At 36.2% G+C, this 72,089-nt stretch overlaps 1 protein-coding gene across 1 annotated transcript; it reads right to left on the reverse strand.

Annotated features, from left to right (window-relative positions):
• Window positions 1–11,692: 11,692 nt before the first annotated feature.
• Window positions 11,693–48,979, reverse strand: LOC138695784 (PHAF1 protein CG7083). The gene is made up of 11 exons (XM_069819979.1): window positions 48,704–48,979; window positions 48,332–48,414; window positions 48,023–48,106; window positions 47,883–47,926; window positions 47,627–47,786; window positions 35,525–35,741; window positions 28,229–28,440; window positions 21,023–21,105; window positions 18,704–18,785; window positions 16,481–16,627; window positions 11,693–13,803 (listed from the first exon to the last, which is right to left on the reverse strand). The coding sequence occupies exons 1-11, from the start codon at window positions 48,765–48,767 to the stop codon at window positions 13,735–13,737; spliced, it is 1,245 nt and encodes a 414-aa protein (XP_069676080.1). The 5' UTR covers window positions 48,768–48,979; the 3' UTR covers window positions 11,693–13,734.
• Window positions 48,980–72,089: the final 23,110 nt, after the last annotated feature.

Genomic DNA, 72,089 nt, shown 5'->3' on the forward strand with positions numbered 1-72,089 from the left:
GCTAACTTTCTTCTTCTTCTTCTTCTTCTTCTTCTTCTTCTTCTTCCTCTTCTTCCTCTTCTTCTTCTTCTTCTTCTTCTTCTTCTTCTTCTATGTTTTTTGTAATTATGTTTTGTCTTACGTATTATGTTGTCTATTATGTTGGGGTTGTATCCGTTTTCTTGTGCTATGTATTTGATTGTGTTTAGCTCTTCTTTGTAGTCATGTTGGTTCATTGGTATGTTGAGTAGTCTGTGTACCATTGTTCGGAATGCAGCTTGTTTGTGTTGTGTGGGGTGGTTGGATGTGTTGTGTATGTGTGTTGTTGTTGTTGTTGTTTTTCTGTATACTTTGAATGTGTGTTCGTTGTCTACTTTTGTTATTGTGATGTCTAGAAAATTTATGGATTTGTTGTTTTCAGTTTCTAATGTGTAGTGTAGCTTTTGGTGTATTTTGTTTATGTGTTCACAGGAAACAGAACAAGTGCCGCCAAGATCAACAATGACCAGTTCTGAAGATGACCCATAAATAGGTCGAAACATGTAAACGAGGTACGTTGAAATTTAACACAGGAAAGTCTTACCATACACATTCCGAAACGATACAATACTTTGTCTCTATACTTTTGTGCGAGATAGTGCGTATTTGCTTGGTTTCCGCACAAAACCAATCTGCGGAAAGTCTAAAATTCCACATTCAGTATTCCCAACCTAACACACATAACAATTTCCCTCTTCTTACCGCTTAAGTGACATATTGATTTTACTGCTTTAGGCTTTTAACATATTATTTTTAGAGACGTTCAATATAGTAATAATTATAAATTGGAAACTTACCACTGCAATTTCACCTAAATTGCACTGTTAATTATTATTTTTAAATATTTGCAAAAATTAAGTAAACTCTACAACTCCACTAAAGTTACTGCATTCGTGATGCAAGTAACATTAAGGAAGCCGTGAAAAAATCAACAAGATTCCAGACTCATCATAGACTGGGGGGAAAAAAAAGACAGACGTATATCACGGCCTGCTGGAGTATAGTAAACACAGAAAACATTTTAAAGCAACAATGTTGAAGATAGATATTTTTGTTTTGCAAATTTGCCGTCATTGAACAGAAACCAAGATGGAGATTTCATTGCAACTAATTAGAAATTCCTCTTTCAGGTATGTAATAAACGATCTTGGCACAAAATAATGTACGATACACGAGTGGTATGTTTTCTTTCAATTCTCGGAAATTAAAAAAGCTCAACTACGTTTCGCTTTTTCAAACTTTTCCTCGAACATGAAAACTTCAACATACCGCTCTTGTAACGCATATTACTATTATATAATAAGAAAGTAAAGAAAAAGAAAATGGAGTGCTTTATTTTACTCTCTCGATTCTGAGATTAAATAACTAGGAAACTGCAGTGTCATCTTCGTTTCCATGGTAACCCACCATCACTTTCATCAAACTCTTGTCTTTCTCTCCAACTGATCTTATTCATATAACATTACAAAGAATACAGAACACATGTGGGACAAAGGGAATATTTAATTCACAATAACAGTCATTCGTACAAAATTTGACACGAGCCAAAACTCATCTTTTCATCTGCTGAAACATACACTTTGCACACAACACGTCCATATTGCAAAGGCCCGGACAGTTCATTTGAAATATACATACTAAAGATATCCTGACTTGTTCCACTTTCTGAACGACACCGAGCCATTGCAACATGAACAGCTTCCACTGATGACATCAGTTCTGTAATACACATTTAACAATACCTAATACAAGTGCCAATATATAATCATGGCCTCAGAGACAGTCTATAGACACTCTTTATCAGGTTAACTCTAGTTGAAGGACATGCTCCACTGATAACAAATGCCAAGAAATGTGGCGTTATAATAAAGTCAACCTGAAAGACAGTATAAAATTAATAGTGTTCAAAGCAAAGTAACGTGGGCTTCAAAACGAAGTCCACTGATCACATTTTTTTTCCTACTGCCAAGGTTACTGTCAACTATAGCACAGTATACACTTCTACTGCTTAAATGAACACACAAAGAATCACGGCAATGCTTCATCAAACGTATATACACATCATCATTTTAGAATAGTCACATGCTTATTCTCTAGCCTAGTTATTAAAAACGTAGTCTATCTTTTGTTCTGTTTTGGTTTTTTATATCATGAGGGAGGGAAAAAAAAATTCCCCACCACATTCTTTCTGTTTGGTTAGTTTAGTTTCAAAAGCATTCAATCTTCTTTCTGCTAACTTAAAACATGGCAGGTGTTCGCAATAGGGATATCTTATGCGAAGTTTTACCGTCAGATGGCAGGAGCGTTCCATGCGGCGCAACATGTTGTAGGGCTATGTTTTGTCATATGTTACAGTTGATTATGTTTTCCTGCTTGTTGGTTTTCTGTGCGGTCAAAATTATATTTACAATTATTTTGTATAACCTAGTATAATTTAATATAATTCAATATTTCCTTACCTCATAATTTAATTTACAATAAATAATAACGTAAACCTGTATAATATTGAGCGATTCCACGAGATGAGTGGGGAAGTCTGCAGTATGTAGAATATAGATACGAGTAAATTGAATGTTCATGAAGCTAAACGAGAACTTTGAGAACAATATGCACGAATAAAAAAATAGGAAATATGTCGAAAGTGAATATTGCCCTCTTTAATAATTAGTATTTAAGATCCGTACACTAAAAGCAGGATAGGCAGCAACCAATGTGTTATTTTTTATAGGGATGAGACTATCGAGATTGAATTCCTTGTATTTTTTCTGTAGTTGCAGAAAGATCAAATGCAATTTTTAATGGGATGATATATGATATAGTGTATTAATATATTAAATACTCTTAAAAACAACTAAAAATGGCAAATTTTTGTTATGTTTCTATATGTAAAAACCAGGGAAAGCTTTTTGTCTTCAATCAGGTCCCGAAATATTCTGAATATATGCTTTAAACCTTAAAAAATATAAGTAATTAAATTGCGCCTCGAAAGTGCTAGCTATTAAATAAAAGTAACTACTTCAAGTAGGTAAGGAATTGTTGATTACAGTTTCATTTTGGAAGAGGAAAAAGAAAAATTAATAAAGACATATGCAACCTCGACAGCGAGCTATGTTAGCTTAGATTATATGTAGTAGTTGTAGGAGTTTATGCCTGCAGTAAACTCTCGATAAATTGGGATGTTTATTATCCAGGACGATCCGTAGTGAAATTTGGTGAAATCAATTTCGTGAATATTGTTTTTAATGTACTGTAACCCTAATTATTAAAACCATGTTTTAACTTCAAATTTTCAAAATCATCCTATATAGTATTCAAAACTGCATGTCCTTAACCTACAAAACGCACGACTAATCGTGATACTACTGCGATCATATTATATCATCCTATTCAAAATTGCATTTGATCTTTCTGCAACTACAGAAAAAAAATACAAGGAATTCAATCTCGATAGTCCCTTCCCTATAAAAAAAAACCATATTGGTGGCTCCATATCCTGTTTTTAGCGTACGGTTCTTAAATACTAATGATTAAACAAGGCAATATTCACCTTCGACATAGTTCCAATTTTTTTATTCGTACACCTCGTTCTCAAAGTTCTCGTTTAGGTTCATGAACATTCAATTTACTCGTATCTATATTCTGCATACTGCAGATTTCCCCATCCATCTCGGGGAATCACTCAATATTATACAGGTTTACGTTATTATTTACTAGCCGTACCCATGCGCTCCGCTGCACCCGTTAAAAATAAATATAAAGTAACTACATAATTAAAATAGGACATTTGATCCCGGGAACATTCGTGTTTGATAGAAGGATAAATCGTTTAATATGTTACTTAATTTAAATTGCATCCAAATAATTAAAATGTGATTATTTTGGTCCAGAGACACACTGGTGCAATGACAATTCCTTTAACATGTTTCTTAATTTTTATTACATGCAACCATAGTTTAATGATTATTGACATCATTTAGATTTAATGTGTACATTTTATTTTACTTGTTATAGGTTTCCATTGAATTATGGTAATAACTTAATTTTAACCCTTGTTTTCTACGTATTCAGTAAATGGCGCTTGGCCCACTACGATTCTGAACCCTTCAAATAACTTAAATTATATTATATTATATTATATTATATTATATTATATTATATTATATTATATTATATTATATTATATTATATTATATTATATTATATTATATTATATTATATCAGAAGTTACTGTAATAACAGTATAGCATTATGTCCATCTAGAGAAACTACACTTTCCAATTGTGAAATAATAATTAATTATACAAATCGGTTAATTTAGCTTCCGATATTATTTCATACAAACACAGAAACATTCTCTGTAGGCTATCTTTCATAGCTTTCGATTGTTGCTGTCCAAGGCCCCTTATAGACGAAGTCATTTGTTTTAATTCATTACACGGCCTTAGATGGCAGTTATTTTAATTTTAAAACTCATTTATCTCATGAAATATCAGTCCTATCAAAATTTTTCAAGGAATAAAACTTATCGCAAATTATTTTTAAAGAAACTTTTGTTATGTAACATTTTTCACAAAAATCAATAATAAGCGAGATATTTCGATTTATTTAATACAGACCCCCTTATAACCCTTCTTTTAAATAATGTATTTTGAATGCCATATAGCCTAAAATCTAAGTTACAACGAACTTAATTTATATTCCAATTTTCATCGAAATCCGTTCAGCCATTATCGCGTGAAAAGGTAACAAACATACAGACAGACATACAAACAAAAATTTCAAAAAAGCGATTTTCGGTTTCAGGGTGGTTAATTATATATGTTAGGACCAATTATTTTTGGAAAATCGAAAATTACCAGAAAAATTTCGGCTACAGATTTATTATTAGTATAGATTGTAAATTAAATTAAATTATGAGGTAAGAAAATATTGAATTATATTAAATTATACTAGGTTATACAAAATAATTGTAAATATAATTTTGACACACACAGAAAACCAACAAGCGGGAAAACGTAATCAACTGTAGCATATGACATAACATAGCCCTACAACATGTTGCACCGCATGGAACGCTCCTGCCATCTAGCGGTAAAACTTCGCATAAGATATCCCTATTACGTACAACCACCCCCCCCCTCCCCTCTCAAAACTGTGACGATTTTAAAAATGAATAATAATAAGTTCTATTTACAGTATATTTAAACTAACTATTGAGATCCACACATTAAAGTCTGAGAAATTCTCATATGCATAGAAACAGTAGACTCCAAATTATCCTAGGAGTAATTTAACCTACTGACAAATCTAGCTGGACAGTCTTTTGTCCCAGACACTAAAGGCAACCTTTCGTAGCATGCAGCAAACTTGAGGTACTGAAAAGACACACTGAAATAATCTGTCCTGTCATTCGAGTTTCTTATTGGTACATGCTACTCTACTGCAAGATACCAGCATGTGACGTCATTTCAGTACAGTAATCTGGAGTCTAAACCCTGATTCCACACAGAGCAGATGAATATTACAGCCTATGTGTTTCTTCAAACAAATATGGCATAAAGAATGATAGTTGGAGCTTTGCATTAAATTGTTGCCTGTTTCACTTAAAACCCTTCCCACCAACGTTATTGTTGATTATTAGCAAAATGGTCCCTTTAACACAAAAGTATATGTATATATATGTTTTCTTATTTCTGTGCGGGTTTCCATTCTCTGTGTTTCCAGGGGACAAAGGAAATCATAATTAAGCCACTTCAATGTCAGCACTGCAATCATGGAATCATTTTACTAACCTATTTTCAAATATTTATAACACAGATTTCTCATGATGTAACTGGCTGGCACTTTTTATATATATGTACACGTCTTAAAAAGTTTTAATGAATCTAAAAGCTTCCCATATTGCACAAATATGTACCACCAATTGAAACATTGAAAAATGGAAACCCCAAGAATTTATCGAAACTGATCATTGTGATTAGAGATGGTTAGCAAAGCAAAAATTATTCAGTGAGTTGACTCAGATAACGAAAGCGGTGATTTCAACTTCCATGACTATATCGACTTGTGATTCAATCGTTACTGTGCTTTTCATTCGCGGATTCAAACATAGCCAAGGGAACAGTGAAATTTTCAAGGGCCATAAAAATCCTTAGTATGACTTTCTTTGGATGTAATGTAAAATTGGTAGGACACGTACTAGATTCACAGCTTATAAAAGAAACTGTATCTCAATGAGATGCTCTAGGCAAGATTTAGCTGCTATTTCGTATTGACTTCAATATCCAACTTTTCCTATTACTGAGTCATCATCTAGTCACGTGATTCAGCAATTTGTAACAATTCCAAAGAGTACGATACCTTTTGACGTGAATACTTCTATTAGTTCTGTCCAGTACTATAGTCGCAACGCTGTTACTCCCGGCGTGACTCCTCCTCTTTGCTTACGTCTTAGAAGTGAAGACTCTATAAAGTCTAAGTAGGTAGCATCGTTCGCCATTTTTGTTCTTTCGTTGCCGAGCTACAATACGAGGAATCTATTTGCCACACCGTTAAAACATTATAATGTCGTAGCTCCTATGATAATAAATCAAACGCATTGTAATTCAGCAAATAATTGTGCGGAAAATAACGTCTTCGTGTGCTTTCTGCGAACGCCAACGAAAGAGCGAAAATGGCGGGCAATTATATTAAGTATTTATCGAGCCTTAACAAAGGAATAACGTCTTCATAAGCGAATCACAAGAAGCACACATTTAAATGTAGCCGACCTGCAACGCGATTGGCTGCCGGAAATTAGAGTGATGGGACTATAGGTGTGCCATTCCAGAAAGTCGATCAACACGTTTTCAGGCCAGTTTTGTTGCTACTATAATTTCTAAACTACACGACATATTCCAATTAATAATTAAACAAAACTATGCTCGAAGATATTCTGCACAGTGCAATTCACAAAGCCAGTGGCGTATGCAGAATTTTGTCCGGGAGGGGGGGGGGGCATTATTAAAATTATTTACAATATTTACATTATCGGTATTTTAAATATTGTATGTTGTAATTATTATTAAAAATATGAATAAGTTAGTCAAATGCACAAAACATTAAACGAACATTTCACAATAAAGCTGGAACTCAAAGTAACGAACGGGTGAATACCGCTCTTAAAATGAGTTTAAAATCGACAATGCACAATATTTAACAATTTAAATGTGTTTCACAACAAGTTAAATTTCATATTATGTCAGCTTCATTTTATTACAAGGTCGATACTAGGCGGTAGGTCTCTCTATAATAAAGATAGCATTGTTATAATTCGAACGTGCTACAGCACCAAGTATAGGCATTATATTGTAGGAGAGATAGGAACACTATGCCTTATGTCGATGTAGATTTTGTTACTCTGATAGTGAAAAATTAGGGAAGGGAAAACGATTATGGATAAAAAAAATATTCAAATCTAAATATATATGGTTCAAGGAGGGTTCAAACCCGGTAACCCCACCCCCTTGCATATGCCTCTGGACAAAGCAATAGCATGTAATAACATTTCTTTACGTACAGTATTTCGACAATGTGCTCCACTTGAAAGACAGACACTAACCACGATAACTCTGTAATGGGTGACTGTTAAGTAGGATTCCTATACTTACTTACTGGCTTTTAAGGAACCCGCAGGTTCATGCCGCCCTCACATAAGCCCGCCATTGGTCTCTATCCTGAGCAAAATTAATCCAGTCTCTATCATCATATCCCACCTCCCTCAAATCCATTTTAATATTATCCTCCCATCTACGTCTCGGTCTCCCTAAAGGTCTTTTTCCCTCCGGCCTCCCAACTAACACTCTATTTATGCATTTCTGGATTCGCCCATACGTGCTACATGCCCTGCCCATCTCAAACGTCTGGATTTAGTGTTCCTAATTATGTCAGGTGAAGAATACAATGCGTGCAGTTCTGTGTTGTGTAACTTTCTCCATTCTCCTGTAACTTCATCCCTCTTAGCCCCAAATATTTTCCTAATATTTAAATTAATCGGTATTGTATTCCCTATCCTACAGTGCTACTCTTGGACAGATTTTCCGAACACACTGTGCTGTGTGTGTGTGTTTGTTTTTTAATTCCTGTAAATTTATCTTTTACCAGACACTGAAATCACTCTGATCTGTCCTGAATTTAAGTCCTTGCAGGCCAGGCGAGAAAAAACGAATTTTGCGAAACATAGAATAACTCTTCTCGGGTTCTCAGCTAGGTGAGTTGGAGATTTGCTTCCAAGCTTTCGACAGCTAGCTCTGCCATCTTCTTCAGGGAATGAACTTCAACTCACCTGGCTGAGAACCCGAGAAGAGTTATTCTACATCAAACACCGGGAAGGCCCCAAGTCATACTTTGCGAAACATGTTTGAAGAAAGATACAGTTCCTGATAATTCCGATTAATCAACATACATAACTATGGTTTCCATATAGTCCAAGTGGTATTATATCTGGCTACAGATCGAAAGGACCTGTCTTCGAGTTCTGGCAGAGAAGAGATGCTACGTACGTCTCTTTTTGTTTTATGTTTGTCCTGTGCAGTGCTTTTTTCTGGCGGAATGGCGTGCAGACACCTTTCTGTTGCATTTTTAATCATGCAACCGAGAAATGTGGTAATAATTATGTTTTTAACATAATTTTTCTTTGAATTTCGCTTAGGTCTAGAAAGTTTTCATGTTGGACGAAAAGGAGGTTAAAAATGACAAAATTCTGTGTGCTGGACAGTATAGTGTCATTTCAATAGCTCAGGCGCTAAGACTTCTGCATGTTGTGTAGAAGAAAGCGAGTTCGATTCTTAGTCTATATCAACGATTTTCATATTAAAGAAATTACCCCCAAATTAAATTCAGCTTGTTTTGCTATTAGAGCTATGCAAAAGATAGTAAATATCAATACCTTAAAAACAATATACTTTGCATACTTCCACTCGGTAATGAGTTTTGGAATAATATTCTGGGGAAATTCCACAGATAGTAACAATATATTTCTATTACAAAAAAGAGTAATTAGAATAATAGTAGGTGCCAAATCTAGGGAATCGTGTAGGACTATTTTAAAAAAACTACAAATAATGCCCATGGCTTGTCAGTATATCTTTTCATTAATAATCTTCCTCGTATGTAATCGTGAAAACTTTGTAACTAATTCAACAGTTCACAGCATAAATACACGTCAAAAATGACTTTCATACTCCATCGGCAAGTCTATCGTGCTATCAAAAAGGAGTGCATTATATGGCAGTAAAAATTTTTAATAGCCTCCCTATCGATATAAAAAATGAAACTCAAAACATAAAATTATTTAGGGCCAAATTAAAGAAGTAACTAATCTCTCACGCCTTCTATCCTGTAGGAGAATTCATGATATTCAATAACACTTCATGAAATTAATACTAAAACTTTGTGTTGTACTAGTAGACTATATTGTAAATCTCATCTGTATATATTATTTTGATCTAGACTGTGACTATAAATTAAGATTTTATAATAGTATTAAGTTTTTTGACTTGTTCCATATTTTAGCTGTAGGCATGTATGAATACCATGGAATGTTAATAAATACAATACAATACAAGTATCTTCTCCCCATCTGCTATATACAGGATTGAAGTGAAATAACCCTGCAGACTGAAAGAGACGATAGGGTACACTGAAATGAATAGAAAACCTATATTACATTTTGTGATTAAATGCATGATTAATTAGAAAATTAAGTTGGAAGTTTCAGCAGTCCGACAACACCGCTAACACACTGGTCTTTCGTCTCGTAAGACGTCAACGAACTAAGATCTGTCTCCCTAGGTAAGGCATGTCAAAGTAAACCCTAGATGGCATTTGTCATAGCCGTGTTTCGACTTTTCTACAGTGGCCAGATGATTGACAGCTCAGCTGAGAGTTCGATTGTTCAAAAGTTAGTTGCTAGTCTCTTGTCATAGTAAACATACTAAAAGCATTGCCTGTAGTCTCTTTCACAAGATATAAAGTTTTTTTTTTTTTGTTTTTCTTTCACTGTTGAATGAGTTTACTTTTTTTTAAAGTGTATCATTATTGCAGTATTATAACATAGTTTTCTAGTGGATCCGAGAAATAAAATTTGTAAATATCGAAAGTTTATTTTTTCAAGTACAATAATTACGTGCTGTATGACCAGAGACTGGAAGTTTAGGCATTATGAATCATTAAAAAAGGCAGGCAAAAAGGCATCATAAATAGCTAAAATACGCAATAAAAAGCAATTACAAAAACCTTGCACTAGACCCACAACCTTGCACTTTCCACAAAGGGATTTCGGCAGCATGAAAAGCTTTACATAAGTCGAATGCAAATTGAGATTTTCGACTCGATGTTGCAATTACTTTTGGAAGCAAAGAAATCTTCTTCCCAGTAGCCTTGGAAAGTGCATTTTTGTGTTTGGTTGTACTGATATGTTGCGATATGAAATATTCAGCTAGCTACAATGTCGCAATGAAAACTGAAAGAAAAATAACCGTTAAAAATAACGTTAGACCCACACTCGTTGTTGCCTTGTCAAATAAACACAAGCCAAAATTAACACGGTTACTGTTATACATTTTTGCACGGCAGCACTCACTGTTGCAAAGAGAATATGAATATTTGCTGACGATATAATTCACTTTTTTAATTTTGCGTAGTTTCAAACAGGAGGATTGCCAACATTGATTATGTGAATATGCTGTTGGTTATCATTTAAGTATGTAGGCGTTTTCAAAAGCTTTATAGTAAAAATAATGCCAATTTCTGAATACTAGTTAGGACAGAAAAGCAAATAATAGATAAGTAAGCTTTCGCATGAGTTTCATAATAATGCGAACATAACCACAAAATGTATATTGAGAAGTCAACACGGAGATGGGAACCTGCAGCATGACTGCGGCTGCAAAAGTAGCGCCTTGTGTGTGAACAGACTCGCAACCTCCAGTTGCAACTTTTGCAGCACTCGGGTTGCGCAGCACGAAAAGTAGCGTGCAGCGCGCTACTTTTGGCTTACGTGTGAACACGACACGCAACTTTTGCAGCTGCAGTACAAAAGTTCCGCAGCAAAAGTAGCGACGTGTGACCGTACCTTTGGTAGGTTTTAAATTAAATTTACACGAAAACCGTCTATGCTATGGAAATACGCCAGAGGAATAAATTATTCTTCATTAGATTTTCTATCGATATGGACAAAAATCACGATCCTATTCGCAATAGTTACCAAATAAGAGTATGCTAAATATTTGGAAGGAAACATTTTTTTCTGAGAAAACTATTAACTTTCCATCTATATGGTAACACACTTTTATTTCATACAACATGAGCTATTCACTTTGAAAATCTGTAAGGTTACTTCACGTCCACGCTGTATATTCTACATAAAGTTTCACCTTTTCCTCCAGAAGAAAAGCACTGGTCCTGTGTTGTTTTCGACAGGGGACTAACATAATGCTGGTACATCTCCAATGATCTAACTATATTTTGTTGATGTGTAGTGTTGGCTATGAAATTCTCATGAAAGTGAGGGCAGAATGAACCAAAGGATTCAACCCTTAAAGTTCACACCTGTGGAGTAACGGTCAGCGCGTCTGGCGCGAAACCAGGTGGCCCAGGTTCGAATCCCGGTCGGGGCAAGTTATCTGGTTGAGGTTTTTTTCCAGATTTTCCCTCAACCCAATACGAGCAAATGCTGGGTAACTTTCGGTGCTGGACCCCAGACTCATTTCACCGCCATTATCACCTTCATATCATTCAGACGCTAAATAACCTAGATGTTGATACAGCGTCATAAAATAACCCAATAAAATAAAAAATTAATTCAACCCTTAAACTAGATTATGATCAACAACATCATCACTATCAACAACACTTAAGTAAAATCAATGCTGAATTGTAACATCCTTTATAATGAATTAAAATGATTCAACTCACTGAATTAATTTCTTTCTCGGTATCGACTTGCATTATTAAAACAATTAAATTTCTTCCATCTCTAATAGTGACATAACGTGAAATAAAATTAATACTTCAATAACTGGCAGTTCTGAATGTAACTCCATTAAAATGATAGCTTCAAAAGTCTAAATAGACACAATATAATAAGCCTCCAGGCAAATATGCTCCAAAGGGGTCAAACCACAGCAAACATTTGTTACATTAATATTAAGTAAAATTAGATCAGATATTTATTTCCAAAATCAAATGATCTTCAAATGTGAAAGAAGATTCCAACAACAATGATCACCAGCTTGCATTGCAAACAAAGCACTGATTTAAATGCCATTTTCACACAACTGCAGAAAATTCAAGGTGCTTTGTTTTAATTCATTCACTATTATAATGTGTAAAATGCATTTTGGAAACAAATATCTTGCACATATTAAAAGTTTCACACTTTATGACAGGAAAGAAGTAAGTCCCTGATATTATTATTTTTCTCAGCTACTTTACAACCACATACGTACATTGTAAGGCGTAATATATTTAGTGATGATGATTAATAATTAATACGATTGTTATTAAGACTTGATCATTATTAAATAAAAGGGACATCGTACAAATAAAGAATATTAACATCTTTTAAATTTTGTAACTTCACGCAATCGCCTACACGTTACAATCTTCATTACTGTTCAAATTTACAGTAACGCTCACTGTTTTTTTTTTAAATCATAAAACTGTTTGTGTTTCAAACAGGACACTATATAATATTAATATTATTATAATAATTATAGCAATAAATAATAACTCTACTACTGCTTACTGTATTTCATTCACTTTTGTAATCTGCAAACCAGTCTTACGAGTTTCATTTGCTACTTCTTGTAGTAGAAGCCCTTGCAACAGCAGCGATATCCAACAATCCCTAATAAAATGACTTCCTGCACTTCATGGGAAAGATGTGTGATCTGGTGGAACCCATACTGTACAAGGGCCACGTTTCTATAGGATCAACATGCAAGGTAGTGGATATGCGGCCAGCACAGGAAATGCATATGTTCGCCGTGTACTATAGTTTTCTGTTTATATATGCAAGCCAATATTGTACTGCTCTTTTAAAATTCCCTTTCAGAGGAAAACAAATCTTTTTCAGAGCTCTTCTCGTATATAAAGTTACACGTAAACCCATCTTACATGTTCCCAATGCTTCTAGCAAGCATAACTGCTTCAGTCTTTTTTTTAGGGATTTTTATTTCTTTAACTTTTTTTTTCGTACTTTCATTTTTTGTAGGAAAATTCCAACAACTTTCTCTGCTGCACTTGCAGTACAGGAGTGCGGTAAATATGAAAGCCTTGAATTATTCCAGATGAGACAGCTCTTTCATCTTCAAGAGGTTGTCTATAAAAGATGCCACCCGAGCGGTGTGCCATTGCTAACCATCACAGAAACAGAAATATTCCGATACAAAATTCTAGCAGTCCTTCGTATGGATTTGAGGGTCACGTTCGTGCCAAGAAGTGCCCGAATTTATCAACTTAAACTAGTCCTTCGATGTCTTACTAACAGATGTAGAGAACTAATACGCAGCACAATTTACAGACAACCTTACTGTAGACTGTAATCATGACATTAGCGTGGTTCACTGCAGGCTTTGTTTGTTGAGGAGATGTTCATTTTTCTATTGGTTTGTTAAGTCGTCAGAATTGCCAGTACCTTCCTTGCAGCACGAGGTAGGTGGCAGAAAGCCATCGTCATACATCTGGACTGGAACGTTCGCCAGCGTACAATGTCACAGATGCTATGTAGTTATTGGGCATTACCTGAGAACAGACACAACAAAATTACACAAGCTCTTTGCTAAAGTCGCTGTCTTGTAACTATGGTTGGAAGTTTGGTTCAAAGCCTAAATTATTTCTAATCATACTCAGTTTTGAGCTCTTTTGAAAGACGCTGTCTTTTGAAACTACAGTAGAGCCCTGTTTATCCATCACCCTATTAACCGATCTGCGGATTATCCAACTGCTTTTCTTTTGGTCTTCCTTTTTTGCTGGAGAACGAAGAACAATACATCCACTGTCTCTTCTGTTTAGAATCATGCATACTTCTACTCCGAATTATCTGTTATGGCGCTTTCAATTTCTTGCAACTCTTCGAAACCGACATCAAGCACTTCTTTCTATCCCTCATCATAGAACGTCTTTACACTCATCTTCCTATACTGTAGAAATACCTCGCCTCTGGAATTCGTTACCTAATTACGTCAGGGACTGCCGGACTTTATCACAATTCAAAATTAAATTGGAAAATTTTGTCTTAGTTAATGTTTTTAGGTATTGCTAGAAGTATTGATTTGTGTTTTTTTTTCTTTTTCTTTTTTTTTAATCTATATTAAAATTGCAAGTTTCTTGTTTATGTTAGTTAATTAGTTAGGATACAATTAATTATGATACTTAATCACTCATTTAAAGTTTGTGTGACTGCAACCTGTGTATATTTTTGTGTGGCTTTACTTTGTTTATAGTGCTTTTTCTCTCTCTCTTTATTTTTTGTGTAGCTTTATTTTGTATATAGTGTATTTTTTTCTGTTTATTTCTATTATTGTATTTGTATTTCTGGTGTTGTGGAAGAGAAGGCCTGATGGCCTTAACTACACCAGAATAAATAAATAAATAATTGATAATTTTTGCTCAAATAATGTATTTGCAATACCACCACAGTATTTGATCTGTCATTTGACAATTTCCCGTGGTTATGTTCATGACGCGTTATAAAGTGTTTAGTCTTCGCTCTTCGGTGCCTCAAGGGGTTCGTTGTGCTACTCAAAACTCTACATGAGAATGTAGACAATTAATACGCATGTGCGAAGCTGAAATCACTGCTCTGATTGGCTGTTTTTATGCGGGAAAGTGCTGTAGTCAGCTTCAGCACAACACAGCTTGGAGATTGCATAACTAAAGCGTAACGAAAGAATGCTTGTTTGTGGAGGAACTCGGAACTATGTACAATGTATTTAGTACTTCAAGTGTCTGACTGCTGCTGCCATCTACCTGTTTTTTGAGGTTCCTCCTGAATCAGTCAGCAAGCGACGGAGAATGGAATCCCAGAAAATTGAAGCCAAGGAAGTATGTGACGGTATAATTCAGGAAGTTACTCATTGTTTCCAGTCTTTAAGCTACCTAGACGCAACAAAATTGTTAAACAGCAAATTTTTTGGCAATTTTTCGCATAATTTTCCTGAACGCGAACTTGAAGTTGCTGTCAACAGCTATACTGTACTGAACAAAAGAGTGTTAAAGACACAACTTGGGGTTCTATATGGAAGACCAGACTTCCGAAATATAGATGGCTGTTCAATTGTTACAATACATAACATAGCCTCCAACAATTCACAGGATCCATTCTGTGAAGTAGCGAAGTTGTTAAATATTTTTGTTACAACACCAATGACCACTGCTGAGCCAGAAAGAAGTTTTTCTTGCTTAAAACACATAAAAACGTTTTTAAGGAACATTATGTCTCAGGATCGCCTCACTGCTCTTGCAATACTGTCAATAGAAAATAGTATGATGTCCAAGATGGAGGGGTTTAACACCAGGGTAACTGACAAGTTCTGCAGTAGGAAGGAACGTCGTATGGATTTCATATTTCGTCACTAGGCGAGCCTCAAATTAAGATAAATACATATAAGTTTATACAATAGGCCGATATAGAGATTGTAGCACACTCATTATTTTGACCACCAGCCGCTCGCTACTGGAAGAATCCCAACCAGATTTTGCTGCTGGAAGTGACTTGCCGTCATTCTAGCTAGTGAGAGAATAAGTCAGCGTGCGTTTGGAGAAAGTTAACTGTTTTCTTAAAATATTTCAAGGTAAGAGAAACATATGTACAACATACAATACTGCAGAAACTCTATGTTATGTGATAGTAATATATAGGCGATACGATTACTTCTAAAGTGCCGTATTTACGAAGAAGATTATGACGTTTATGTTTGTATAATGTTAAATGAAGAGCGAAATGGTGTTTGCGGGCAAAGTGGATAACTTATCCGCTTTGCCCTGCCACCTTTATTTGACTATATAAGTGTCAGCTGTATTTTTGTATGTATTTGTCTATTGCAATAAAGCATGTTAGATCATTTTAAATAATGGGGGCATTAAGTCACACTAATTAAATTAGAAATCAGCAACAGTGATCTTAATTTTTACTTAAAAAGGTCGTAATGTGTTTTCAGATCGTTTAATTTTTCAAGAGGAAGACGGAGCAAGCCAAATGGTCTGAAGAAGCCATCAAGAAAGCACTTGAAGAAATAAAATCAGTGGTTCTGCTATCTGGCCATACAACCATAATATGTTTGTTGAAGAAGATTTTCATCCAGACCATTTTTTACGACAAAGGATACAAATTAGAGCATAAAACATCGCCACCTAGATATCAGTTACTAATTTCACTGCTCACTTAGTCATCATCATAAATGTGTATCAGCATACTCACCTCAAATATTATATCCTGGTAGCCATAGCAGAAAGTTGAACCGAAGGGATTTGTGGTGTTGGTTGAACTAGCTCGGTTCAGCACTACTGGTCTTTCACTTGGTTTCAATTGTTCCGAAATGGCGTCCCATTTGGTGTACGCTGAGATCTGATTCAAGACAAGACACTTATTTGAATAACAAACTTTGGTAAAGCAGTAAATTTTCAGGTTAGTTGTAAGAGATAAATAGAAAGCTTGAGAAATATGAGTTTACTTAAAAACCAAGTTAAATTCACATTCTTAGAGAGCTGAAAATTATATTTAAGACTCTAATGCATATTCTTGTCAACATTTTAAAGGAGTCTCTGAAAATTCTGCATCATCATCTGTATTTCAATTAATTATATAGTTATTAATCTACTTCACAACCAAGTCAATTGTTGTTATATTTCAATTAAATTGTTGTTATCACTTCATTACATTTATATTATACCTAAAACCCCTTATCACATATGTAACAAATTGGCCATCCACATGTTAATAGTGGTAACATGTAGAAGAGAACAACCACCAGGATTGCCACTGTCCATTGGGAATGACCGCTAGATAGAAGTACAGTTGCTCCATGCAGTTCAAGTAAGAGTTATAACGTGATTTCTTCTGCAATCACTAGATGGCAGCATAGTGGAATTGATAAAAGTTGTTGCCTTCAAAGCCTATAAGGTTTATTAATCTATTAATATGTGATCTGGGCTATAATTAAACTTCTCTGGAATGCTCTGCCTCGACATATTCATGTATTTTAATTTCAGGGCCTTTGTGGTTATTTCTGTAAACAGATGTCTTTGTGAGATTATTGGGGATCATCAGTGTGATTTTAGGCATGATAGGTCGACTATTGGTAAGATTTTTTGTATTCGACAGATACTGGAGAAAAATTGGGAGTATAAGGGTACAGTACATCAGTTATTCATAGATTTCAAAAAGGCATATAACTCGGTTAAGAGAGAAGTTTTATATGATATTCTTATTGAATTTGGTATTCTCAAGAAACTAGTTCGATTAATTATTAAAATGTGTCTCAGTGCAACTTACAGTAGAGTCTGTATAGCCCAGTTTCTATCTGATGCTTTTCCAATTCACTGCGGGCTAAAGCAAGGAGACGCACTATCATCTTTACCTTTTAACTTTGCTCTAGAATATGCCATTGGAAAAGTCCAGCGTAACAGACAGGGTTTAGAATTGAATGGGTTACATCAGCTTCTTGTCTATGTGGATGATGTGAATATGTTAGGAGAAAATCCACAAATGATTAGGAAAACACGGGAATTTTACTTGAAGTAAATCTCGAAAACACAAAGTATATGATTATGTCTCGTGACCAGAGCATAGTACGAAATTGAAATATAAAAATTGGAAATTCATCCTTTCAAAAGGTGAAAAAAGTTCAAATATCTTGGAGCAACAGTAACAAATAAATAGTCCACTGCAAGAATGATGGATGTCATTTGGAATACATTTTGCAGAAGAAGCAATTGAAAGTTTGAAATGCTTAGCACTCAAAGCTTAACTGTGATTTTCCAATCATTACTGGACAAGGACTATCAGTGTTAATGCCATATAACTCTGTATGTACATTCTATATGTCTTAAGCTATGCTATGTTCATTTTTGACAAGAAAGTGACATCCATCATTCTTGCAGTGGACTCTTCAAATACAGATGACACTTGGGAGGAAATTCAAAGCAGAATATGGGAAATGCCTGTTATTATTCGGTTGAGAAGCTTTTGTCATCCAGTCTGCTCTCAAAAAATCTGAAAGTTAGAATTTATAAAACAATTATATTACCGGTTGTTCTGTATGGTTGTGAAACTTGGACTCTCACTTTGAGAGAGGAACAGAGCTTAAGGATATTCGAGAATAAGGTGCTTAGAAAAATATTTGGGGCTAAGAGGGATGAAGTTACAGGAGAATGGAGAAAGTTACATAGAACTGCACGCACATGGGCAAATCTAGAAATTCATATAGAGTGTTAGTTTGAAGGCTGGAGGAAAAAGGACCTTTGGGGAAGCCAAGACGTAGATGGGAGGATAATATAAAAATGGATTTTTAGGGAGATGGGATATGATGGTAGAGACTGGATTAATCTTGTTCGGGATAGGGACAGAGGCGGCTTATATGAGGGCGGCAATGAACCTCCGGGTTCCTTAAAGCAATTTGTAAGTAAGTAACAAGAATCTCACCACAATAGGTCCAGGAGGAGTGACATCAATGAGCTGTCCAGCATCTGGAGGAACTGCCAAGTGGAATTCACAACGATGGTACCTACACAAAAAATTAGTTTGATACTATTTAACCTTCACTGGCCAGAAAGTATAATAAAACTGTACAATTTATAAACTATGTTTTCTGTAACGAAGTTGTAAGAAACTTCATGCACAGAATGAACCATAAATCAGTTGACAAAATACATAATTATTGTAAACAGGTTTCATTTGCAAACATGACATCATACAGATAACAATTATTACAAATAGACTGTAATAACATGTTACTTACTAACCTACATTAGGTATTAGTGACAATCAAAATTTATTTCATGTGCCATCTATGCTTATCCTTATTTAACAACTATATTGGTTTTACAATATTTTGTTACATAATATATCAATTGAACGTTTTCGGCTCAATAGAGCCATCATCAGGAACATGTATGCCCATATGTATGATATAAGTACACAGTATATTGCCATACAAGTGAACTCAATTAAAATTAAATAACATGCTTCTGTATGAAATCGATGATTATATGGCAATAATTACATTATAAATACAGAACGGCTAAATAGGCCGTATTCGAATGTTAAAATTGATAATGTTAAAATACATAAAATGCTTTAAAATTATTATAATCGGAGGTAATAGTTGTCCAATTAGATGTCTATGTAGATCTCCATAATTTGGTGGTAGCTGGATGCGACAACTGTGGATGAAAAAAGTATCAGAATTAGAATGATGTACATTACCAGAACAAAGTGTACATACTACATCTCACAATGCTATTATTGCCATGATCTTAATAAATCACATGAATCTATTACAGAACATCTCGTGTAGAGATTATATATGTACGTAAGCGCACGGAACAGTTGTCTATTAATTAGCAGTTTGATTTTTTTTTTTTGGTACACATATCACTGCGGCAGAAGATTTTCATATAGCCCGGGCATTAAAATTAGGTATTCCTCTTCTAAATGAGCATATTCCAAATTTATATAATCCGTTATTTAATCTGAATGCACACAATACACGTCATGGCTTTTCAACCTACCACTATTCTCACCCCCTTCCACCATCAGCTGTGACATAGTTTACGTAATTCCTGTACACTAGCGCACCAAACAGTCACCTTCTGTCCTCAGTGTCTACAAGAACACATCCGCTACACTCATCATAGTAGGTTAAATTCATACAGTTTCAACCCAAGACATAGTCAATTACATTTTTCTCTTATTTTAAAATCCGGTCTTATAAAAAAAAAATTTCAAACTTCTAATTAATAGACAACTGTTCCGTGCGCTTATGTACATATATAATCTCTACACGAGATGTTCTGTAATAGATTTATGTGATTTATTAAGATCATGGCAATAATAGCATTGTGAGATGTATGTACACTTTGTTCTGGTAATGTACATCATTCTAATTCTGATACTTTTTTCATCCACAGTTGTCGCATCCAGCTACCACCAAATTATGGAGATCTACATAGACATCTAATTGGACAACTATTACCTCCAATTATAATAATTTTAAAGCATTTTATGTATTTTAACATTATCAATTTTAACATTTGAATATGGCCTATTTAGCCGTTTTGTATTCGTAATGTAATTATTGCCATATAATCATCGATTTCATACAGAAGCATGTTATTTAATATTAATTGAGTTCACTTGTACGGCAATATACTGTCTACCTATATCATACATATGGGCATACATGTTCCTGATGATGGCTCTATTGAGCCGAAAACGTTCAATTAATATATTATGTAACAAAATATTGTAAAACCAATATAGTTGTTAAATAAGGATAAGCATAGATGGCACATGAAATAAATTTTGATTGTCACTAATAACAAATTAGCTTATCGGTCCCATCATGCCTTTTAAATTTCTACATTAGGTACTCAAAGTGTCCTCTTTTTTTAATGCAAAGATATTGTAATTGTAATATTGTAAAATGGTGACTTGTTTCACATCTTAATGCTTCATTGCTCATGTAAGATCTATGGAATATAATAAATGAATGAATATCAGTGAAAAATCGTTGTGAAAATCCATTATAATTTGGTGAGCCTTCCTTGCCAGATATCCTTTCGATCTCTAATCAAAAAACGACTGTCTAAAATATAGTAATAGTAATCAAGAAAAAGGAAAGGAAAGAGAGGAGAGGAAGTGGAGGAGCAAAAGAAGAAATGGCGATGATAAATTACGATTGTTCTTTCACAAGAGCTCTGTTTAATTCCAAGTCACAATAACTATCATTAATTCACTTACATGTTAAAATTGTAATGTCCAGGATAGTTTGTGTGTAGAACAAACTTCTTCACTTTCTGTGTTTTAGCATCAAATAGAATATCCTGTAAAAGAATGGAAATATTACAACATTAAGAAATTCACATGAAGCAAAGCATAAGAACTGAAAAGCATGTGTTACAAAAACATAAAGCTGTAACTACCATAAAAGGTTTTCAGGTTCCCAAACAACAAGAATAATGGACTACACAACCAGAGATATGAAATTAATGGGGATAGAGTAAAGAGTAAGAAATTATTACATCTCACTCTCTTTATCTTCTTTTCTTTTTTGTTGTAGTCCATGTGGTCCTATGTTCTCAAAAGTTTTCTCAGCAGTCTTTTACGTCGTCAAGATAGTTTGGATTCTACTGAAAATCATTGTCCCCAAGTATTTTCAGTCTTTTTTGGTACTGGTGGATAAATTTCAGGCCTGATCTGATTTAAATTATAAAATATCTTGATCATACATCATGATTACACACTTTTAACATTTTGTTACAATAACAACTTTCAGGTGTTAAAATGACTGAAAGTTGTTATAACAAAATTCTTAAGGGGAGAGGATGGTATTTTTTTTAACTTTTTTCCTATTTGGTTTAAAATATTATTTTTTTGTATGTAGAGAGCTCATAGCTGTAGCAACTCAACCAACTATAAATATTTTGAAAAAAATTATTTGGGGGTCCAGATTTGAAAAAAGTATACCCAATGCAGGATTGTACTAAAACCGATATATCTAAACCGTTTTTAAAGATAGATTCAAACAATTTTTTGCAATGTACTTGCAAAAGCATGCTCTACAATCTGTCTGTAACAGAATTTTAATATTAGTCCCTACGTTTGTAAAACAAGCAATTAAAATTTTATAACACTTCTTTTTATTTATTTATTTTTTTTTTTGCAAACAAACGGACGTATTTTTAAAATGAAATCAAGTAACAAAATTCTGTTAGAGAAAAGTTTCCTAATAGTCTAAAGAATGTGTGTTCTAAATTTCATGCATGTATCTTTAATAGTTCCGAAATTATATCCATTTTTGTCTGGCAATGTAGCAAAAAAATGAAGTTACCGAAAACCGATCAAAGGTGGTGTGTGATTTAAAAATCCATAGCGCAGGAAGTTTAAAAATGCCGTCTCAACATCTGGTAGGGGCACAAATACCCACAAAATGTTATGCAATGCATTCCACACATATCAAAGAGTATTTTAAAGAAAAAAAATTGTTTTTGAAAATTTAATTTACCGGAAACAACAATAAAAGGGGGCGAGTGATTTAAAAATCCATAACGCAGGAAGTCTAAAAATGGTGTCTCAACACCCGACAAGTGCACAAATACCCACAAAATGCTATGCTATGTATTCCACACATATCACAAAGTATTTTAAGGATTTTTTTTTTGAAAATTTACTCATTTTTCACCAAAAAATACCTTTCTCTCCCCTTAAGGTATAAAATATCATTTCCATTCATCAGAAATCGCACTCCAGTACTTACTGATCCCAAGCCATAGCTCACTATTATGCTACACTGCTACTACACTTTGCTAATCTATCATTTTTATTGGCACAAAAGACTATTCTGTAGTATATTTATTTATTTGAAAGTATGCAGGCATTACTGCCCATAAAAGCACTTTCTTAACATTTTTATTGTACCAGAAAAAAGAAGAGAATAGTTAACAATGTAAAACAAATTTATATTTTCAGCAGAGTATTATAACATATACAATGAGTAAACTGAATAATCTGAATATAATGAGAGAGACAGAGAAGCAGCTTCTTAATTAACGAAATTTGCATAAATGTGTTTCTTAAATATATCATCTGTTCCCGAAAATAAATCAATATCATTCTGATTATTTAACTTATTATAAAGGTTATTTTATTGTACCGAAGTACATATGATATTTCCATGCAGATATTCTGCGTTATCATACGATGAAAGAGTAATGGAACGGAGAAAAATTCTCTCCGGCGCCGGGATTTGAACCCGGGTTTTCAGAGGGAACCCAAGGGTTGGAGCTTAATCTGAGACGATTCTAACCGGCATCGGGGTTGTATCTGGTGTGGCTTAGTGGATAAAGCATCAGCACGTAGAGCTGAAAACCCGGGTTCAAATCCTGGCGCCGGAGAGAATTTTTCTCCATTCCATTACATTATTATAAAGGGACAACATTCTGATTAGGAGTGAATTTTTATGACTGACTGTCTTTGATCTAGGAATATGGAAAAGTACTTTTTACTTCACTTGAAGAATGGGGAATAAAAGGGAATTAATTTCAATATATCTGAAGAATCGATTTTGTTTGTGAGTATTCTCCTGAGAAATAAAATTGTGCATACTGATATCCTATGTTGGGGGAGTTTCATATTAAACACTGATATTAGCTGCAGTGTTGATGTCCGAATACAGCAAGAATTTTTATATGATTTAAAATACATAATAATGTCTTACAAATGTATTCTGAATAATTTCAATTACATGTTGTTGATCTTTATGCATTGGTCCATATCGTCGCCTGAATGCAAGAACTAGGTAACTTGATTTTTCATATTTTGTGACATTGCCTATTTACTTATTTATTGCACTAAGGAATATGTCTCGTTTTCTTTTACCTATTTGTTATATTGGAAAATAGATGTCGCTGGTATCGTTCGATCATTTACCTAGATCCTGATTACATTTTGTGCGATTTTTGCTATGCTATAAAAGAGGTAACTAAAAAACGCAAATTTCGAGTTACCTAGTTCTTGCATTAAGGCGACGATATGATTGAGGCATATTCTAATTAACTTCTAACTAAATTGTTGTATAGTAGAGTCAGGATTATTAAACAGTTTTGAACTTCTTATAATAAATCCAAGCAGAATTAACAATTGATGTAATATATGAATTCAAAGTGAAACTATGTTTATGGATGAATAAAGATATTACAACAAAGTAAAGTGGAAATGTTCATTTTGTACTTGTGTTTACATTTGTTTTAATGTTCCATCTTTTCCATATATATCTTCAGTTTCATTTTAATTTATAATTCCTCCCTCATACAATATAACTTCTCCCTTGGAATTCTCATACGGTTCCAGTTCATTTCCTGACTTCTGCTCCCAGTCAATAGTCACACAGATTTGGCCTTTCAATGAATACGATACCTTTTTTATTTATTTATTTAACTATTTATGTCCATAAGAGGGCAAAGCCCCAATTATAATAGACAGTACAGATAAAAAAAACATAGAATTGCATACAACACGAAAAAAGAGGTAAAACAGATACAAGTGTAAACAAATTAAAAATGGAAAAGAGAAGAAAAAAAAACAAATACATACCACCCAAATAAAAAAAGACAGATGCAGATATAAATGAAAAAATACCAAATAAAAACAAATCAAAAAGAGCCAAGTACAGACATCACAGCCAAAAATGCAAAATGTAGGCATAGCTATAATTGGCAAATTGCAGGGCAAACACAACACCATGTTAATAAATTCAATATACAGCACTACACAGCAGGCCCAATAGGCTCAATTCATTTATTAAAAAAACTCACCAACACAGAACATGTGTTTCAAGTAATGCTTTAGATAACTTTTTCTTGTACATATTGTACGATAACGAAAAATCTAAATCCTGTTTATTTGATAGATGATTGTAAGTCCGAAGCATTAATAAAAGTGGAGACATTTTATGAGATAGTGTTTTTGTTGTCTGTAAATAAAAGAGAGATCGCTTTCTCAAATTTAATTTACCAATATTGAAACTAATTAGCTGTAGAAGATCAGGGTTGTCTATTAAGCCATTTATGGTTTCGAACAAATACATTTGTTGTGCTCTTATCCTGCGACTACTGAGAGATGGTACATTAAATTCAACCAGCATGCATTCATAAGATTGGAATATGTTGTAACATGAATGTTTTTTCATATATAGCAGTTTTAGGATTTTATTCTGTACTCTCTCTAGAATGACCGAGTGCGAGTGAGGGTTCCAAACTATAGATGCGTACTCTAATTTACTTCGTATTAAACTATTATATAGGCTATTTTTAAGACAGTTTCAACATTCCTGAAATCTTTTGAGTTCCTGTAGATGAAACCTGCCAGTTTGAAGACTCTATTCGCAATTGCTTTTATATGTGTTAAAAAGGATAGGTCATGACAGATTACCACTCCTAAATCATTTACTGAAGTGACCCTTTCTAATTTTGTGTTATTTATGCTATACATGTAATCCAGAGAGTTAGTATTACGAGTGAAGGTAATGTGTGAGCATTTTTTAATATTAATTATCTTACCCTATGTTTCACTTTAAGGCAAAGGCAGATCCAACCCTCGAAACTGTATGTGTATGCTTCACCCTCCATCTCCACCAGCAATGGAAAAAGGACAATCAGTTGCAAATATTGTTACATTGTATTACTGTTCCTCTTCAAGCAGTAGCGGACGGTGGGTTTGAAAGTTGAGGAGGCCAAGACGTGACTGATGAGAATATAAAAATGTAAGGCCTGTGACGTACCTCATTACCAAGCACAGAATTTATAGGTTTTAAGAAACTAAAATTAGGTTTTCCAGTTTATGTTTTAGGATTTTAAATCTTATGTTTAGGAATGTATATGATTTTACGGGAAAAAAATAAAAATAAACAACATACTATTAATATATTACAACGGCTTGGTAAAGATTGCCTCTCTATAGGACACTTTAAGTCCTAACCTACAAATTAGGTCTTTTTAGGTCATATTGGATTTAAGAATGTTACGCTTTGTTACATAAAACGAACAAGAAAAGCAATATTTCGAGACTAACGAGATAGAAACAAAATTGATTCGAACATAAGAATCTGGGGCTTGCTCATTACTATTACATAGCCTAATTTTACATCAAATTAACTCGACGTTCTTCTTTCTTTGCAAACCGATCAAATAGGTCACAACATACTGAATAACTGCTACTAGAAGAAGCTAGAGACAAATCTGCATTTGTTTCTAAACTCTCGATATATTTAAAATACTGTATAAATAAATATATCTCATAACACAAAAGAATAAAATAACAGGAACACCCGCAAACAAGAGAAAAATCTAACAACATAAAAGAAAACTTTTACTCAGGGAGAGAAAACTAACAACACGTGACTCAGTTTTCTAAAACCAAGAAGAGAGAAAGAGAGAGAGCTTCCCAATACAGCCGAAACCAGCCGTGACTATGCAGTACAGTTGTCAGCAGTGGGTAGGACGTCTCCAAATTCGGCTCCCATCGCACGTTCTAGTCAAGTTTAAACACTCTTCTAACCAGCTATCTTATTGGTTGAACTGCTGGATACCGGGGAGCAGAATGACGTAGCGGACTCCTCTCTCCCGCTCTCGCATAGACATTGCAGGCTGCTAGATGTCGACTATACAGGTTACAGCGCTATCTATTGTTTTTCAGTACGAAGTATTTGTACTATCTACAGTATATCGAGCGAGCATCACTAACTGAATATGGTCGACTTTACGTAACTTACATCTTAATCGTAGTGAATAGTAAAATTAATATACAAGGGGGATCCAGGAAATAACGACCGTTCGCGCATACCAGCCGCGCAGCTGACTCCCCTTCCTTGTTTGAAGGTCAACTGGCTTCCTTAACATGTGTTCTCATAATGTTGTGAGTACTGGTTGCAACAAGTCGCCATTGTGCATTTTGTGTTACTTCAAAATGAACGACGTGATTGATAATCCCGCCGACTGTGAGGTGAGGAGTGTGATTCGATTTTTGAATGCCCGACATTTGAAACCTGCAGAAATTTACCGGCAATTGAAAGAAGTGTATGGTGATACTGTAATGAATGAAAGAAATGTGAGAAAATGGTGCGAAATGTTCAACAATGGGCGAACAAATGTCCACGATGAAACTCGAACCGGACGCCCATCACTCATCACAGAAGACTAAAGTAAACGACAGAATCTTGCAAGACAGGCGCACATCACTCGACGAATTGCATATTGCCTTTCCTGACATTTCTCGTTCTTTGCTTGGTGAAATTGTGTCGCAACATCTTGGCTACCACAAAATCTGTGCACGATGGGTTCCACAGCAACTGAGTGACCAACACAAAATTCAGAGAATGGCCTCAGCATTGACATTCTTGATGCGATATCACACAGATGGAGACGCCTTTCTTGATCAAATTGTGACTGGTGATGAGACCTGGGTGTCTCACAACAAGCGCCAATCACGTCAGTGGCATCATCCCTCATCACCCAAGAAACCGAGAAAATTCAAACAGACTCTCTCAACACAAAAAGTCATGGCTACTGTCTTATGGGATCGCAAAGGTGTTCTTTTGCTGGATTTCATGCCAAAAGGCACTACGATCAATACAAATCATTATTGTGAGACTTTACGAAAACTACGGCGAGCCATCCAAAACAAGAGGCGAAGAATGCTTTCGAGAGGAGTTGTGCTTCTTCACGACAACACCCGCCCGCACACTGCTGCTTCAACTCGAGAATTGCTGGATCAATTCGGTTGGGAAATCTTTGATCATCCGCCCTATAGTCCAGACCTTGCTCCTAGCGATTTTCACTTTTTCACTAAGCTGAAACACTTTCTGGGTGGTACGCGTTTTGGAAGTGATGAAGAGTTGAAGAGGACAGTGAACACCTGGCTTAATGAACTGGCAGCAGAGGAGTATAACACGGGAATTCTAAAGCTAGTGAACAGATACGACAAATGTTTAAATGTAGGTGGTGATTATGTAGAGAAGTAAAGGAAGCTTCAGTTATGTAACAGACTTTGTTTTTTCAAATAAATATTTTTTTTTTTTTATTATTACAACAAAACGGTCGTTATTTCCTGGATCCCCCTCGTAAAAGGAAAAATGTTTGTTATTTGTTGTAACTTATCTGAAATCTTAATTCAGGTGGAATTATTACTGCCATATTGTGTTCTGGTAAAATATTAGGGGAGGCATGGCCTCCCTTGCCTCCCCTGAAAATCCGCCGCTGACTTCAAGTGTCATAAGATAAAGAGAACTAGACTGTGTATGAAGTTTTGTGTTGAGAATGAATTTCTCCTATGCTGAAGGTTTAATCCTCAAAGTTGTATTGCCCAAGACCCCATTCTTCTGTTGAGTCCATTATGCTTGGCTAGTTAAAACAATTAGAGAAAAGAAACTTAAAATGTGGCACATGTACTCACCATGCCAAGGGTGAAGTAGTTATAGAAGAAATCAGATCTCCGTGCTGCAACACGGCGATGGGCGTTGGGACTGTGTATCTTCATCTTATCCTCCGACTTGTAGAACACGCGTGATGGCGCTCCAAGTGCTGTAGCCACATCCTGACAAGTGTCCCCAAACAGAACCTCACGGCTAAGACTCTGCTTGCGAGGCTCGTGCAGACGAGGTGAACCTGTGTCACAACCCACAACTTAAAATGCACAATATTAATAATGAAATTGTAATGCAATACGAACAAGTTATAACAAAATTTACTGTCACATGTACTGAGGCCCTTCACATTATTTTAGTCTGACCTAAGGTGTAGAGTAGAATCACAGTCTACTATATACAGTCACGAAGCCTGGGATGATTTTTTGCCAACGAGTTGCATTTCTCGCGATAGTTGCTAGCCGCTTGGGGCGCTGTGAGTACTAGGAACAATAGACTGTGTCACTGCCATCATGATCTAATACAGGCCATAAGGCAGACCATGTGACTCGCTTAACCCAATCACGAAGGGCGGTGTTTCAACCATATAAATTAATTGGAATGCATAAAGAGTAACATATTCCTCTAAAATGTAGTGTAATTGCATTAATAAAATTTAAAACAATGATTATGAGACACTTCAGACATAATTCCTTGCGAGTTAAGGTGTAATATTATTTTTGGTGTTCGTATGTGTAATACCTCCCTTTATTTCGATTGAATATTGCGAAATTCTTGTACATTCATTCATGCATGATTCAATAATTTTCAGTTGCACCGCACGAATATTTAGACATGTTGAAATTATAGGTTATGTTTACTGTACCAGTTGCCCCTTTGTCTAATTTTAGTGGTCTCCAATGCCCTGCTCCTACATATGAATGTTATGTCATATGGAAATTATAGGTTATGTTTACTATATTTAACTTATATTCCTATATTCGCAATTATACATTATAATTAAAAATAATGTCATGTATGACACCCATCACATTCTATTTGACTGTATTTTAATACTACAATTGAGTACTGAATTATTGTATTTATCTACTACCTAAGAGCAAAGTAACACAATCTTACGTACACTAATTTGATATGAGTGGTATGGTAAATTTTCTGTCTACAATTAAGGAAGATAGATGTGCTAAATTAAAATCACAATATAAATTCGTTTTTATTGAATCTCAAAATAGCTTCCATTCTAAACTTAAAATGTTGATGCAAACAGATTATGTTAACATGTAAATTTCTCTTCACATTAAAATAACAGTTTTGTAATTATTTCTGCAACATATTATGCAACAAGAAGTAAACGGAACTTATGGACACATTACACTAAATAAAACTTAGCAATGATACGTAATAAAGTTATAATATAATATTTCACTGAGCTCCATACACTGAAATAGAAAACCCGAACATACATTACGGCCTGGTCTAGATCAAATAGGCATTCACTGTGCCATATTTCGCTTTGTTGTGAAAAGTTGTGTAAACTGTGAATGTTCGTTATCAGTTGTAATAACTGTAAATGGCTAAATTCAATAATTTGAATAATAATATGGGACAAGGAGACGTTTGTGGTACTATAAATATTGTAAGAAAAAGAGGTCAGAGTTATCCTTCTTCCGAAAGATCCAGGATGGTGAGTTTATAAAATATAATACCGGTACTTTATAAAAATAATATTTAAACCTTATGTATTTCACATTTCAATAGTGGAAGGAAGGTGTTAATTTTTTCAAAAGAATACGATATCAAAAGTACAATACATTTTATCGTTTGCTGGGGAAAGGGTCTGTGATGAGGCGATAGTAGCGATCCTGATGGTGAGCAACTATCTATGTTTGCATATTTAGTAAGTACTGAGCTTCGTGACTGTATATATTAGACTGTGGTAGAATGTAGAACTTCTATATATAATTTGAACTGATAAAAGTAAGGCCGTGTCTCAAAGCTATATTTTCAGCTCAAGTGAACTAGATTGTTGGACTAAATAGCCGGATGTGACGTCAGAAGTTATGAACCAAACCTACTTAGTCCATAGCAATCAAGTCCGTAGTAGCTAGTAAACGAAAATGCTTGTTTGATTGCTGACTTGTTCACTAAACAAACATGGATATCTCATCAGCAATTGGGGTTATGAAATCTAAAAATGCTTTGGAAGTGAAATAATGTAAATATAATGTAGAATAACACGTTAACTTTGAACACTGACATTGTTAGTGTCTTCTGTATAATGTTTTAAACATTATTGTAATATATTAAGCCCTTATCTTTTCCACATAACTCGTAATGAAATTGCATTAGAACTCTGCCTTCTTAATTCAGTTCTGTACTGTGATGTCATGGTTTTTAGAAAAATAGTCTATGAAGAAGGCCATGTTTCAAGCATACATTTCCAAAGCTCCCTAGTGTTTAATATGGACTTGAGCTTTGAGGCACAGCATAATTATGGGAAAATGGCTGAACGGATTTTAACGAATAACCTCTCATTTTAAAGTTTAGCATCCAAGGTTAGGAAAAAATAGTACTTTTCAGTGAAACATCAATTTTCATATTTTCTAAAAACTATCTATCACTAGTTTTAAGAACTAATGGATTTTCAGAAGATAAAACGCACTCTAAACTAAACATTATAATGAAGGCCATGACCTGCAGGATTGCCAACATATTTACAGCTCAGATTCTATGACACCATATTGCCAATAAGTCGATCTTCATTTGTGTAATTTTCTGAGAATGTCTCTATATTGGATATTAAAAACTTAAAAACTCATGAAGGTTATAGTCATGAATGATTCACTGCTCTGTAATTTTCTGATTACAGCTATGTATTAGTTATTAAAAACTATAAAACTTAAGAAAGTTTGATGACACTGTTACCATTAAAAATGCAATATTAAAGTTAATGCCATGGTGTATTTGTCTCGAACGATATTATATTAATGCTGTTACTGATGATATGAAAGTGATCCTTTTGGAGTTATATAAGTAGACACAAGAGAGTATCTTAATCATTTTTTAAATCTCCCTTATTTTCTTTTGTTTAAAAACCTGGCAATTCTGACTTGAGTAATACACTGTATGAGTTATAATTAGGGTTGTCAGGTCTCCTGTATTTTACCCACATTTCGCAAGTCTCGCGTATTTAACAATATTTTCTACCGTAATTTATTTATTTAAATAGTAAATATGAATAGTGCTATGATGCTATGAAAGTTATTCTAATTACATATTTTTAAGTGTAATCTACAGTGACAAATTCTCAACCTGTTTTATTAAGGGAAATTTCAATTGTTTCTGAATGAATACAAAGTAAATGATAAGTATTAATAGTGCAATGAGATTAATTTTAAATGACTTTTGCGTACAGTTATACTCGGTGTTTTTCTTCTGGAGAAAAAGGTGGTGGAACTCTGTGTAGAATATAAAGCGGACAGAGAGATGATCACTGTCCAGTGCACAAGAATTTTGTCGTTTTAACCTCCTTTTCATCAAACTTTAAGAGTTTCATGACTTAGGCGGAGTCAAAGAAAAATTAAGTTAAAAACATAATAATTTCTGACATATTTTTCGGTTCCATTATGAAAAATACAACAAAAAGGTGCTGGAATGCCATTCTGGCGCATTTCGACAGAAAGAAAGCACTGATTATACCATACTAGCGGCTTGTGCAGCAAATGCTGCAAACTAAATTAATTAAAAGTTAAAATAAAATTTTTTCAGATTTATTTTCAATGAAGAATAGGCCTACCAGTCATTTGAAAAGTTATTTGCTTCCATAATAATGAAACATATTCTCTGAATGGTTTTTTAATGCCAAATACTTTTTCTTGAATCTATCCATCTTCAGTTTTTGAGTTTGAAAGCGAAAACGCAAATAACAATGTCAGGATGATCAGTGGATTTTTCATGTGGGAGTAAAGCAGTAGTAGCTATTTCAGGTCATTGTCGATTGTAGGTGAGAGTTAAGAAAATGTCAGATTTGCCATGCTTTCGAACAATAGACATAGATATTCTCTACGTCTATTTATATAACCCCAAAAGATTTGAGTTTCATATCATCAATAGGCTATATCATTAACATGTATATTAGTGACTTGTTTTTAAAGTCTTAAAAGTTTTAACCAATTATAGAGACGTTAAAAAAATTACACAAATGAAGATAGACATATTGTTGTCATTATGATGTCACAGAATTCGCTCTGATTTGCTCTAAATAGCCTATGTCAGCAATCCTGTAGGCCATGCATGGCCTTCGTGTAATACTGCTGTTGTAGTGTGTGTGTTTTGTTTTATTCTGAAATGTACTTAATTAGTTCTCAAAACTGACGAAAGATAGATTTTGGAAGATAGGAAAATGATCTAGGAAAATTGACATTTCACTGAAAACGACTATTTTTCTGAAAAACTTTGAGTTCCAAGCTTCAAAATGAGGGGTCATTTATTAAAATCCGTTCAGCCGTTTTCCCGTAATTTCCATTACCAGTTCAAATTATATATATATATATATATATATATATATATATATATATAGATATGACATCCTGCTAAAAGTAAAACATGTCGATAACGTCTTTATGGAACGATTTTGGCAATTATTTCCAAAATCTCCCTATTTTCAATTTGAAAATCTGGCAAACCAGTTATACTGTAACTTAGTTTATCATTTGATCATTATTCATCATTATGAAAAAGTGACTTGACAAGATAAATAGAACTACATTAAAAAAACAATCTCTTAAATATTTTTCGTTCTTCCCAGATACTATTATCTGTGCATTTCAAACTGGTGGATCAAGGTCACATACAAACGTACAAAAGTATAAACCACGCACGAGTCACTGAACTGAAAACTGTGAACTGAAACACTGATAAATTCCAGCTGACTTTAGTTGAGGAGAATGGTCCAGGAATGGGGTAAACACACGTGACAAATGCAGTCCATTGCTTGACCTTGAGCTGCCAGTTCGAAAGCACAGATAATAGTGTAAATCTGAGAGGTACTAACAGCTTAGTTAATAGTGCATACTCTTGATGATTATCTAACAACAAAACTGCATGTGTAATTAAGTTTTTCCTATTGTAATAATATTGTTTGACTGTCAATGCAGACACAGATTTTGGATGAACAAATATAAACATATTGAATCTTTCGTACATTACTTTTAACACTTGAATATAAATAATTGATTAAATGGCGATCTTACTCGTGTTAATTATGTAAGCATGTGTGGCTTACAGCTGTTTCAGTGTTACTTGACACCATCCTCAGAGCCTACTAGATCTCGGCGCCATTTCAACTTCGCTGCCTGTTGTGTGGGTGCGTTCGTGTGATGAAGAGTTGTGTCAAATAGTGTGTGTGTTCTGAAATTGATCTGTGTGTTGAGAATTTGATTAGGGTGTGTTTTAGTGTGTCTGTATATTTCATATTGTTCTAGTGTGTTGAGTTTTTGGTTTTTGGGTTGTATGTGTAGGATTTCCACTTCTGTATTTATGTTATTGTATGTGTGGTTAGCATTAGTTATGTGTTCGGCATATGTAGATGTATTGTGTCCTCTGGTTATTGCTTTAATGTGTTCTTTGTATCGAGTTTGGAATGATCTGCTTGTCTGTCCAATGTAGAAACTGTCGCAACTATTGCATGTGAGTTTGTATACGCCTGTGTGGTTGTATTTATTTGTTTGTGTTGTTTGTGTGTTGAGATGTCTTTGTAGTGTGTTTTCTGTTCTGTATGCTATGTTGTATTTCTGTTTTCTGAATGAGGATGCGATCTTGTGTGTGTTTTTGTTTTCGTATGTTAGTGTGATGTATTTCTTGTGTTTGTGTTGTGTTTTTGTGTTTTTGTTTTGTCTTCCTTATGATGTTGTCTATTATGTTTGGGTTGTAACCATTTTCTTGTGCTATGTATTTGATTGTGTTCACTTCTTCATTGTAGTGTTGTTGGCTCATGAGTATGTTGAGTAATCTGTGTACCATTGTCCTGAATGCAGCATGTTTTTTGTTGTGTGGGGTGATTAGATAGCGCCGAGATCTAATAGGCTCTGAGGATGGTGTCAAGTAACACCGAAACAGCTGTAAACCACACATGCTTACATAATTAACACAAGTAAGATCGCCATTTAATCAATTATCTATATATATAATTTGAACTGGTAATGGAAATTGCGGGAAAACGGCTGGACGGATTTTAATAAATGACCCCTCATTTTGAAGCTTGGAACTCAAAGTTTTTCGGAAAAATAGTAGTTTTCAGTGAAATGTCAATTTTTAAACATAATTTTCCTATTTCCCAAAATCCATCTGTCGTCAGTTTTGAGAACTAGCTAATAGCATTCACGGCCGACTTGATATTTCTTCGCTGTTTTGTAAAGGAGAAGCGAAACGAGCATCAAGTTGGCCGTGTTGCATTTCAGAATAAAACAAAACACATACTACAGTAAACAATATTACGCGAAGGCCATGATCTGCAAGAATGCTGACATATTTAGAGCTCAAATTAAGTTGGTTATCAAAAACTTAATTTACTAAAAACACGGTAATTTACAGGTTCGATTCTGTGGTGTGTAATTTTCTGGGTACAGCTGTGCATTGGATATTAAAAACTACAAAACTTGAGGTTGTTTGATGACATTATTACCATTAGAAATGAAATATTATTGTAGTTAATGCCATGATGTGACTATATTTCATTAATTATACATATTAATGCTATATTGATGATATGGAAGTGAAACGTTTTGGGGTTATATAAGTAGATGTAGAGAATATCTTAAATTAGATTTTGATTTCTATATTTTACTGAGTGGCGGCTATATAGTATATATAGTATATGTTACTGAAAGCTATAAAACTTACGTAAGATAATAATATTATTAAAAATCAAATATTTTTATAGTTATTAATCAAGTGGGGTTGGGTCTTTTTCATATATTTAATGGCGGTGTGGTGTAGATATTTATATGCGTGGTTCTCTTCAGTATTGGCTCGAGAGAGAGTATCTTTCATTGTTATGGAAGCAAATAACTTTCAGAATGTCTGGTATTCTTCAATGAAAATAAATCTGAAAAATGTTTATTTGAACGTCTAATGAACTTAGTTTGCAGCATTTGCTGCACAAGCCACTAGTTTAAATATAAACAGGATTAACTTTCACAAGTTCTTATATCAGACTGCTGAAATATTGTGCTTATCTAGTTTCAAATGAGCCACAATGCAATTCTAAATGCCTAATAAAGAGTAATTTTCCAACTTGAATGAAATGTGTAGGATGTACAACATACCCTCTGTAAACAAATGCAGGCGTATTCCTGTAGTATGAAGACGTTCCCTTAGTACCTCTGCTCGTTCCATGTATAGATGGTTGTGATAACAACACAATGGCAGTGCTGGCGAGCGACTTTCTGCAAGATTGTTGCCGGTATAGACACAGGTGCGTGACACCACGGGTGATGAACCATTTGGGAAATGAAGAGAGCCTAAACCATGGGCATAGCCAGGCTGAAAAGAAATATCATTCAACTTATTTGTAGCTATATGTGCAACGAATTTCATTAACAACAATCTAGCCATTCAAAAATTTACAACGAGAAAAAAATCGAAGTGTGTATGATGTAATTCAGTGATAAGTGAATAGAGAAAAAAAGAATGAAAGGGGGAAATAAAATTGAGATTGTTACACACTTTTACAAAATAATTAGGTAAACCATTTTACTACATACAAGGGGGATCCAGGAAATAACGACCGTTTTGTTGTAATAATTAAAAAAAAAGTATATTTATTTGAAAAAACAAAGTCTGTTACATAACTGAAGCTTCCTTTACTTCTCTACATAATCACCACCTACATTTAAACATTTGTCGTATCTGTTCACTAGCTTTAGAATTCCCGTGTTATACTCCTCTGCCGCCAGTTCATTAAGCCAGGTGTTCACTGTCTTCTTCAACTCTTCATCACTTCCAAAACGCGTACCACCCAGAAAGTCTTTCAGCTTAGTGAAAAGGTGAAAATCGCTAGGAGCAAGGCCTGGACTATAGGGCGGATGATCAAAGATTTCCCAACCGAATTGATCCAGCAATTCTCGAGTTGAAGCAGCAGTGTGCGGGCGGGCGTTGTCGTGAAGAAGCACAACTCCTCTCGAAAGCATTCCTCGCCTCTTATTTTGGATGGCTCGCCGTAGTTTTCGTAAAGTCTCACAATAACGATTTGCATTGATCGTAGTGCCTTTTGGCATGAAATCCAGCAAAAGAACACCTTTGCGATCCCAAAAGACAGTAGCCATGACTTTTTGTGTTGAGAGAATCTCTTTGAATTTTCTCGGTTTCTTGGGTGATGAGGGATGATGCCACTGACGTGATTGGCGCTTGTTGTGAGACACCCAGGTCTCATCACCAGTCACAATTTGATCAAGAAAGGCGTCTCCATCTGTGTGATATCGCATCAAGAATGTCAATGCTGAGGGCATTCTCTGAGTTTTGTGTTGGTCACTCAGTTGCCGTGGAACCCATCGTGCACAGATTTTATGGTAGCCAAGATGTTGCGACACAGTTTCACGAAGCAAAGAACGAGAAATGTCAGGAAAGACAATATGCAATTCGTCGAGTGCTGTGCGCCTGTCTTGCAAGATTCTGTCGTTCACTTTAGTCTTCATGTCTTCTGTGATGAGTGATGGGCGTCCGGGTCGAGTTTCATCGTGGACATTTGTTCGCCCATTGTTGAACATTTCGCACCATTTTCTCACATTTCTTTCATTCATTACAGTATCACCATAAACTTCTTTCAATTTCCGGTAAATTTCTGCGGGTTTCAAATGTCGGGCATTCAAAAATCGAATCACACTCCTCACCTCACAGTCGGCGGGATTATCAATCACGTCGTTCATTTTGAAGTAACACAAAATGCACAATGGCGACTTGTTGCAACCAGTACTCACAACATTATGAGGACACATGTTAAGGAAGCCTGTTGACCTTCAAATAAGGAAGGGGAGTCAGCTGCACGGCGAGTATGCGCGAACGGTCGTTATTTCCTGGATCCCCCTCGTAAAAGTACTACAGAAAGAAATTAAACAAACAGTTTTATTATATTTTATGCTAGACCATGCCGAAATGTAGTAATTATACACCTGGTAGCAGTCCTTTAATGCATGTCATTAAAGTACACCTATTCATTAAAGTTCAGGTTTTCGATTATTCTCGGATATGCAATCAAAAGACAACTATCGAAAGGTCACGGAGGCTGGAAATCCAATACTGTCGCAGAAGGTTATGTTCTGTTACTATAATAATTAGCGTTAATTGTAAATAATATTCAAATAAATTCAATTTGTCATCTCGTTTTTCAATGTCGAATTCAATTTCAAGGTTATATCAAGGCTAATGTTTACCTTACTATTATCAAGGTCGTCGATATTCGTTTCCCGGAAAAAATCAATACTTTCGCGTCTGCGCACTTCTTACAATTCATGAGGTAGGCTATTGCACTCACTCACATAACAATAACAAGAATACTTACGAATAATTTCAAGTTAGAAATATGGTCGAGCATAAGAAGTCGTATGAAACTTGCCTATAATGGTAATTAAGACGCTCGTATGAAAATTATGAAACTCGCTTGCGCTCGTTTCATAAACATCCTTGCGTCTTAATTACTATCATTATAGGCTCGTTGCATAATGTACTATTATCATATGCATGACCAGTCAACCAGTCAAAACAAGTAAAAACTACAATAACCTACAATAACTTAAGTTAATCTTACACTTTGGTGCAAATGGTTTTGCAAATTATTTCTTAGTCAATATTATTTATTGCCTTTCATTATTAAACCATGGACCATGACCTGGAAATGTACAAAAACTTGCCCAGACATGTTCAAACATTTTTAACAAGAGCCAGAACAGGTCACATCGTCACTCAATTGTACCTACACCGATTTCACATTTCTGATAATCCTACTTGTCTGTGGTGTAATAATCATGAAATGTTAAATTATTCCGGGAAAAAAAAATCGTATTAGTTTTAATCAACTATAATGAAACTGTAAGTCTTCAATTTCACATATTATAATATTGTACTATTGGTTTTAATTTTTATTTTAATTATGCATTTGATTTCTAATTTTGAGCCATTTCTTGTAATACCTGATTATTGCCAATTGTTGTTACTAAATAATGTATTTAATTCTTAAATTTTAAGCCATCTCTTAGTATAGCTATTTATTGCTTCTAAAATAACATGTTCAATAGCTATTTTATATATATGTACATAAAAATATTTCTTCCTATAACCATTACATATAAATATAGAGACATGCCTTGAGGCTTTATGAAATGATCCATTCTTTCATTAAGGTGCATTCTTGTACAAAATTCATGTGAATTGTAACCTTGACCACAATTTTGTATTATAATTTTATTATTGTTTGTTACTTATAAAATATATTTTGATGCCAACTACAACCCTAATATACCTCAGGGTGAAATAGGGTTTATTAAATTGGATAAAAAAAAAATAATAATAATAATCATGAAGAAGATCCGGAACACATTCTTCTATACTGTCCATCCATAAACCACAAAAGAAGTAAATTAAAATCATCAGTACCAGTTGCAGAAGACACAGCCCTGCAGTATACATTGACTACACCCCACCTATGGCTACTAGCAACAGGCATCTATAATGAACACCAATCAAAATACCCCTCATTTCTCGTGAAAAACAACAACTGAAAAGACTAAAGTGGACTATAGTGGACTTTATGTTGTCAGCAAACAGCTGGATACATTAAGGAGATTGATTTGATTATTAAACCAAACTATTTTTGGTAGGTATTTAAAACAGTTAAAATTGAATATTATTAGTATCTCTTTCTCTTCGAAATCTATGAAAATAGATACTAACACATTATCTCCAAAATCTGTGCTTCAGTGGCTGGTCATGATAATATCTTTGAAAAATACTGGAGTGCAAGAGGTCAAATGACTTTATTGTCAAATGCCTGGCATTAGAAAACAACAACAACATTATCTCCAACCATGTACCTAACCTCATCCTTCAGTTATCTTAGGTACAGTAAAACCGTAAATAGGGACGAATTTTTAGTATTTTTTATTTCTGTCTGTCAAAGGGTAAATATAATAAATAGTGCTTATTTGTTCACTCGTTTTGAAGAGCACAAACAATCTTATTATTTACTCTTTGTCACAAAGAAATAAGAAATAGTAAAAATTCGCCCTTATTCACCCTATTTTACAGTATTATGATTTGAATAATTTCGAGGGAAAAATTGTTCCGGAGCCGGGTATCGAACCCGGGACCTTTGGTTTAACGTACCAACGCTCTACCACTGAGCTACTCGGGAACTCTAACCGACACCGATCCAATTTTTCCCTCTATATCCACAGACCTCAAAGTGGGCTGACAACCATCAAGCAACCAACTTCGAGTGCACCTCAGTGGTAGAGCGTTGGTACATTAAACCAAAGGTCCCGGGTTCGATACCCGGCTCCGGAACAATTTTTCCCTCGAAATTATTCAAATCAACTTTACAGGGAGTTATACCTGAAAATCTTGATTTGCATAATACACGTCACTGTTCGTTAACAGAAAACCACAATTTAAGTCACACGGAGTTAGTGTGCACTCGAAGTTGGTTGCTTGACGGTTGTCAGCCCACTTTGAGGTCTGTGGATATAGAGGGAAAAATTGGATCGGTGTCGGTTAGAGTTCCCGAGTAGCTCAGTGGTAGAGCGTTGGTACGTTAAACCAAAGGTCCCGGGTTCGATACCCGGCTCCGGAACAATTTTTCCCTCGAAATTATTCAAATCAACTTTACAGGGAGTTATACCTGAAAATCTTGATTTGCATAGTATTATGATTAGTCAGAATTCAAGTCTCTCCTAATTGATTTATTTCATCCAATACTTAATGTTCATTTACAAACGCGCTCTTATCTACTGTCAGAACAAAAATTCGAACATTAACATAGGTGTGATTTGTAGGGCAGATGAGGGGTAATTTCGCTCCACTGCAAAGAAAGCACCCCCTCTCACTACTCATATACTTTTTACCCCAGTCAGGAACAATTCTCGTTTCGCCTAATGCATTTCCTTAGAACAAATTTGCAAATATGCAGTTTTTGAAACATACTGTAATAATATTATTATAACATCAAATTGAGAGTTTACTTTTAGTAAGGCTATTACAGTTTTTCAACTTTTGTGTACCATGGAATTCCTCAAGGATCAATATTAGGTCCCCTACTTTTTCTAGTGTTTATAAATGATCTTGCCCCCCTAATAAAAGATGTAGGTCATCCCACATTATTTGCAAATGACACAAGTATAGTAATTACAGCCAATAACTCCAACACATTGCAATCTTCAACAGAGGAAATTCTCTTCAAAATATGTGGCTGGTTCTCAGTCAATAAATTAGTAACAAAACTAACATAATTCAATTTAAATCCTGTCCAAATTCAACATCGCAAATTTCTAGCGCAATAATTCATAATAGATCCCTATTAGAAAGAACAACCAAATTTCTTGGCTTAAAAATCGATAATGTGTTAAATTGGAAAAATCATATTAAAGAAATTACCCCCAAACTAAATTCAGCTTGTTTTGCTATTAGATCTATGCAAAAGATAGTAAATATCAATACCTTAAAAACAATATACTTTGCATACTTCTACTCGGTAATGAGTTTTGGAATAATATTCTGGGGAAATTCCACAGATAGTAACAGTATATTTCTATTATAAAAAAGAGTAATTAGAATAATAGTAGGTGCCAAATCTAGGGAATCGTGTAGAGCTATTTTAAAAAAACTACAAATAATGCCCATGGCTTGTCAGTATATCTTTTCATTAATAATCTTCCTCGTATGTAATCGTGAAAACTTTGTAACTAATTCAACAGTTCATAGCATAAATACACGTCAAAAAAATTACTTTCATACTCCATCGGCAAGTCTATCGTGCTATCAAAAAGGAGTGTGTTATATGGCAGTAAAAATTTTTAATAGCCTCCCTATCGATATAAAAAATGAAACTCAAAACATAAAATTATTTAGGGCCAAATTAAAGAAGTATCTAATTTCTCACGCCTTCTATTCTGTAGGTGAATTCATGACATTCAATAACACTTCATGAAATTGATACTAAAACTTTGTGTTGTACTAGTAGACTATATTGTAAATCTCGTCTGTATATATTTCATCTAGACTGTGACTATAAATTAAGATTTTATAATAGAATTAAGTTTTTTGACTTGTTCCATATTCTAGCTGTAAGCATGTATGAATACCATGGAATGTTAATAAATACAATACAATACAATACAACACAATACAATACAATACAATACAATACCTGTCACACATTTCTGCAGTATAGAAATGTCAGTATTATATATTCATAAAAGGTTTACATTTTAAGCGTAATTGTAATTAAAATCAGTGGCGAAGCTAAGGTGCAAGTATTAGGGAGGAAGAAAAAATCTGCTTACCTTATATCTTTTTATACAGCAGATGTTTCTCGACTTTTCTATCAACATTTTTTGTGACACAGACCCAACAACATGATGATCACTCACTTTCACCCCCAAACAGAATACATGTCTAACAATACAATTTATTTCTCTCAAAGCACCCTGTTAGCCAAAGATATTTCTTATAACATGAAAATTTCTATTTTGTCTTCCTCCATCAGCTATTTTAATATGTAAATGTGGTGTTGATCTCCTATCTTTGTAAGCACATTTTGTTTCATATATCCAACTACAACAGTTTCTTTTTTAATTCTACAAATAATGACTTCAATGTTCTCTCAGTATCAGCCATTTTATACAAAATTAATATGTAAAAAACACACACACACACACATGCACTTTTGATTGAACTAACACTAAAAAATGCAGTGCATTTACAGAACACCAACATAGCGCAACATATTATTTTTAGGCTAGCCGCATTTTGTAAGGAGATGTCGCGAATCGATACTCCCTTCCCGGTCCCCCCCTCAAGTTTGCAAGTCAAGATCGTAGCCATGCCTTTTAGAGGCTTCTGCCACAAGCCTCTCGCACTGAATTTTCCATTCTACAATGACTGCCGACAGTATATGTAAGGATCAGAGAGAAATCAAGTGTTAAGCTGAATCATTATTACGAACTTATAGGCCTGTTGTTACTCAGTATAATTTTTTTGGGTAGGATAAGCCTCAAAAGCCTCTTAAGAGCTTCGCCACTGATTAAAATGCAAAAATGCATATAAGAATGTTATGTACATAATCTAATGCTCAAGATTCAACAATGAAATCAGTACTATTCGTTTTGTTTCTCAATGTTTAATAATATAGTATAGTTTAATGACTTTAATAAAACTTTTTGGTGTTGGACAATAAGGAGGAGGGGGGGGGGAGAGAGAAGAAAAAGAGAGAGAGCTAATCGCTCTACTCATTGGAAAATAACGAATCAGATTGGAACCACACTTTGGAAAACTGTCTAATAAGAGTCGTCAATGTACATAAAGTGACATCAAGAACTTTTTCCTTGCATTTTTAACTATGTCCTGATTGTACCTATGCAGTGTTGTTGTTGTTGTTTTCTAATGCCAGGCGTTTGACAATAAAGTAATTTGACCTCTTGCACTCCAATATTTTTCAAAGATATTGTCTTGACCAGCCAATGAAGCACAGATTTTGAGATCTATGCAGTGTAAAATATTACCATGGCAACTAAAACTTATCATTAAGCAAAGCCTGCATGGTGTAGTCACAGTCTAGTATATACAGTCACGAAGCTTAAGTTGTTGAGGTTGCTAAGAACAATAGATTGTGCAGGTACTATTTCGCATTGTCTGTAATGAGGCGATAGTAGCGATCCTAGTGGTTAGCAACTATCTATGGATGCATATTTATTACATATTGAGTTTCGTGACCGTATATGCTAGACTGGTATAGTCAAAAAACAAGATACAATAAAAATGTAAGGAAAAAGTTTTTGATGTCACTGTACATGTACTTAATGATACTTCAACAGCACGGTTCATTCCGTAATTAAGAGAAGTATAACTGGAAGAAGCTACGTTATTTTTTAAGTTATTTAAATAATACAGAAAACGCCATTCTTGTGTATTCCTTCAACTGATGTAAAATATTGTATGTAGGAAACAAGTTTTTGAGTTCTGAAAGGAAGTTTCATGAATTTCTGAAAATAACTTTGTAAACAAAGACTAAAGTTGATTGTTGTCTGCTATTCACTATCATCGTACCATTAACCTTTAAGAATTGAACCCATTAGCCCTTTTCGCTCTATATTGGAAGGTTTTTCTTGAATCAACACTACCCTTGCACAAGTAACATAACTCCATGATCATGCAGTCAACATGGAGCAAGCACACCACACAATATTACACGACAAACACAAGAATAAAAACCAGTCCTTATGAAAGAGAGGCAAATCTCTACAGCCTTAGTGACGTTGATATAACCTCGACACTTGCGAGCGCCATTAAATAAACCATAATTTAATTTTTCTACAGCCTTATCTAGAATCGAACTATGGTCCACTGGATCTGTGGCCAAACATGTTACTGATTAAGCTATAGCAGAAGACAAAGAGTGAATACATGTACGTTTAAAACTGTTACTAAATTCAATTAGCAAGTCCCTTAGATTATGTTGTTTTCTAATGCCAGGCGTTTGACAATAAAGTCATTTGACCTCTTGCACTCCAATATTTTTCAAAGATATTATCATGGCCAGCCACTGAAGCACAGATTTTGAGGTGTTCCGAATCCATTTCTTGGTTTGAGTTGCACAATGGACAGTTAGGGGACTGATATATTCCAATTCTATGCAGGTGTTTGGCCAAACAATCATGGCCTGTTGCCAATAAAATGCAGCTACAGACGATTTTCGTGGTAAATCGGGAATTAACTGTGGATTTTGATGCAGAGAGTTCCATTTTTTCCCTTGGGATTGTGTTATCAAATTTTGTTTGTTGAAGTCTAAGTATGTAGATTTAATAAATCTTTTTACAGAGTAATACGTAGTTTTAGTAACAGGTCTGTAAGTAGCAGTGCTGCCCTTCTTTGCTAAAGCATCTGCATTCTCGTTTCCCAGGATTCCACAATGGGATGGTATCCATTGGAATATAATTCATTTATTGAGTTATATTAATTGAGAGAGCATTTTAGTTATTTCTGCTGTTTGAGATGAAGGTGTGTGTTTAGAGACTATTGATAGAATAGCTACTTTGGAGTCTGACAATATAACTGCATTCTTAAATTTATTGATGTGGCATAGAAGATTTCTGAGACTTTCACTTATTGCAGTGATTTCTCCATCAAAACTTGTTGTTCCATATCCAAGAGATCTATAAAGTGAGAAGAGACAGCACGTAACACCTGCACCGGCACCTTGTTCTCTGGAGATCAAGGATCCGTCGGTGTATAAATGAAGCCAGTTTTGTGGAGGGTACCTAATATTAATTGTCTCTAAAGACAATTGTTTCATTATTTCAGTGTTTATTATTTCAACAATAAAGCTTCAATGTAAACAGTCAACTGTTTCCCGTTAGGTATAACCCTTATTAACGCAAAATAACCTGAGATGTTGATCCATTCTACGTAAAATAACCTACTAAAAAAATTGAGCAAAATATAATAATTATAACGAAAGTAATGAGTCCATCCACTAGGTAAAATGGTCACATTAATGAAGTGAAATGTCATTAAAACAATAAAAACAACATCATTCTGAACTTCAGTTTTGTCTACAGAAATAAAACGAAACGCAATTAAACCTGCTAACCACAACTCCAAACAAAACACAAGGAACAAAGTTTTTTCCAGTTCTAACTAGGCCTACTAGCATATAAGTTTGGAAGTGTAAGATTTGCTTTAAGTAATTAAATCATATTATTAAAATCCGCCATAATCAGGAAGGACTGTATTAAGGATCTCGGTATATATCTTGATTCTAAATTGTACTTTCATGACCATGTTGATCATTTATTTAATCATTCACTAAGAATGCTTGGTCTCATTAGGTCTATTACTTATTCCTTTTCCTCTCCTGATACACTACTTACATTATATTATGCTTTAGTAAGGTCTAAATTAGAACATGCATCTGTTGCGTGGAACTCTATTACTTCAACTGATTCAGCTAAACTAGAAAATATCCAAAGAAAATTCATTCCTCTTTGTGCGTTCAGATTTGTACCTAACTCCTCTTCTTTAAATTATGAACTATCTAGTAAATATTTTAACTGTACCAGTCTGTTTTCGAGACGTCAGGATATTGATCACTCTTTCTTTAATAATGCTATTAATGGTGTCATTGATTGTTATTCTTTTATACATAACACCTACCTTAGAATTCCCGTGAAAGGTTTTCGTGGTCAAAGAATTTTTTTCGCTAAATTATTTAAATCCCTTTCTCCAATAGCCAGTGTATTAAAAGTGCTAATTTACAAGATCTGATTTGATTTTACTTATGCATTATATATCCTTACTTGTTATTTAATATCTTTCATTATTTGTTAGATACTGTCATTTATTTTGTTGCATTTGGTGAATGGTTAATGTTGACTGTTATATTGATTGTATTTCATCTCACTGCCATTTTCTGTCATTCATTCTCATAATCATTTGTTCTGTTTTGTATTACGTTTTTTTATTTTGTGCTAAACTGTAATTGGCTTTATGCTGTTGTTTTGCACATTAATATTCGAAATAAATAAATAAATTACGGTAATTATTTGGATTTAGCAATAGTTTCACTACTCAATGTGATAATTCGAATACGTTGAAGTTAGGCCTACCTCGGATTAAGGGAGCCTTCTTTTCTCTCACCAAAATAAGAATAATTTTCCCCATACAAATATTTACAGATAGGCCTAATGAATGAAAACAGTCTTGATTATCTACTCGGAGACTAAGGAATTACGTTTTCTAACCTGGAATAGAGTTCAGAATCGAAGTATAAAATGAACACAAAAATAATTAAATTACAATGACAGTAAAGGAGGTCGTGAAAACATGGCAACTAACTGAACAGCTCTCTCAGTCTCTCTCTCTTCATGTCATAAAATTCTACTGATAAATGCTTGTACCAGTTTCGTGAGCTCGTAATAACTGTGGTACGTACCGGTACTAATTTACATACCTATCTCTTTAATTTCCACAAAGGATTATGAAAGCTAATAATTGAAAAACTCTGTAATGATTGTAAAGAAGAGAGGAATAGGTATCCCCGCCAAAATTGTTAAAATATTGTCTTTGTTCAACTACTAATGACAAGGTTGTGATCTCAAGTATCTGGTATGGTATATTAATGCAAATTACTTACTGGCTTTTAAGGAACCCGGAGGTTCATTGCCGCCCTCACATAAGCCCGCCATCGTCCCTATCCTGAGCAAGATTAATCCAGTCTCTACCATCATATCCCACCTTCCTCAAATCCATTTTAATATTATCTTCCCACCTACGTCTCGGCCTCCCTAAAGGTCTTTTTCCCTCCAGCCTCCCAACTAACACTCTATGTGCATTTCTGGATTCGCCCATACGTGCTACATGCCCTGCCCATCTCAAACGTCTGGATTTTATGTTCCTAATTATGTCAGGTGAAGAATACAATGCATACAGTTCTGTGTTGTGTAACTTTTTCCATTCTCCTGTAACCTCATCCCTCTTAGCCCCAAATATTTTCCTAAGAACCTTATTCTCAAACACCCTTAATCTCTGTTCCTCTCTCAAAGTGAGAGTCCAAGTTTCACAGCCATACAGAACAACCGGTAATATAACTGTTTTATAAATTCTAATTTCTAGATTTTTTGACAGCAGACTGGATGATAAAAGCTTCTCAACCGAATAATAACAGGCATTTCCCATATTTAATCTGCGTTTAATTTCCTCCCGAGTGTCATTTATAGGCCTATTTGTTACTGTTGCTCCAAGATATTTGAATTTTTCCACCTCTTTGAAGGATAAATCTCCAATTTTTATATTTCCATTTCGTACAATATTCTGGTCACGAGACATAATCATATAATTAGTCTTTTCAGGATTTACTTCCAATCCTATCGCTTTACTTGCTTCAAGTAGAATTTCCGCGTTTTCCCTAATCGTTTGTCGATTTTCTCCTAACATATCCACGTCATCTGCATAGACAAGAACTTAATACCATTACCACACTTAATACTATTTTCGGTGATCATTTATAAACCCGATTGTAGATTAATAGCACTGTAGACCTATTTTTAACAATGTTACAGCCGTATTTCCGTTTTAGACTATCAAATCAAATGAAAATATAAAAACGTCCCAATGGAGTACAAAAAAATAGCAAACTGAATTTATTATTTCAAGTTGGCAAATACCTGAAACTTTGATTCAACTGGGAAGCAGAAGGAGAGACCACGGAAATTGAGCACAAAAAGTTGTTTTTCCGTGTCATACACGCCTGGATGCGTTGCCCCAAACGAATGTTCAATCTGTTCAATGCTAGGTAGAACTTCAGGAGAGTTAAAAGTCAACCCACTGAAACAATTCATGACATAGCATCACACACTTATCATGGGCACTAAATCTGCTTTCATGTTCATTTATCCACTTTTTTATTTCACAGGAACTTACCAGTATTTTAACTTTACAAGCTTCATGTTATATATCTCTATAATCTGAAAATAAAAGATTAACATTTCATTTTATTATTAAATTATTTTGTAATTGTAATAAAACATAATTATTATTAAGCAAAACGTAGTAATTCTCACCTTCAGTCTCTGAACTACTGGATCAAATATCAATCTAATACCATCCTGTGGCAAGCTTATCACAAGATCAACAGCTAATGGATTCTGAAATAAATCAAAGTAATATAAATTAGAATGTTTATATTATACAGTAAAAAAATGTAAAAACAAATGACTACAAAAAAGGTGGCTTCCACAGTAAAATACAAAATTGAATTTAGCTTAGTGCTAGTATTATATATGATAGCCATATCTGTAAAACACAGCAATAGTAATTACGTGATTAATATTTTTCTACAAATAATTTGTAATAATCAACCAATAACTCACCGTGTCACTATATAAGACTTGAACGCCCTTTATTATTCCCACTTGTGACTGAATTATTGCAACTGCCTGTGAAAAATGCATTCCTAGAAACAAAAGATTCAGTGTAATTTAGAATCGATAATATTTCTAGCGTTTAAAGAATTACAGCAAAGGAATATGTAGTTTCATAATTACTCACTGTAATGCATTATATGGCGCAACAATTGCGTTATGATTACAATAAATACTAATGCTAAATGAACTCAGAAGGCGTCCATTACTATCTTCACTTTCTATTTCTGATACTTTCATTGATTGCCATACATTAATAACGTCTTCAAAACAAATATAATAATGCGCAAATAATAATTGTAAAACTGAAATTTTTCTTACCTAAAATAAACTCCCACTGTTCGCATCCTAGAGATCTTTCTGGCACTACTTCAAGTTCTAGCATTTCTTCTGTGTACACTTCGACAAGCGGTGACTTTATTTTTACAGCAGTTTCACAGTGACAACCAAAAAGCTAGAAATATTTCTTTTAATACGCAGCTCCTTTGTCTGCTTCCTCACGGCGCCATCTTGATTGTTGTATCTCTCAGCTGTCAACGGATGACGTAAGAACAGCTGGCGAGTATGAAAATATTAGTGCTTACACCTTCTTTGTTTATTTACCTTCTCAGCTGATCAAAACAAATATATTTGGCCTTTATTACAAATTAAATGTCTCTCTTTTATTTGTCACATGTCGACGTGTATGCTGAGGTGTGATTGGAAAACCAGTTAAGCGACGGTTTTGTTTAACACAAGGGTGGCAAGTTTTCTCGTCACGCCACTGATATGCGTTGAACGCGGAGGAAGCAAGGCCCCCTGGCTTTACGCATTGCGAGCAGACAGAGTAATGGGGAAGCAACCAACCAGAGGCTCTGCAGTATCCGCACACATTTAAATGTTTTATTTATTAAGCATTATTTTACCGATGTTTATAACATGCAAATTTTTAAATGTCTGTCTACTGAAGGAATGAAAATAGTAATTGTCTGTCTATATTTCTTAGAACTACAAGAAATCATTACAAGTTTTCTCGTTATCCAAATATTACAAAGATGTCCGAATCGTACATTATGAAAATGGACGCAGTAACCTGTTGTACTATTAACGCCAACGTAACCTTGCACTGGGAGTTGAATGGCCTCCTGGTCAAGCCATATTACCACCTACTGTCCTTGTATCAGAATGTTATTTTGTTTTGTTTTTGATTAGTTTGAAGTTTCATGCGCTTGCCCCTAGGCTAGAAAAATTAATACTAGATATTAGTGAGATATTAGATGCAATTTTGTTTCACTCAAAAAGTGGGGAAATTATTCACATGTGTTCGAAGGACGAAATAATTATTAACTTTCACACAAAGAACTTAGGCCGACTTCAAAATATAATTAAACATTCATTCGATGCTGGTACTACATGTACCACGACAATAAGTCAATTACAAAAGGCTAGAGATATGTTAGTTATGAAATTCCAAGGAAAAATGAGACGTCATAGGTATGATTCCCAAAACTCTATTTGTATACACTTATTCAGTTATACAACATGTGCTGTGAAACGCACTAAGACAACGTATGTAATAACTTGAAAACATGTTTTTACGTTACGTTTAATGACTGTCGAACAACATACACTTGTACCTTACAATATTAGTAAAAAATATACGATCTTCAACATCAATCGATCCACCGCACCGGCGCAATTCACGAGGTAAGTGCGTCTGCTTGCTGAGATGAGACTGCGCTCGGTTGTGGGTTTGATTCCCGTTTGGGCTGATTACCTGATTGGATTTCCCCACCTGTAAGTCGAATGTCAGATAAGCACATAGCGAATTCAACACCACCATCATCAATGCTATTATCTGCTCAAGATGCATTATAAATAAATCCCTCCTCTTATTTTTTTACAAAAGCACGTGGTAGTCATAATCGATTATTATAACAAATATTAAAAATAAAAAAACTACTAACTATAATTTTAAATTTAGCTATATTTATTTACACACAGATACTATCACTGACAATATAGTCATAATGGATTATTATCTGAAAAACATAAAAACTATTAAATATAATTTTAAACTATCATTGACAATAGTCATAATCGATTATTATCTAACAAACATAAAAAACTATTAAATATAATTTTAAACTATCATTGACAATAGTCATAATCGATTATCTTACAAACATAAAAAACTATGAAATATAATTTTAAACTATAATTATATTTACATACAGGCACTATCACTGTCAAGATAGTCATAATCGATTATCTAACAATCATAAAAAACTATGAAATATAATTTTAAACTATAATTGTATTTACATATAGACACTATCACTGTCAATATAGTCATAATCGATTATTATCAAACAACTATTAAAAAATTATGAAATACAATTTTAAACTATATTTTTATTTACACATATTAAAATGAATGACAACGGGAATACTGTTAGAGCCAATCCTATATACTGGGTGTTCATTTCAAAGTGTGTCATGACGTCACTGTTGTTGGGTCACCGATTTGAAGCGAGTTTCAGCTTATATGTTAGAGAAGTTGCCTATTATTTAAGGCGTTCTTCAATCTGAACTTGAGAACGTGTACGGTATAACTTGAACGTCGTAGCAACAGATGGCGGTCTGTACGGTCTGTGTGCTACCATAACCTCTTTCGAACTGTGTTTTGCGCCGGCAAGTCGTACGCAGGGTATTTGTTATCATCGGTTGCGTACGGTAACATTCCACAACACAGATCAAATGCTCCGTGTCCATGTTGACCGTCGAAGTTAATGTCAACAAATACGTAAGTAATCGTCTTAACCCTCTCCCCATATCCCGACAGTACGTATTTCCAAACAGTTCACATTCCTGCCACTACCGGCGTTACCGTACGTATCGGCACGTACTCTTAAGAATGAACGCCGTACTTGCTAGCCAACTTCTCTGCCTCTTAGATTATACACCTGAGCTGCGGAAGTGTAGGAAGATTGAATTCTCTAGGCTCATCAGCTAGCCACATGACGGCATACAGCGAGCCAAGACACATTTTGAACTGAACACCCAGTATAAAAGGAGGAAACAGTATATAGAAGAATTACTTTGCAGATAAAGACGCGAAAATATTACTAGAATTGGTTTCCTACAGAGAGTGGCCTACTATTATCCAAGAAAGCGCTCAACTGATGCATTCAGTCCAGGTAAAATTTTCTCTTGCGTTCGACGTGGGTCAACTGATGAACTCCCCGGAAAAAGTAAACCTGCATCTCCTCCATCAGGACCTGAACTTCGAAGTCTAGCAATGAGTAATGACCAATCACCGCATGCTTCTAATATCTCCCGCACTTTGACCACTTTATTTACAACGCCTTTAATCTTGACTGAAACAAATTTTGACTTGTTAAGTATCTAGGATTCGTAACTTCGTACTCTACGGCTCCGAGATTTGCTATTCACACTGATTATATTTTGTTGGCTTCCGTCCCGCTTTGATTCGAGGCGGGACGCAAGAAATCCCTCCTTTAGAAAATAACATGACTTGTACAATTTTATCTTTACCTAGTAAATATTTTTTTCTAGGCCTAAATAAATTAAATTTAAATTAATTTATTATATTTCTAAACATTAAAAAAAAAAAAGACAATCGGAAATGCATGGCAAAGAGAATGGAGAAATGTTTGTTGAATATGCTAAAATCCAGTGATAAATAAAATATAAGCTCTGAAAATGTATAGTGTATGTTAAAGGAGCAGTAATATGGTAAGTCACAAAATAAAAATGAATTTAGGTATCGATAGATTTTTGTCATTCTTATCAATTAATAAACATTGAAATTAAAATATTTTGTAGTATGAATACAATATAATAAGTAAGCCAAACCCAGGAACAGTTTTATTTATCATAAGAAAGATACAAATCCAATAACAACAAACCGTTGCCAAGGAAAGCTATATTTTTCATGGCCCACTCTGTTGTGTAATGAACACAGGCGTAGGCCAGTCGTGAATGCAAAACTCAGAGCCCTACATTTTGTCACATGTGATGCCATCTTTTGGAATTTGTGCTTCACAATTAATAAAAAACAGCTGAGGAAGTCTATCAGACAGAACTACTATTAGGGTCGAAGCCATTAAATTAATAATTTGGCATAATATAATTATTATTGCCACATGCCTTTTATACTTGGAAACCTGTACCTACAATATGAGTATTTTTATTAAAATTGCAATTTTGAGATTCGTGTTAGTTTCTTCACCTGCATGTAAAAGGATAATTTATTTATTTATTGGTACAGCCATGCAAATATGAACTCTGCCCATATTCGTGTCACTCTTCCTTTAAGACAAAACGGAAGTACTGTATATGACGGAAAAAGTATGTCCCTCCTTGGTAGATATAAAATCTGGCAACCCTGCGGTCCACGTCTATAACGATTTCTTTCCGAATTCGATATTTGTCAATTCACACATACACGGCGTCATTCAAATGACTATTTAACGTATAAGAAAATCTCGCTAAACTTCTCATTCGATCGCTTATGAAATGTCACAAAACGAACATTTAGCACCGAAATGACGACGTTATGAATTCTATTTTAGAACCTTCGGTATGCACGAAGGCACTGTCAAGGACAGACATATTTTGTATTGTTATTTCCCCGTTATCTACAAGAGGGAACATTCCACGACTTCACAAACGAGGAATGAAGCAATAATAACGGTTAATGAGCATTTTAAATATCCGTGAAATACCAGGTAGGCTTACTGTAAGATAATACTGCGTAGTTGAAGGGGTTTGTAGAACAATCGTTACAATATCAAGAAATATGCCATACAAATCAAAATTCAACAGATATTTCAGAATTCTGAGAAATTACTTACAAGGAAATCTCCTCAACTGGGACACCCCGATTGTAATAAAAAATTGACAACAATCTAATTTTGAGTCCACAAATGATGTGGTAACAGTCATTCGTTGCGCTTTTTTGTTGTTTATGGGATGTTCGAGTGTAATCAAATTAAGAACCCACCTAACCTAACCTGATATCACAAAATATAAGGAATATTTTTTTTTATGATCTATTAAAGATATGCAATTAAAGTTTTTTCATATACCGTCAATGCTTATCCATTTAACAAATTTATTGGTTTTACAATAATTTGTTACATTTATTTGATTTTAAACGTTTTCGGCTTTATGAAGCCATCTTCAGAAAAGTTTATGCCGATATGTATGGGATTGGTACATGTGTATACAATACAAATAAATAAACCAATTAACATAACACTCTATGGAAGTAATTAAACATATGGCAAGGTTAAAACATCACTGTGTTAAAACTGCAATATGAGCCATAATCAAGGTTATTAAAATTATTACATGCTAAATTGAAATTATAATACAATTATAGTTAAAACAGGTTGATATCTGTGTTGAATTCCAGAACTGACAGAGACTTGGTGTGACAAAATCATGCGTATTGCGGAGCTATGCTTGTAGTCGCTGAAGAAGGTAAGTTGTAAATTTTATTAAAGATATGGTTCTGAAATTTTGTACACATTTGCTCTACATTATATGTAACAAATACCTGCAGACAGAATTTTAAAACTTCAATTGTTTTTTTTTCAAAATAAATTTAAAAAAATGTATTTTTTTAAATACATCATTGCTTTGCCAAAATAAAGTTCTTTAAATATTTAGGCCTCCCTAAAAAAAATTCTCTGCAGGAAAATTTGCATTATGCAATAAAATAAAGGAGTGTGCAAAATTTCATTACTTTATCTCAAATAGTTTCTGAGAAAATGTTCCTTCTTTATTGAAAATTGGGTATTGCAGATAACAATTCGTACAGTTTGAATATGCATGCCACATGATTAATTATTTTTTTACCTCTTGTGACCCACAAGAACAACAACAGGCACTGTTTATAGCACACGAAAGAATTGATAAATCAATTATTCTAAATCCTGAAGAAAAATCATTTTGACAATTATTTTCTAGTCCCAGTCCCTCTCCAATCTTTTTTCTAGAACTAGTCTGTGGCTCTTCTTGACTGAAATCCATTTAGACTAACATTTGAGCCATAAAATTTTATAGAGAGATTCCGAATACTATGTAATATTTTTTTAGATTAGATTTTAGAAAATGTAATTTTGGTCTCCTCTTAGCGGGACTGTATTCCATGGCTAGGGACAGAGATTAATGAGCTAGTACTATACAACTCAGATAATCACAAGCCAAAACAATAACAACAATACAGTATCCAATAATAATAATAATAATAATAATAATAATAATAATAATAATAATAATAGACCACCTATGTGGTATAGGGGTCAGCATGCTGGTCTCTTACGCAGAGGGCCCGGGTTCGATTCCTGGTTGAGGTTTTTAAGGGTTTTCTCTCAACCGTAAGGCAAATGCCAGGAAAATCGGGCCACAACATCCCTGAATATCACCGACCTCATTCATCATCGAAATCACATTCATAACAAATCAATAATACATATACAGTCGCCATCTAGTTCACAACAATAGAACCAGTCTCAACAATAGTACACAGGCCTTCGGATTTCAACCAAAGATTAACTCACGGTATGACCAGAGAGTTGCTCACCACTAGGATCGCTAATATCGCCTCATTACAGGCAATGCAAAATAGTACCGTCACAGTCTATTGTTTCTAGCATCCTCAAAACTCAAGCTTCGTGACTGTATATAATAGACTGTGGTGCTATGAACCAGCTTCCAGCCAACAATTCAACAATAGTACACAGGCCTTCGGATTTCACCCAAAAGATTAACTCGCGATATGACCATAGATGTTAAAGGGAGTATAAATAACAGCGAGAAAAAAAAATAAGTTTGGGTTGGTGCTATGAACCAGCTCCCAGCCAAGAGGACTATATAGTCCTCTTGCTCCCAGCTACCCATTCAATGTAAAAAAAATAAAACACCCATAAAAAGCCGAAATGTCAAGGAAAACGTTAAGTATAATTAAAAGAAAACAGTTAAATTGGTTTGGGTATCTTTTGAGAAGCGAGAGCAAAGATGGCCAGAAAATTATATGAAATGGAAACCACCAAGTGAAAGGGGAAAAGGAAGACAAAAAAAAAAAAAGAAAAAAACATGAAGAAAGACATACAAAATTATTATCATCAGCAACCAGCGGCGTAGTTGTGCCTGTAGCTGTTCTGGAGTTATGCTCGGGTACGGGTTCGATTCTCACTTAAACAAATTACCTAGTTGGGTTTTTCTCGAGGTTTTCCTAATTCATGGCGAATCCTCGGCCTAATGTAGCCAAATACTATCACTATTCCTATCGACACAAAATAACCTAGTAGTTGATACAGAGTCGTTAAATAACCAACTAAAATAATATAAAAACCACCACCATCATCATAACCCACTGATCTGTTTCCTACGATTGATTCCTGATTAATGAGAATCATGAACAAACTCTTGACAACCACAAACTGCTGGATTTCCACAATGTACTCAGCATGCCGCAAGGGATCGCACAGCATATCACAAGGCAAACACAAAACAAAGAACCAACATTCGATCCATGTGACAAGCAAATAAATCTCCACTTTCCTGCAAGGAATCGAACCCGTGTTCGCTTGATTCTGATTTATAGCTAGATACACTAATGACAGAACAACAGTTGAAGGCTACAGCCTATAAAACACGTAGTTTGAAAATCTCAGAAAAACTCACGCCATACAACCACACTACTCCAAAGTCTTAACAACTTACCCTACCGAGTTTTACCACCGGCCACTTCCTCCCTAATTGATTTCAACTCAGCTATCCCACGCACACGACGACAAAAGACTACGAACAGAGAGGGTTGAGTCGCCAACTCGTCTGGAATTCAGGTAAAAGAAAGTTGTCCTTGGACAATGACTGCAAGTCCCAATGTATGTATAATGCAAAATTAAATTTGGTTTTTAGTTTTGAAAACCAATATCAATGAATATACAGTATTTCTACAATGATAGAAGTCATTAAGATATATGGATCGTATGCGGAGACTAAAGGCCCATTCACAATGAAAATTAAATATAACCGTAACATAAACACAGAAGTTTGCGGCCAGGTTACCAAATGGGATCATTCACAATGATTCACATAAACACTGACATTAACATTGCCGTTAGACGTTAACATGAAAGTTTGCAAACTACAAACTTTCATGCTTACGCTTACGTGATTTGCAAACAGAACACAATCGTGGAGCGCTGAAGTATACGACAGAATATGAGAAAATGGCGTCGTTGTTATGTTTCCATGGTTACCAAGTGTGTTTGCTGTTATGTTTATGTTCCCATCGTGAATGATGGTATGACTTCTTGATTTTAATGTAACGTATATATTCTTAAGTTAACGCTTACGTTATGTTTAATTTTCATTGTGAATGAGTCTTAAGAGTAAGGCAGAAAATAGGAAAGATGGGAGAATGCTGGGTTTGCAGTGAAAGACCTGCCTTCGGGCAGAACACTATGAATGAATGAATATTTCTACATGGGGATAAGTTCATTATATTTTGTAAACGAGGAAAAAGGAAAACGAACGACTATCTCCACGTTTCTTAAGGAACGAAAATAAGCTTAAATGCAACCGCTGCCGAAACTCACATCAACCCGGGTGGCCGCACGATCCAAAGTATGCCTCTTTAGGCAGCAGGGTCCGAAGGGTTGCACGTAACAAACTCGCCGTTCCTTACTATTATTTTCCAGCAGAAAGCAATAAAAAATATATTGTATCATCCAACTAGCATCTAATATGCTCCTGTAAAAACTGCAGAAAAACTATGTTACGCCAGGACACCATTCAACATGGTTTATAGATGCAAATCGCATTATGTGACTAAATCGCTTCACTACTTATTAAATCCGTGTCGGTGCAAAACGTAATAGGTGCACACAAACTTCAATTGCCAATTTCTTGCATTAGATTAAACAATCAGTCCCAGTGTTTATTACATTTGGTGTCACTTCACAATGCCTAAAAGTGACATTAAGATATTTAAAATTTTTCCATTACATTAGCTGTGAAACGTTTTTCACGTTTCCTATAAAATTTTTTTTCTGTATTTAATACCATTTAAAACGATACGGGTACGCAGGAGATTTAAGAGCGTACACGTGTACGCAGGGGACTAAGGAGCGTCCACGTGTACGCAGGAAACTAAGGTGCGTACACGTGTACGCAGGAGACTAAGGAGCGTCCACGTGTACGCAGGAGACTAAGGAGCGTACACGTGTACGCAGGAGACTAAGGAGCGTACACGTGTACGCAGGAGACTAAGGAGCGTACACGTGTACGCAGGAGACTAAGGAGCGTACACGTGTACGCAGGAGACTAAGGAGCGTACACGTGTACGCAGGAGACTAAGGAGCGTATACGTGTACGCAGGAGACTAAGGAGCGTACACGTGTACGCAGGAGACTAAGGAGCGTACACGTGTACGCAGGAGACTAAGGAGCGTACACGTGTACGCAGGAGACTAAGGAGCGTACACGTGTACGCAGGAGACTAAGGAGCGTACACGTGTACGCAGGAGACTAAGGAGCGTACAAGTGTTCGCAGGAGACTAAGGAGCGTACACGTGTACGCAGGAGACTAAGGAGCGTACACGTGTACGCATGAGACTAAGGAGCGTACACGTGTACGCAGGAGACTAAGGAGCGTACACGTGTACGCAGGAGACTAAGGAGCGTACACGTGTACGCAGGAGACTAAGGAGCGTACAAGTGTACGCAGGAGACTAAGGAGCGTACAAGTGTACGCAGGAGACTAAGGAGCGTACACGTGTACGCAGGAGACTAAGGAGCGTACACGTGTACGCAGCAGACTAAGGAGCGTACACGTGTACGCAGGAGACTAAGGAGCGTACACGTGTACTCAGGAGACTAAGGAGCTTACACGTGTACGCAGGAGACTAAGGAGCGTACACGTGTACGCAGGAGACTAAGGAGCGTACACGTGTACGCAGGAGACTAAGGAGCGTACACGTGTACGCAGGAGACTAAGGAGCGTACACGTGTACGCAGGAGACTAAGGAGCGTACACGTGTCCGCAGGAGACTAAGGAGAGTACACGTGTACGCAGGAGACTAAGGAGCGTACACGTGTACGCAGGAGACTAAGGAGCGTACACGTGTACGCAGGAGACTAAGGAGCGTACAGGTGTACGCAGGAGACTAAGGAGCGTACACGTGTACGCAGGAGACTAAGGAGCGTACAGGTGTACGCAGGAGACTAAGCAGCGTACACGTGTACGCAGGAGACTAAGGAGCGTACAGGTGTATGCAGGAGACTAAGGAGCGTACACGTGTACGCAGGAGACTAAGGAGCGTACTCGTGTACGCAGGAGACTAAGGAGCGTACACGTGTACGCAGGAGACTAAGGAGCGTACACGTGTACGCAGAAGACTAAGGAGCGTACACGTGTACGCAGGAGACTAAGGAGCGTACACGTGTACGCAGGAGACTAAGGAGCGTACACGTGTACGCAGGAGACTAAGGAGCGTACACGTGTACGCAGGAGACTAAGGAGCGTACACGTGTACGCAGGAGACTAAGGAGCGTACACGTGTACGCAGGAGACTAAGGAGCGTGCACGTGTACGCAGGAGAATAAGGAGCGTACACGTGTACGCAGGAGACTAAGGAGCGTGCACGTGTACGCAGGAGACTAAGGAGCGTACACGTGTACGCAGGAGACTAAGGAGCGTACAAGTGTACGCAGGAGACTAAGGAGCGTACACGTGTACGCAGGAGACTAAGGAGCGTACACGTGTACGCAGGAGACTAAGGAGCGTACACGTGTACGCAGGAGACTAAGGAGCGTACACGTGTACGCAGGAGACTAAGGAGCGTACACGTGTACGCAGCAGACTAAGGAGCGTACACGTGTACTCAGGAGACTAAGGAGCGTACCCGTGTACGCAGGAGACTAAGGAGCGTACACGTGTACGCAGGAGACTAAGGAGCGTACACGTGTACGCAGGAGACTAAGGAGCGTACACGTGTACGCAGGAGACTAAGGAGCGTACACGTGTACGCAGGAGACTAAGGAGCGTACACGTGTACGCAGGAGACTAAGGAGCGTACACGTGTACGCAGGAGACTAAGGAGCGTACACGTGTACGCAGGAGACTAAGGAGCGTACACGTGTACGCAGGAGACTAAGGAGCGTACACGTGTACGCAGGAGACTAAGGAGCGTACACGTGTACGCAGGAGACTAAGGAGCGTACACGTGTACGCAGGAGACTAAGGAGCGTACACGTGTACGCAGGAGACTAAGGAGCGTACAGGTGTACGCAGGAGACTAAGGAGCGTACACGTGTACGCAGGAGACTAAGGAGCGTACACGTGTACGCAGGAGACTAAGGAGCGTACACGTGTACGCAGGAGACTAAGGAGCGTACAGGTGTACGCAGGAGACTAAGGAGCGTACACGTGTACGCAGGAGACTAAGGAGCGTACAGGTGTACGCAGGAGACTAAGGAGCGTACACGTGTACGCAGGAGACTAAGGAGCGTACACGTGTACGCAGGAGACTAAGGAGCGTACACGTGTACGCAGGAGACTAAGGAGCGTACACGTGTACGCAGGAGACTAAGGAGCGTACACGTGTACGCAGGAGACTAAGGAGCGTACACGTGTACGCAGGAGACTAAGGAGCGTACACGTGTACGCAGGTGACTAAGGAGCGTACACGTGTACGTAGGGAACTAAGGAGCGTACACGTGTACGTAGGGCACTAAGGAGCGTACACGTGAACTCACGACACTAAGGAGCGTACACGTGTACACAGGGCACTAAGGAAAGTACACGTGTACGCAGGGAACTACGGAGAGTACACGTGCACGCAGGACAATAAGGATCGTACACGAGTACGCAGGACACTAAGGAGCGTACACGTGTACGCAGGACACTAAGGAGCGTACACGTGTACGCAGGACAATAAGGATCGTACACGAGTACGCAGGACACTAAGGATCGTACACGAGTACGCAGGACACTAAGGAGCGTACACGTGTAAGCAGGACAATTAACAGCGTACACTTGTACGCAGGAGACTTAAAAGCGTACACGTGTCGGAAGGACACTTAAAATCGTACACGTGTACGCACAACACTTAAAAACTTACACGTTTACGCAATGCACTTAAAAGCGTACACGTGTACGCAGGAGACATAAAGCGTACACTGGTACGCAGGAGACTTAAAAGCATACACATGTACGCAAGAAACTTAAAGGCGTACACTGGTACGCAGGAGACTTAAAAACGTACACGGGAATGCAGGAAACTTAAAATCGTACACTGGTACGCAGGAGACTTAAGAGAATACACATGTATGCTAGAGACTTAAAAGCGTACACGGGTACGCAGGAGACTTAAAAGCCTACACTGGTATGCAGTAGACTTAAAAGCGTACACGGGTACGCAGGAGACTTAAAAGCGTACACGGGTACGCAGTAGACTTAAAAGTGTACACTGGTACCCAGGAGACTTAAAAGCGTACAAGGGTACGCAGTATACTTAAAAGCGTACACGAGTACGCAGTAGACTTAAAAGCGTACAAGTGTACGCAGGAGACTTAAAAGCGTACACGGGTACGCAGTAGATTTAAAAGCGTACACGTGTACGCAGGAGACTTAAAAACGTACACAGGTAAGCAGTAGACTTAAAAGCGTACACGTGTACGCAGTAGACTTAAATTCGTACACGGGTACGTAGGAGAATTAAAAGCGTACATGTGTACGCAGAAGACTTAGAAGCGTACACGGGTACGCAGGAGACTTAAAAACGTACGCTGGTACGCAAGAGACTTAAAAGCGTACACGGGTACGCAGGAGAGTTAAAAGCGTACATGTGTACGCAGGAGACTTAAAAGCGTACACGGGTACGCAGGAGAATTAAAAGCGTACATGTGTACGCAGGAGACTTAAAAACGTACACTGGTACGCAGGAGATTTAAAAGCGTACACGGGTACGCAGGAGAGTTAAAAGCGTACATGTGTACGCAGGAGACTTAAAAGCGTACACGGGTACGCAGGAGAATTAAAAGCGTACATGTGTACGCAGGAGACTTAAAAACGTACACTGGTACGCAGGAGATTTAAAAGCGTACACGGGTACGCAGGAGAGTTAAAAGCGTACATGTGTACGCAGGAGACTTAAAAGCGTACACGGGTACGCAAGAGACTTAATAGCGTACACGGGTACGCAGGAGACTTAATAGCGTACACGTCTACGCAGGATGACTTAATAGCGTACACGGGTAAGCAGTAGACTTAATATCGTACACGGGTACGCAGGATGAGTTAATAGCGTACACGGGTACGCAGGAGACTTGAAAGCGTACACGGGTACGCAGGATGACTTAATAGCGTACACGTGTACGCAGGATGACTTAATAGCGTACACGAGTAAGCAGTAGACTTAATATCGTACACGGGTACGCAGGATGAATTAATAGCGTACACGGGTACGGAGGAGACTTGAAAGCGTACACGGGACGCAGGATTACTTAATAGCGTACACGTGTACGCAGGATGACTTAATAGCGTACACGGGTACGCAGGATGACTTAATAGCGTACACGGGTACGCAGGATGACTCAATAGCGTACACGGGTTCGCAGGAGACTTACAGCGTATACGGGTACGCAGGATGACTTAATAGCGTAAATGGGTACGCAGGAGACTTAATAGCGTACACGGGTACGCAGGAGACTTGAAAGCGTACACTGGTACGCAGGGTGACTTAATAGCGTACACGGGTACGCAGGAGACTTAATAGCGTACAGGTGTACGCAGGATGACTTAATAGCGTACACGGGTACGCAGGAGACAATAGCGTACACGGGTACGCAGGTGACTTAATAGCGTACACGGGTACGCAGGAGACTTAATGGCGTACACGGGTACGCAGGATGACTTAACAGCGTACACGGGTACGCAAGAGACTTAATAGCGTACACGTGTACGCAGGGCACTAAGGAGCGTACACGTGTACGTAGGGCAATAAGGAGCGTACACGTGTACACAGAGCACTAAGGAGCGTACACGTGTACGCAGGACATTAAGGAGCGTACACGTGTACGCAGGACACTAAGGAGCGTACACGTGTAGGCAGGGCACTAAGGAGCGTACACGAGTACGCAGGACACTAAGGAGCGTACACGTGTACGTAGGACACTAAGGAGCGTACGCGTGTACGCAGGAGACTTACGAGAGTACACGTGTACGCAGGGCACTAAAGAGAGTACACGTTACGCACGACACTAAGGAGCGTACACGTGTAGGCAGGGCACTAAGGAGCGTACACGAGTACGCAGGACACTAAGGAGCGTACACGTGTACGTAGGACACTAAGGAGCGTACACGTGTAGGCAGGGCACTAAGGAGCGTACACGAGTACGCAGGACACTAAGGAGCGTACACCTGTACTTAGGACACTAAGGAGCGTACGCGTGTACGCAGGAGACTTACGAGAGTACACGTGTACGCAGGGCACTAAAGAGCGTACACGTTACGCACGACACTAAGGAGCGTACACGTGTAGGCAGGGCACTAAGGAGCGTACACGTGTACGCAGGACACTAAGGAGCATACACGTGTACGCAGGACACTAAGGAGCGTACACGTGTACGCAGGCCACTAAGGAGCGTACACTTGTACGCAGAAAACTTAGGAGCGTACACGTGTACGCAGGGCACTAAGGAGCGTACACGTGTACGCAGAACACTAAGGAGCGTACAGGTGTACGTAGGGCACTAAGGAGCGTACACGTGTACGCAGGGCACTAAGAAGCGTATACGTGTACGAAGGACACTAAGTAGCGTACACGTGTACGCAGGTCACTAAGGAGCGTACACGTGTACGCAGGAGACTTAGGAGCGTACACGTGTACGCAGGTCACTAAGGAGCGTACACGTGTACGCAGGAGACTAAGGAGCGTACACGTGTACTCAGGACACTAAGGAGCGTATACGTGTACGCAGGTCACTAAGGCGCGTACACGTGTACGCAAGTCACTAAGGAGCGTACACGTGTACGCAGGAGACTATGGAGCGTACACGTGTACGCAGGAGACTAAGGAGCGTACACGTGTACGCTGGATACTAAGGAGCGTACACGTGTACGCAGGGCACTAAGGAGCGTATACGTGTACGCAGAAGACTTAGGAGCGTACACGTGTACGCAGGACACTAAGGAGCGTATACGTGTACGCAGGTCACTAAGGACCGTACACGTGTTCGCAGGAGACTAAGTACCGTACACGTGTACGCTGGAGAATTAGGAGCGTACACGTGTACGCTGGAGAGTTTGGAGAGTACACATGTACGCTGGAGACTTAGTAGCGTACACATGTACGCAGGACACTAAGGAGCGTACACGTGTACACAGGTTGACTTAATAGCGTACACGGGTACCCAGGATGACTTAATAGTGTATACGGGTACGCAGTATGACTTAATAGCGTACACGGGTACGCAGGATGACTTAATAGCGTACACGGGTACGCAGGAGACTTAATAGCGTACACGGGTACGCAGGATGACTTAATAGGGTACTCGGGTACGTAGGAGACTTAATAGCGTACACGTGTACGCAGGATGACTTAATAGCGTGCTCGTGTATGCAGGATGACTTAAGAGCGTACACGGGTACGCAGGATGACTTAATAGCGTACACGTGTACGCAGGATGACTTAATAGCGTACACGTGTACGCAAGATGACTTAACAGCGTACACGGGTACGCAGGATGACTTAATAGCGTACACGTGTACGCAGGATGACTCAATAGCTTACACGGGTACGCAGGATGACTTAATAGCGTACACGGGTACGCAGGATGACTTAAAAGCGTACACGGGTACGCAGGAGATTTAATAGCGTACACGTGTACGCAGTATGACTTAACAGCGTACACGGGTACGCAGGAGACTTAATAGCGTACACGTGTACGCAGGATGACTTATTAGCGTACACGGGTACGCAGGATGACTTAATAGCGTACACGGGTACGCAGGAGTCTTAATAGCGTACACGTGTACGCATGATGACTTAATAGCGTACACGTGTACGCAGGAGACTTAATAGCGTACACGTGTACGCAGGATGACTTAATAGCGTACCCGTGTACGCAGGATGACTTAAGAGCGTACACGTGTACGCAGGATGACTTAAGAGCGTACACGTGTACGCAGGATGACTTAAGAGCGTACACGTGTACGCAGGATGACTTAATAGCGTACACGTGTACGCAGGATGACTTAAGAGCGTACACGTGTACGCAGGATGACTTAAGAGCGTACATGTGTACGCAGGATGACTTAATAGCGTACACGTGTACGCAGGATGACTTAAGAGCGTACACGTGTACGCAGGATGACTTAATAGCGTACACGTGTACGCAGGATGACTTAATAGCGTACACGTGTACGCAGGATGACTTAAGAGCGTACACGTGTACGCAGGATGACTTAATAGCGTACACGTGTACGCATGATGACTTAATAGCGTACACGTGTACGCAGGATAACTTAAGAGCGTACACGGGTACGCAGGGTGACTTAATAGCGTACACGTGTACGCAGGATGACTTAATAGCGTACACGTGTACGCAGGATAACTTAAGAGCGTACACGGGTACGCAGGATGACTTAATAGCGTACACGTGTATGCAGGATGACTTAATAGCGTACACGTGTACGCAGGATGACTTAATAGCGTACACGTGTACGCAGGATGACTTAAGAGCGTACACGGGTACGCAGGATGACTTAATAGCGTACACGGGTACGCAGGATGACATAAGAGCGTACACGGGTACGCAGGATGACTTAAGAGCGTACACGTGTACGCAGGATGACTTAATAGCGTACACGTGTACGCAGGATGACTTAAGAGCGTACACGTGTACGCAGGATGACTTAATAGCGTACACGTGTACGTAGGATGACTTAACAGCGTACACGGGTACGCAGGATGACTTAATAGCGTACACGTGTACGCAGGATGACTTAAGAGCGAACACGGGTACGCATGAGACTTAAGCTCGTACACACGTACGCAGAGGACTTAACAGCGTACACGAGTATGAATATTGCACAATTTTATCATTCCCGATGTGGCGCTATAAAGAAATTTTAAATACTTTTATCACAGACACAACATATTTAAATTCTTATTGCATTATATAGGTTGCCGTTAAAACCGAAAATCCAACAAAACCAGTTTACCAAATAAAAACCTAGACAAACCGAACCTAACCTGACATTGACTCTAGGTCATACGAAAACTCACTTTCTATCTTTATTTGCTTAAACTAGTTTTGACGGATTTCGGGTTTTAACGGTAACATATAGCCTATAATACGGAATTATCACTACATTAACACATCCATTATTTCACAAAACACACACTGAACGAATTAAATGTAATTATGAAAGCCGCTTATAATGCTAATATAATTTCATTTCAGAAACTTTAAGGATTAAAAACCGCTAGTATTCCCGCTAAGCGGGATAATATAATTTTACCCGCGAGACGGTTATCCAAAAAAGCTAGATTTAGCGGGAAAACCGCTGAATTGGCAACACTGTCATGTAGCGCTGTGTTGGTGTCATAAATTGATAACAGCTTTGCACGGGCACGAAGACGAGTTTTATGTCTGTGAGGCGAGTAGCGATGGAAATGCCTGCTTGGAAGACAACACGTTTTGCCTTGGGGTAGGCACTGCCTCCTCGTGTATTCGTCCGAAACAAACGCGTTCTGACGATCGCATCTTGTTTCAACATGCAGTTGCTACTGTACTTCAAGTGTATCACAGTCCAGTCACTTAAGCCTATATTACACTATCAAATTTCTGTGTCACAGAACACAGAAATTTGATAAAATATTATATGACTATTTCGTTTACACGACGTCATTCCATTTTCGACCAATGAAGTGTAATGAAATTTTGAATTCCAACCAATCACAGTCAGACTTTGCGATAATTTTTGCAGCTAGATTTATCGCTATCAATTTATCGCATGGTCGTTCTTTTGTTTAATCGTTGTCGCCAACTGTTTCCCCGTAAATTGATGATCATGAATACACTAAGATGCAACTACACGGTTAAACTTTTCTTTCAACTTTAAAGCAATGAATGCAAGATTGATATTTAATATTAATTAATATATTTACGCAGTGAAGACGACGTTCAAAACGGCGCAATCTTCATGCATCTTAATTGAACGCACCTTTTAAACTTGATTCTTTCAATATTCTTCCCAGATTGCACGCATACGAGATTGGAATATTGAATTGTGTAGATCACTGCCTGCGGTGTAGATGCACTTTAGTTCCGTTACACACTACAGCGAGAATGCGTTTGTCGAGCTATAAAAAATGCTTTCATGTAGCACTGATTGTAACGGTCGAAATAAGACACAGCTGACATTGGTCCTGGTGCCACAGGTAACATAACCTATAAGTAGCCTATAAAATTGTATCTTGTGAATGAAATGAAATATTTAATAGAAAGTCAGATGTTCAAATTTATGTAACATCATCGCATATCAAACCCAATGACCTTGCATAGTAATAATAAGGTCTTTTCATCAAACTGCCTTCCGTATGGCGTAATAAAATTCGTGTTTTAATTAGGCCTATCTATACAGAGATGGCTTCACTGTGTAGCAACATGTCTCGCTGTGAATACGTAAGCATTGGTATATAGCTGTCCCCACTGTTACTGTTAAATTAAATTATGATTTCAGCTGATAATGAAAATGTATTTTTGTTATAATAATGAGAAAAGTGCAGTACATGTAATTAACATTTTTAAATCTGTATTTCGCTTTTCGCAATTGGCATTACTGAATAATAACGTCGAATTTCTTTATTGCAGTAATCGATATTCATCTACGAGTATTTCAACTTCTCAATGTCTGAATAGGTTAAGTATTCGTTAATAAACAATTATTAACATTTTGTGATCGAATTTTAGGGATATATTATTTACATTTTTATTTTATTCACGAAATAGTCCTAATAAATGCCACTCGAGGTCTGACCTCTCGTGATACTACTACAGACAAAATCTTTTACAGTGTAATATAGGATCTTTGATCACATCTAGCTGTGACATAGTTCTGTGATAAAAGTTATGGCCATCATCAAGCTGCGGACCTTTAGGCACTAAAAACAGTTGAAATAAGCAGGCAAAATAGGCATTCAAAATTCTAAAATAGGCACATAAAAAGGCACTAACAAATTTCTAATTCTCAACGGCTAACACGACCATAGCGTAGGATTATATACTACTTTCTATAGTAATGTCATTATGGCAGCGAATCTATATTAATAATAAACCTGTAGCCGAAATTTTTCTGGTAATTTTCGATTTTCCAAAAATAATTGGTCCTAACATATATAATTAACCACCCTGAAACCGAAAATCGCTTTTTTGACATTTTTGTTTGTCTGTATGTTTGTTACCTTTTCACGCGATAATGGATGAACGGATTTCGATGAAAATTGGAATGTAAATTATGTTCGTTGTAACTTAGATTTTAGGCTATATGGCATTCAAAATACATTATTTGAAAGGGGGGTTATAAGGGGGCCTGAATTAAATAAATCAAAATATCTCGCTTATTATTGATTTTTGTGAAAAAATGTAACATAACAAAAGTCTCTTTAAAACTAATTTTCGATAAGTTTTATTCCTTGAAAAATTTGATAAGGACTGATATTTAATGAGCTAAATGAGTTTTAAAATTAAAATAACTGCCATCTAAGGCCGTATAATGAAATAAAAAACAAATGACTTCGTCTATAAGGGGCCTTGGACAGCAACAATTGAAAGTTATGAAAGATAGCCTACAGAGAATGTTTCTGTGTTTGTATGAAGTAATATCGGAAGCTAAATTAACCGATTTGTATAATTAATTATTATTTCACCATTGGCAAGTGTAGTTTCTCTAGATGGACATAATGCTATAATGTTATTACAGTAACTTCTGATATAATGTAATGTAATATAATACAATACAATACAATACAATACAATACAATATAATATAATAATGTAATATAATATAATATAATATAATATAATATAATATAATATAATATAATATAATATAACATAACATAATATAATATAACATAACATAACATAATATAATATAATATAATATAATATAATATAATATAATATAATATAATATAATATAATATAATATAACATAACATAACATAACATAATATAATATAATATAATATAATATAATATAATATAATATAATATATGTAATATTATATAATATAATATAAGTTATTTGAAGGGTTCAGAACCATAGCGGGCTAAACGCCATTTAGTGAATACGTAGAAGACAAGGGTTAAAATTAAGTTATTACCATAATTCAATGGAAACCTATAACAAGTAAAATAAAGTATACACATTAAATCTAAATGATGTCAATCTTCATTAAACTATGGTTGCATGTAATAAAAATTAGAAACACGTTAAAGGAATTGTCATTGCACCAATGAGTGGTCTCTGGACCAAAATGATCGCATTTTAATTATTTGGATGCAATTTAAATTAAGTAACATATTAAACGATTTATCCTTCTATCAAACACGAATGTTCCCTGGATCAAATGTCCCATTTTAATTATGTAATTTATATTTATTTCTAACGGGTGCAGCGGAGCGCACGGGTACGGCTAGTAATTAAATATTCGTCCAAATGTTGTAATGAGAACTGATGTCTATTGCCTGTAAGAATGTTCTTAAATTGGAAGAAACTCCCTTCCACTTCACACGAAGTGATGGGGCAATACTTCAGGGATCCAATCTCAGCTGGGGACCAAACCAGTGGGAACGCAGTAATGTCAATGTATTTTCCAATCAGTGCTTCTGATGACTTTTGCTTTGGCATATCTCCACGGTATACTTCACGTATTACAGCAGAAAACTCAACTCCATACTCAATTCACAAACTTACAAAACGGATACACAGTTTAAAACAACTACCCTAGTCAACTACCACAATGATTCATGCGGCTTTCGAAATACATTTTTTTCTTATTGGTTGATTTTAAATTATTCGATTTCTCCGCACTCTGCTGGCAGTAAAACGTAACACACAGAATTATCGATAGTTCTATATCACTTCCCTCTGCTAGATAAAAAAGAAACAAATTACAGATTCAAAAAATATCCATAGAATGGACAGTAAATTCAAGTATAATATATAATACGGATATTTAGGCAACTTTTAGGCATTTATAAGCAAACAGGCATTTACTTGTGAAATAGGCAATTATAGGCACTATAGAATTCGCATATAATAGTCACAATGTCCAGTGGCGTAGCATGAAATTTTAAGCAGGGCAAGCTAACTCAAGTTGTCTTTAATGTACATATGAGAAAACGTATTACAAAAATATAGTCTTAAAATAAATAGTCAATGTCAAGTCAGCAGTCGAAGATTGGTTGGAACCTCATAAGTAACACCAATAAGGCAAGACCTCAAATGGTACGTAGTAAAATATGATTTCATGGTTTACACATATCTCTAACAAATAGACACGGTCATTTGTTTTTTAAATCGGACTTTTGTTCGTAAGTCAGTCTTGATAATAGAATTGTCCTAAAAATTCAAGTAAATTGGTGTCAGGAACTGTTATTTCACTCATTATTTATTATATCAGCCGCAATGCACACTAACACTTCAACTGAACACAACTCACGAAAAGGGATAACTCGGAAACTACTTATTTTCAATGTAAAAGCTAGCTTCTTGCGAGCCTTGCGACCAGGGTAGTTTAGATAGAAAGGGATGGAAAATCTGCGGGGTGAGTTGCACAGAAGAATGAGTGTAAGAAACCGGTCTGCTTGGAAGCTGGTGTGTGCAGGCTTCTTGTTTACTGCTGCATCACAAATCATCCTGAGCTGCCGCATCACAATATTTAACGCATAAATATAAACTCTATTAAAATTAATAAATAATTTTGTTCATAAACTGCAGGTTTATTATGAAATTATTATTAACTGGGGAAGCTGAGCTTTTTAGCTTACATTGACGCTACGCCACTGACAATGTCTTAAAATGGATATGTAACCTAAAATTTTCCGCCTTTAGGTTAAGGATTAAAATAGGCATATAGGCATAAATCTGCAGCTTAGTCATCATCATATCTTTGATAAAATCTGTGACTGACAATGAGAAGAAAGAAAATGGCGGACATTAAGTACAAATGGTCTGTGAAAACCACAAAACTTTTAATATCACATGATATGTTTCATCATCCATTATTAAATACTTAGTATATATGGATATGATTTCACATCTTCATACTGAAGTTCTCTCAGTAGAGTTTGATGGATTCCTTTTGTACCGTTTCTTCCTACCCAACCTCAACCCAAACCGTCGGCTTAGAGTGTAAATCTGCTAACTAACAAAAAGAAAATTTAACAGGGGAAACAAAAAACTGAGTGTAAATTAACTCTGAAACTTCATCATCTGTACTTTGGATTTGTCTAAAGTTATTAGAACCATGATGAAAGTTGCGATCAAAGTTTTGACATAGTGTAATATAGTCAAAATCTTACATTTTATCCAGTGGCGGCTCGTGATAAAATATTATGTGTGTTCACAATTTTGTGTTCCAAAATCGAAGAGAATTTGAAATCGTACGTTTTTAGCCTATATGAAATGTCATGATTCCAATGTTTCACTGTCGAAAAAACCGTATATAAATTCAAAACAACATATAATAATAATAATAATAATAATAATAATAATAATAATAATAATAATAACAATAATAATAATAATGAAACCTAGTCTTTTTATTTCCAATTTTTCCTGGAAAACCAGTTTACCCAGTTCTTTACTCTTCAAAATTACTTGAACAGAGTTCATTGTTTACGTTTGTTAAAAATTAATACATAAAACAATTTACAAAAGCGTGTGTTCAGTAATATACAGTATTTTGATTCACAACACACTGATACACTATAGCGTATACCAGTACTGTAATCCCATTCGCATAGATTGATTACTATAAATACATGCCAGTAAATATTATTCTTAAATAATATACACCACCATACAGATATTTAAATTCATACCACCATCACATCCAGCCAGCACGTGTTTGAAAGCCAAACTATGCTATATGCCGACACTGAAGTATAGTAATTCACAAATTACACTCTCGTAGCAGCACTGTACACACAACCACATAAAGTAAACGTTCCGACCATTGAGCTCTATACTAAAATCTTGAGACCACTGGTTCCGACAGTGAGATTCTGACACCTGCAGGCTAAAATACAGACTTATTAAATTTCCTCCTCGAGATATAGCACGTAAACGATAGGCATCGATGCACCTAACATCTGTAGGATAGATTCACTGTTCACTTAAGGCTTTGTGCTCTTGACGAGTCATAAGCGGCCAGCGAAAGTCAATTTTCTACCGCGCATGCGTGAAATTCCTGTAACCTTCTTGAAAAGAGCACGGCTTGTACGTGAACGGATGTTGCCAAGTTTACATAAGAAGTTTATGCAAGATGCGGGAAGTTTAAAATACTCGATCCTGATATTATACATCCCCACTACGCCAATACCGTATTAAATAATAAAACTAGTCGTGCATTAATGGAAACAAGATGTTCACGTGCTCTTGTGCTCTT

The sequence above is a fragment of the Periplaneta americana genome, chromosome 3 (genome assembly GCF_040183065.1).
Source record: "Periplaneta americana isolate PAMFEO1 chromosome 3, P.americana_PAMFEO1_priV1, whole genome shotgun sequence".
In the NCBI taxonomy this organism is placed as follows: Eukaryota; Metazoa; Arthropoda; class Insecta; order Blattodea; family Blattidae; genus Periplaneta; species Periplaneta americana.

Excerpts from the sequence above, each read along its gene's own strand:
- LOC138695784 (XM_069819979.1), bottom strand. The coding sequence starts at position 48,767 with ATGCTAGAACTTGAAGTAGTGCCAGAAAGATCTCTAGGATGCGAACAG. Across the intron at positions 48,415-48,703 it reads ACAGTGGGAGTTTATTTTAG|GAATGCATTTTTCACAGGCA; the intron begins GTAAGAAAAATT and ends TTTTGTTTCTAG. Across the intron at positions 28,441-35,524 it reads CCTGCATTTGTTTACAGAGG|GTTCACCTCGTCTGCACGAG; the intron begins GTATGTTGTACA and ends GTTGTGACACAG.